Below are 72,089 nucleotides of genomic sequence, written 5' to 3' on the forward strand. Positions count from 1 at the left end.
GGAATTGAACAGTAGCAAGCCTCTCCGGTTGGGTCATGGTGACTTGCTCACGACAGTCCCCTCCTGTCCTCATGTGACCTGCCAGGTCCTGTTAAGCATTTAGACCAAGCTTTCTTGTTAGCAGAGTGGCTTCAGGCAAATGTGCTGACTGTTTTCCACGTGCACCATTCCTATCCCTTGATCCTGTCCCAGCCCTTTTCTGTCCTGCTCTGTGTCCTGAGAAGCTGACCCTGCAGACTGCATTTCCCAGGCTCCCTTGCTGGCTGGCTTCTGGGTGGGTTTGGCTGTACAAAGCATCGAGGCGACCACTGGGTAGCCCCATCATGCTCCCCTGCGTGGGCACCTACAGTCGGGCACTAGCTCTTCAAGACTATGGCAGCTCTTCAAGACTATGGCTCCTGCGGGACCCTCCCCCGAAGTCCCAACCCTCCCTGGACACTGGTGACTCCAATCCCTCTTTTTGCCCCTTGCCACTGTGGCTAGCCTCTGGGTTTCTCAACATCTCTTGTTTATCCCCTTAATGCTGTTACTCCCCTGTAAATAGTCCCTTCATTGAAGTCTCTCTATTTGAACTAGTCTGCTTGATTCCGTTTCCTGCTAAGACGGACACAGCAAGTTGCTTATTTTCTCTGTGCCTCAGCTTCCTCACCTGAAGGTGAGGAATGGGAATCATGTTAATATCTACTTAATAAGGATGATGTGACAATTAAATGAGAAAATGTACATGTGATGCCTAGCCCAGTGCCTGGCATATGTAAGTGCTCAGTGAATGCTCATTAGTATTATTATTATCATTGTTATCTTTATAATTTATGACCCTGCAGCTTCATGAGCTCTATAGGCCCTTACAGCATGGACAAAATATGAATGGGTGACTCGCTACACAAAAAATAAATCTGCTACTAAATTGCCAGAGATTCTTATAATCTTTTGACCCCAAAGTAGAGTTGAAGCTCGGACAGTGTAAGTTGTCATTATCTCTTGCCTCACATGATGGCAGCCACATGGAACTCTCATCTCGCCTACAGATGACATTTATGGAGCCCTTTTTCTGCACCAGATAATCCAAGTCTTCATATGTGAAATTACATAACCACCTGCACACGAGTACCTCCACAGATGAGACAATGAGGTTCTGACAAACAAAGTGACTTGTCCAAGGTCATACGGTCAGTAGGTTGTCAAAGTGGGACTGAACTCAGGTCTCCTGCCCTTCCCACTACACGCCCTACTCCTTCGTGGGCAAGGACTCTGCCACACCGACACCCAGCATTTTCCTCACCACAAAAATCTCATTTCTAAACAGAAGCTTCATTCAGTGTTACACATCCCCCAACGACGTTAGCAAGGATCTTGAGAAATGTAGTGATATTACTCAGGGTGGGGTCAAAGTCCACCCTCGACCACCCCCTTTCCTTGCCGGGCTCCAGCAAACAGCTCCCTCCCTTCACTTCCTGATGCTGACCAGGCTCATGGAGGCTGCGCCCAGGCTGATGTCTGACGTGTCTCCTTGCGAGACAGGAAAGACCCAGCCGGCTTGAGGAGCCTGGTGAGGAGGAAGCAAAAAGTGAGGCTCAGACAAAAAAATCAAATCCCTCTGTTCAAACGTGAGCACAACAAATATTTGTGGAGTAAAGGAAAGCAGGGATGAACAAGTCAGTCAATCTACCAAGCATCATAACTGGGGAATCTGCAGGGTCTGGACCCACATCCTGCTTCCCACCACTTCAGTCTCCCTGCTTGCCGACTGTGCTACTGGCCACCTGTCTTTTGGAGGTTGTCGTGAAGACTGAAGGACATCACACACACATAGTACCTAGCACCCAGTGGGCCCTCAGTGATGACTGACTCTGCCCCTCTGCCTGGTTTCACATCCCCTCCACATGTTCTCTGACTTTTCTCAGCCCTCTGGAAACTTATTCTGGGTGATTATAAGAAAGGTATCTAAGGATTATTATACTTGCAATTTTTAGAAAGCAAAAGGCCCAGAGACCTCAAGTTCTAAATCCTTGGCTATATATCTGTATGTCTTAGCACTCAGTGCATTGCTGTGAACGTGGTAGGTGCTTGGAGAATATTAGTTGATTTAATGATTTTAAGTATAGATACTTAATGCTGGGATCACTGTCACCTCCCTCATACTTAGTAGGCACTTTGACATTTATGACCTCTCCAGAGCCCCCAACCACGTAGGAGGTGGGCTGGAAAGTATATGCTATCCCCATTTTATGGATGGGAAAAACAAGTCTCTGTGAGGTTAGGCAACTTGCCAAAGGTCACAGAAGTCTCCTGATTCAGAATCCAGTGGTCTTTATATTCTCATGAGCTGCCTGCTTATCTGTGGTTGGGAAGGAAGGGGTATCTTTGAACTTGCCTCCCAGTGATGTATGTCTCAACCTCAGAAGCTAAGTTCCAGTGAGGGGAAGCACCTTGCCCAGGACACACCACAGTGGGAACCAAAGTTGAAACAAAATCCAGGTTCTCCAACTCTTTCTTTTGGGCTCTTCTCATTGTTCTACGTGGCTTAGATTCAAAAGGAAATAGACATGAGGCAGGGAGTACTCACGACTAACAAAATGAGACATATACTATAGGTCCTCGGATCCCCAGTAAATTAAATGTCCCCAGAGAGCAACCAGGAGAAGAGTCTCCAGACCAGTGCTCCACCAGCCTGAAGGACCCAAGGCTGAGATGTCTCCCGAGAGGCTGGCCTAGCTACCCAAGAGCTCAGAAATGGCATCCAAGACCCACAGCCCCTGGGTGAAGCCAAGCATGGGGATCCCAGGGCACCTGGCTGCACACAACACCCTCTCCAGCACTGCTCCTGACCTAGATGTCACAGGTGAGTGCATACCCAAGCAGGTACTGAGAAAGAGGGGTGGCCAGGGCTCCAGGGGACACTTGACTTGTCTCTCAGTGGAGCCAGGGACATGCTCCAGTGACTGCCCATTGCCACTTCCTCCAAGGGCACACTGCCTCTCTGGAGTCTGCCTTTGGCCCTGCCCAAAGGACCAGTGGGAGATAGTCAAGGGGTCCTTTTCTGACCTGAGCAGCCAGAGAGAGCTGGGTGAACAGAGTCATGGAAAACTTGTGTGTTTACTTACTCATCAAATAGTTGCCAACTACCTGCTCTCTGTCAGACTGCACTGCGAACTGGGGATTCCATAGTAAATTGGGCACAATGTTCACCCTTGACAATCTGTAAGATTTGCACCCAAGTAACCAAAATACAAAGCAGAGAGTGGTAGGGCCCTAGAAGAAGGGCTCCAGAGTCAGGCTGCCTGGCCCAACCTCAGTCCAGTCCCATGATGCCAGGTGACCTTGAGCAAGTGGCTTTCCCTCTCCAATCTCGGTGTCCCTCCCCCACAAGCTACTCTAAAAATGAAATAAGGCAGTTGGCTTGGAAGTACTTTCCACAGAAGCTGAACAGGGAGAGATTATTACAAGTGTTTCATAATTTCATCACTAATGTAGATGCCACGTAGTTAGCATCTTCTAAGTACCAAGTATCTGCTCAACATCACATGTCATTACTCCAACAACCATGGTGCAGCTGTATTATCTCTATTTTAGAGATGAGAAATGGAGGCTCAGAGAGGAACTTACCCCTGGTCACACAGACTGTATAAGTGACAGAGCTGGGATTGGGATCCAGGTCATTTGGGATCCCAGAGCCTATGTTCTCTGTGGACTGCCTCCTATGGCTTCCCTCTTCCTCTTTGGCCTTTCATTCAGCAGTGATTTATGGAACCTTTTCTATGTGCCATGCTCCAAAGGTACAGAGGGGAGCAAAACAGACCTGGAGCATTCCCTCACAGACTCACAGTCTAGTGGGGAGCAAAGCAAGGAAGAATAATTACAAGCATAACAGCTGTCACCAAAGGGGAGGTCAGAGCCCCATGGGGGTGTGAAGCTTGTCTGAGAATCAAGCAAAACCTTCTAGGGAAAGTAACCTCTGAGATAAAATCTGAGGGCTGACTGAATTGGCCAGACAAGGAATCAGAGGGCGGGGACAGCATGAAATCTGGAGCCACAGGTGATCAAGAAACAGAACAGAATGTACTGTTCAAAGAACAGAGAGAGACTGGAAGCAAAGCCACAGGAGGAAGCAGTGCAGGGATGGGCTGGAGAGGGAGGCAGGAGTCTTGTAACACATGCCAAGGAGTTTGTACTTGATCCTGAGGGCCCTTGAGAGTTGAGTTCCTAGGCCCTCATACCCCTCATTTTATGTCTTGTGGCTTCCTCATCTGCCCTCTGACTGGCTGATTCAGCAGCTAAGGAGTGAGGAGGGACAGGGGCCAGCGGAGCTGTGACTGACCACATAAGCTGAGGCCAGCGTAGAGCTGCCTAGAGGACAGGGAGGGGCTAGGGCAGGGCAGCACCAGGGACAGCTCTCAGTGGCTCTCAGGACTCTGCAGAAGAGAGCCTTCATTCTGATTCACTTTCTCATTCATTCATTCATTCTATAAGTATTTGTTGAGCACCCTACCAGGAGGGCACTGTTTGGGCACTGGTGGATACAGCAGAAAACTAAACAGATGAAATTTCCTATCCTCCTTGAGATCACTTTCTTTCTAGTAGAGGAAGACAGAAAATAAACACGACAAATAAGACAACTGTTAGAAGGTTGCCTGTATATGCAAAGAACAAAGCAAGGAAGGGGACCAGAGGCAAGCAAGAAGGGAAGTAGTTATAACTTTAAATAGGATGATCAGAGAAGGCTTTACCCCAAAAGTGGTATCTGGGCAAATATATGAATGAGGGGAAGGAAGAGTCAAGGGCACCCACAGGGAAGAGTGTTTCAGGCAGAAGGAAGAACAAGTGCAAAGTCCCTGGGGCAGGAGAATGCCATGCATGTAGGAGGCTCTGTGAGGAGGCTGGGGGTGGGTGAGGAGGAGTGAATGATTTCAGGAAGATGGCAGGAGGGAGACAGAGCAGAGATGGCCATTGTAAGGACTTGGCTTTTACTCTGGGTAAGGAGCCACTAGGGAATTCTGGGCATAGAAGTGACTGTTTTTTATTTTCGTTTCTGTTTTTGTTTTAGGAGAGAGAGAATTTTAAGCAGGGTCCACACCCAGCATGGAGCCCAACATGGTGCTCAATCTAGTCACCCCAAGATCATGACTCAAAATCAAAAGTCAGATGCTCAACCAACTGAGCCACCCAGGCCCCAGAAGTAACATTATTTGACTTGTATTTCACAGGATACCTTTGACTGCTTGAGTGGATATTAGATTATGGGGGTAGGAATGGAGGCAGAGAAAACTGTTAAGAGGCTAGAGCTACTTCAGATAAGATTAAAGTGGAAAGCTGTGTTCAGTATAGAAAGAGTTAACAATACCAGCAAAGGAGCACCTAAGGCTATCACTGGGGCCAAGGTGAGGCCAGAATAGAGAGGAACAGAGACAGTCCCACCCCTGGTTCCCAGATGAGAGGCTCAGCTCCTATGGGAGTCTGGGAAACTGGGAAACTCAAAGGGGAAGGGAGGCACAAAGGAGTCCATGCCCTTAGGAGGAAACCCTCACTCCATCCTGCCTTCCCAAATCTGCTTTCTCTAGCCCCTTCTTCCCTGGTTCCTGACTATTGCATGAATCCCTTGCATTGAGTCCCGCTTCCTTCAACCATCCTCCATGTTGCCCCCAGAGTGCTTTTCCAAAAATGTATCCTGGACACTGTCATTCCATTATGCAAACACCTTCAGTGGCTCCCTTTATCTAGGGTCAAAGTCACACCTCCAGTCCCCTATGATCTGGCACCACCCTAACCTTCCAGGCTCACTCTCACCATTTCCCATCCATATTCAATGTTCCAGCCATATTTAACTCCCTGCCTTTTCCCAAACAGGCCTGAAGCTTTCTCTGCCTTTGCTTATGATGTTTACTCCAGTTGATACATTTCCAACCATGGAGGGGTCTAGGAAGGCTTCCCAAGCTGGATGAGATCACTTGCTCCTAAGAATTTACACAGTCCATGGGCCAGCTACTTCATTTCTACCAAAAGCCCAGAGAAGGAGAATGGTGAAGGAAAGCTTAGTGAGTCTACAGCCAGCACTCTGGAGCAGGAGAGCCAGTGTGTGAGTCCTGAGGCTTCCACCTATGAAAGAGCAGGGCCAAGTATTGCAGGCTAGTCTGAAGCATATTTGGCCATGATCCTTCAAGGCAGAGTGTGGAGGGAGCCCCTATGGATTATGAATCTCGAATGCCCTTGAGCAAACCACTCTCCCAGCAAGGCAGAGAGGGAAGCCCCTATCAGTAAGCACCTGCTATGTTCCAGGCACTTTACCTACATTGTGTCCACTCCTCTCAGCAATGAATGCTGTGACATAGGAGTTATTATCTCTGCTTTTCAGACAAGGATAATGAAGTTCAGGGAGATGATGCTACTTGTCTGAAGTCACCTGTTTAATGGTAGTGGAGCTGAAATTTGAGCATAGGTCTCTCTGAGGACTTCAGTCTCTGCTCTGGCAGGGCTTTGTAGGACAGGTGGCATTTGCCCTGGACTTTAAAAGCTAGGTAGACTTGGTCAACTAATCTTTGACAAAGCAGGAAAGAATATCCAGAAAAATATAGAAAAAAAGACAGTCTCTTCAACAAATGGTGTAAAAATTGGACAGCCACATTCATAACAATGAAACTGGATCACTTACTTATACCATACACAAAAATAAATTCAAAATGGATGAAAAACCTAAATGTGAGATAGGAATCTATCAAAATCCTAGAGGAGAATACAGGCAGCAACCTCTTTGACCTCAGATGCAGCATCGTCTTGCTAGACACGTCTCCAAAGGCAAGGGAAACAAAAGCAAAAATGAACTATTGGGACTTCATCAGGATTAAACCTTTTGCACAGCAAAGGAAATAGTTAACAAAACTAAAAGGCAACCTACGAAATGGGAGAAGATATTTGCAAATGTCTTATCAGATAAAGGGTGAGTATCTAAAATCTATAAAGAACTCATCAAACTCAACACCCAAAAACAAAAAATCCAGTCAAGAAATGGGCAGAAGACATGAACAGACATTTCTCCAAAGAAGACATACAAATGGCTGACAGACACATGAAAATATGTCCAACATTACTCATCATCAGGAAAATACAAGTCAAAACCACAATGAGATACTACCTCACACCAGTCAGAATGGCTAAAATTAACAACTCAGGAAACAACAGATGTTGGCAAGGATGCAGAGAAAGGGGAACCCACTTACACTGTTGGTGGGAATGCAAACTGGTGCAGCCACTCTGGAAAAGAGTATGGAGTTTCCTCAAAAAGTTAAAAATAGGGCTACGTTATGACCCAACAATTGCACTACTAGGTATTTATCCAAAGGATACAAACATAGTGATTCAAGGGGCACCGGTACCCCCATGTTTATAGCAGCAATGTCCACAATAGCCAAAATATGGAAGAGCCCAGAGGTCCATTGACAGATGAATGGATAAAGATGTGGTGTATACACACACACACACACACACACACACACATATACAACAGAATATTACTCAGCCATCAAAAAGAATGAAATCTTGCCATTTGCAATGACGTAGATGGAACTAGAGTGTAATATACTAAGTGAAATAAGTTAGAAAAAGACAAATGCCAAATGATTTCACTCATATGTGGGATTTAAGAAACAGAACAGATGAACATAGGGGAAGGGAAGGAAAAATAAATAAGATGAAAATAGGGAGGCAAACCATAGGAGATGCTGAACTCTAGGAAACAAACTGAAGGCTGCAGGAGGGGAGGTAGGTGGGGTAATGGGGTAATTGGGTGAGGGGCATTAAGGAGGCATATAATGAGCACTGGGGGTTATATGCAACTGATGAATCACTAATTCTACCCCTGATACTAATAAATACACTATATGTTAACTAAATTGGGTTTAAATAAAGAATTTTTTAAAAAATTAAAAAAATAAAAGCTAGGTAGACTTTAGACATGTAGAGAGAAGATTGCAATGAGGAAGGGAATGCAGGGTATTTCAGGTGACAGGAACAGAATGGGAAGGGGGGATATTTTGGGTCTCTGGATTTAAAAATAGAGACAATTTTGCTGTTTTTCAAAAAATAGAGTATGTGCTAGGGAGTAGCTGGAGCTAAGTCTGAAAAGGACAGTTAGGACCAGTCCATGAAAAAGAGCCTTAAATGCCAGGCTAGGGCAGGGGATCAAGGAGCAATTCCCTCCCCTTGTATCCAGAGAGATTCCAAGTTTGTGGCCCCAAATGAGGAGGGTTAGAGTAGAACCAAACAACACAGAAGAAAATGGCTTCTTGTATCATATCTAAATAAGCAACTGTGGCAGCCTTTTGGAGGAAAAAATAAATAACACCTGCCAGGCTTTGCTTGATAGTGTCTACAAGGGAGTTTTGAAAACAGACAGGCTGGTGGATCAAAACGTAATGCTCACCACTTAAACAGCTTTATTCTTCAACAACTATACTAAGTCCCTAAGCCTCCCAGCACAAGGGAGTCATCACTATTCCTTGCAGAGGACAGACAACCCAGTCTGTGGGCACCTGGGGCCCCAGTTCAGACTCTGAGGGTACTAGGGGACCCCATCCTTGGGGGATGGCTCTGGAAGGACTCAAGAGGGCAGAGGGGCTGCTGGGTGGGGAGGTGTGTCCTCTTAGATCGTGGGCCCACCCTCAAATCCACCCTAATGCTGATACTAGAGCCTGAAAGGGAAATATTTGGAGACCTATTGGAGACTGAGGAATGGATCTCAAAAGATCTTAATTACCCACCACTCTCAACTCCTTTTTGGCCTGTCAATTGCTTGGCACTAGTCATCTGCCATATGATACAGCTACTACTGCAGGGTCTCACCATGTGAGAGCTGTTGAAAAGGCCACCCTTCTGTCCCCAGCCCATCCTCAACACCCCGCAACCCACCTACAAGGTGTTATATGCCTACTGGCCTCTTCTGAAGGCCAGAGAGACCAAGGGAATTACAGCCATGAAACTGAACTCCAAATAGAACTCTTCTAAGAGTCCAAAACAAAGAAACAGCAACCCTGCACAGGGGGTCTCCTCATGTTTCTTGTCTTGAAGACCACTTCCTTTTCCCTTCTCAGAAACAGAAACCCCTCTGTCAGTCCTTCACCAGAGAAGCCTCCACTTTATAAGCTCAACCCTTATCACAGAGATGGGACTAGCCCAAAGTCAAGGTGATCCATAGTACACAGTAACTCTCTAGCAGTATCCCTCCCAAGGTCTGAGTCTAAGATAACCACACAGGGCCCCAGCAGAATAACACAGGGGGTAGGAGGGGAGGGAAGGGCTTGGGCACTCAAAGGACAGTGCTCATCAATGTGTCTCCATCAGTATGGGGATAAGCCTACTCATTCTTCCCACACATGACTGCATGCATGTACATGCACACACACACACACACACAATATTCCAAAGCTAAACAATAATTCTCAAAGCCAGCATAGGATCTAGACTACTAGAAGAAAAACATTTTCCTAAATCCACATAATCTGCATGGATTCCTCTGCCCACATCTTATATTATTATGCAAACAGTATCATATCCCTTTTTTGCTCAAGCCAGCTGGAATTTTCTATCACTTGAAACTACAAGAGTCCCTACCAGTGCATCTCACCTCATTGTATTGGTTAAAAAACTTTCTGCTGCAAATAACAGAAATGTATTATCTCATAAAACAAAGTGTAGAGGTGGGATAACATCTAGAGTGCATTGACTCAGGAGTTTAATGGTGTCTTCAAGGTTCTTTCAAGCTGCCCATTCTGCCTAGAAAGGAGATAACCAGGGTGATTTCAGATATCACATCCATATGATATATCCACGTGACATCAACCTGAGGAAGTAGAAGGACCAGCTTTTACTACAGCTCTTTCTCAGGGATAAGACAAGGAAACTTTCTCCTGAAGTCTCCAGCAGGTATCTCCTGTGCTTCATTGGCCAAACTTGGATCTCATACCTTCCCTCAACCAATGGATTAGGACAGAGACAACAACAAGCAAAATGGAATTTTCCTTAGACCAATCACACTCATCTCTAAAGCTGGGGGTGGGTCAGAGTGCCCCAGAAGCATATGGCTGTGGCTATGTAATGAGGGAGCTATCCCAATCACATTAGGGTTCTGTTAGGAGGGAGCAAAAGGTGAGAGGGCACTGGGCAGGCTGCCAACCATGTGCATTGCACTACATCCAATGGCTATGATGGCTAAAGCTTTCCTTAAACTTGGGCCACACCAAATCCCTAGGCAGGATATTTTCTCCCTGCGAGGGGGTGGTGGTCAGTGAAGACATGTACACACCTTGTCCAGAACCAATGTTTAGCCAGGTTTTCCAGTCATTGCTCTTCTAGTTACTTTAAGGAAGTTTCTCCCAGTTGATGTGGCGGTTGGGCTGGAGTAAGGTGGAGCTGGAGGCAGGAATACCAACTGGGAAGTCAGTAAGGCTGTCAGCCCAGGACCTGTGAAATGAGGAGACAGCCTAGCCCAGTGATGCCAGAGCCTGAGTCAAGAGCAAATTTTCAGGGGAAGGCTGAGAGAAGGCTGAGAAGAAGGTGTGCTCACAGAAGGAAGACTCTCAAGGATCTACCAAAGGAGGACATAAGGGCCCTTCCATGAAGGTAAGGCAGGGAGACAAGTAAGGGGCTCCCTCAACAAGAGGGAGAAGACCCACAAAGCCATCCATTTCCCTTGTCCTGAATGGTACCAGGCATGCTGGAAGGCCAGCCCCTGTGTCAGGCCTGCCCCTGGTGCCCTCTCCCCATCAGATTGACAGGCATTCCTTGGGTGACTGGAACAGGGAACCTGGGATTTGGTTCCTGCTGCTGGCCCTCCTCCATTCTCGGGCTAACCTTCACTCTCCAAATACTCTGTGCTCTTTCTTGCCCTCAAGACTTTGCTGACGCTGTCCCCTCATCAGAAAGGCATTTTCCGGCCTAGGATGTCCCATTTCATCCTTCACATGCAGCCTCTGGAGCCCCGCACAACTGTAGAGCTGTATGCCTCGCCTTGGGTGGTAATTCCTATCCAAATGCCCATCTACCCATCTCCCAGAATGAGTTGAGAGCACTCCAAGGGCAGGGACCATGTCTTGTTCATTTTGGTGACCTCTGCAGTGCCCAGCCAGTGTGGGGCCACAGCACCTGCTTAGGAAGCAAGGGTAGGGATGGTGGGAAGGAGGCAGGTTCCTGTTGCTTTCTCTAGAGCTGAGCTGTTCAATATGGTAGCCCTAGCCATATGTGGCTATCTAAATGTAAAATTTTAAATTTTATCCTTTAATTATACTGGCTGCTTTTCAACGGTTCAATAGCCATTTGTAACTAGTGGCTACTGTTTAGACAGTGCAAATAAAGAGCATTTCCATCACTGCAGAAAGTTCTAGTACACAGCACTGTTCTAGAGATTCAAACTATTGCTGCAGCTCTAAGAGGAGCAAACTGCCTGCTACAAATTCCTTTCTTCTCCAATCCAGTGCCCAACACAAACCCAAATACATCCTCCTTTCTCCTCTCTCTCCTTCCTCTCCACTCCCTTCTCTATCCCTGACAAGGTCAGAAGATTACTTCCCAGTGGCTTCAGAGCTCACAAAGCCTTTTTATAGTCTGCATGTCTCTGACCCTTCACTAAATTCTGGGAGGTAAGCACGCTAGAGATTGTACTTCTCATTTTACAGGTGAGGGACCCACAGCTCAGAGAGGGAAAGACTCTTGCCCAAGGTCACCCAGCCAGCAAATGTTGGAGCCTAGATTGGACCTCGGGTCAGACTCCAGTCCCTTGTTTTTCCTCTAATGCCCTGTCACCTCTCACTGAGGGGCCATCTAATCCAACCTGCTATCTGGTGCACTAATCCCTTCAACAACATTCCTGTCAAGTGTTTATCCAGCTTCTATTTCAGTGCTCCCTAGGATTTGAACCTCACTGCCATTCCCAGAAGCAGCACAATCCTACCTGTATAGATAGCCCTGCCAGAAAACTCTTTTGCTGATGCTGAGCCAGAATCAACCTTCTTGTAACTTCCCTGTCCTGAGACCTTAGAAATCATGTGATACAGCCATTAACATGCCCTCCACCACACCAGCGCCAGTTAGCCTGCAGCCTCATACACCTCCAGTTCCAGGGAGCTCAACACTCAAGGAAGCCTTTTCCTTCATTGGGCATTTAAACACCAGCCTCCCTCCAGCAGTTCCTCCCTACTGGCTTTCCCTCTGGGGCCTCCACAGACTATACCTGCTCTCTCTACCCCAGGGCGAGCCTCAGGGACAATGACCCATCCTCTTTAGTGTGCTGTTGTCCTGGCTGCAGCCTCAACAGGTCATCAGAAACAGGACACTCTATCCTATTAGCAAATGACCTCCTGTGGCTTCCCTTTCGCATTAGCATATGAACCTCCTTATTCCATGGACTCCACAGGAGGCCAAGGTCATGTCAATAATAGTGACTACTGCCACCGATGATGTGTTCACCATATGCCAGGCATCTTGGTAAGTGCTCTGCTCACATGTTATCTTCGATACCCTGCACGGTGGTCATTAATATTATTCCCATTTCACAGATGAACAGACTGCTTATACACATGTCTGTCACCCAGGTGAGATGACAGTTGCAAGAATCAGGAGGATGGAGGTGACCAGGGACAATTCAGGTTTGGGTCTGGGTCAGTCCCAGGCCCCAGGGAGGGTGTAGGACTTCAGAGGAATATAGAATCTGGTTATGTGCATAGGCCTTAGGGGCAAAAGACTTGGGTTTAAACCACAGCCACTTACCAGCTGTGTGACCTTGAGCAAGTCACTTTATCTCTCTGAACTTCCATTTCTTCATGTATAAAATGGAGCTAGTAGTACAGGATACAGAGCCTAGGGGTTGCAATGAAGAAACAATGACTGCTTAGCACCATGCATTACCCTTCATGAGTTCTCAGCAATGGGAGCTAATACCAAGGTTATCCTCGATATTATTACGGAGAGACCATACCCAGTGCTGAAGCAGGTATAACTCATTGTCTTGTCTTCCCACGCTGAGCCTGGTCAAAGCCAGTAGCTCCCCGCACTGCAGCGTGGCTTCCAGCAAATATCTGACTTCCAAGATGAGGTCTTTATTTTTTTAATTAAGTAAGCTCTATGTCCAATGTGGGGCTTGAACTCATAACTCTAAGGTCAGGAGTTGCATGCTCTACCAACTGAGTCAGCCATGTACCCCAAGATGAGTTTAGATATGCTAATGAAGGTGGAGCACGAGGGGCTATGAGGGGCTCTGAGGGGCACGGGCTGCTTCTGTGGTGAGCCAGGCATTACTCACACCTCTCTCTAGAAAAGGGAGTGAGGAATGGGCAGGAATTAAAGGGTGGGGGGCAATGAGAGATGGCAAGGAAAGAGAAGAAACTAAAAATGAAGTCATGTCATTTCTAAAGCAAACATGGCTTTGGCAAGTCATTTTCCTCTCTAAGCCTCCACGGGCAACTCTGTCAAATGGGGTAACAACATCTTTGCCAAAATGGGGTACTCTACATGGGAGTCCCCAGGCAGGGTTAGCCCACAGGGGCACTTAGTGAGTATCTACTCCTAAAGAGTGGCTGACAGTTCTGCTGATGAGTTTTGGCCGTCAATATCATGGCACTTGATTGATCATGGCAGTCAATAAAAACAATAACGTAATAACATAATACCTACTGTTTCCTGAATGCCTGCTCTGGGCCAATCCTCACAGCAACCTTTGAGGGAGGTGTCATTATCCGCATTTGCAGAGGAAGAAACTGATAGTTAAGTAGTAAGCAAGGGTGACATTCCCAAGGTCACTCAGTAAGCCAAGATGCCAGGACTGGCACCCAGGTCTGGCTGAAACCAAGTTTTGTTCCCTGACACCAAGCTGTGGAGCCCCTCGGAACCAGGAGCAGGTGCAGGAGCCTTGGATGCATCTTCCATCCCAGCCCAGGGCCCACGGCCACAGACAAGGACCACGACGTTATGTGTGGTGGAGGAGCATGAGACGGAAGTTTGGGTCCCCTCCCTGCTGCAAAATGACCATGGTCCTAGACTATTTCTTCTCCTCCTGGGCCTCAGTGTCTCCACCTACACAGTAGGGTGCTGGAAGTCAGGACTCTCAACTAACTCCCTGAAATTGTGCAGAGAGTAGCAGGAACTCAGAGGAGCAAAAGTGTCCTAAATGGGAGCAGTGCACTGTGTTCCTCCATCCTTTAATAACCACTAATTAGTTAATCCCCATAGCAGCAGGGTGAGTTATTGGGTACTATTATTATCCCCAATTTACAAGCAGAAGGTTGAATGAGAGAGGGATTGGCCCCAGGCTCAGGGCAGGGATGGGATCAGCAAACGCCTAGGAGGTGCTACAAATTGCTTCAGGATTGGGGGAGGGGGCAGTAGAGGGACAAGGGAGGCCTCCAGGGGGAGAAACCACATAGGAATGCATTTCTGATCCTCATGGAGTTGAAGTCCCTTCAGGGCATCTGAGCCAGCTCTCTGCATGCAGAGGGGCAGACAAGGACCCAGAGAGGGGGAGAGACTGGCCTAAGGTCACACAGCCAGAATAGCAGACCACGAACAGACACTGCTATGGGTTCTCAGCTGAGGCAGCTCTGAAGGGGGGATGAGGAGGGAGGGGATGGCTCCTAAGAGCCGGGCTCCCTCTGGGGCCCTCCCTGAATTCCTCGAGAAAGCAGCCAGCAGTAAACCCCTGGGGATTATGTGTGTACTAATGGCCTGTGACAAAGGCAGCAGGATAAACTCCCTGCTCTGCAGACTAAACAAGGTGCAAGAAGCCAAGTCAAACAAAAGCCGAGGTTTTGTGTTGGCCTGGCTGGTGGGCTAGAAACAGCCCAGCCTCTTGGGAGGCCAGGCCCTGTGCCACCACCCAGAATCTCCTCTGGTGGCCTTTTTCCCTTTGCCATTGAGGACCGGACAGAAATATGTCCACAATACGTGACCATCCCTGTTTGTAGCACAGAATACACTTTCATCACATTACCCCCAGGATGAAGAAACTGTGGGTCAGAGAGGGAAAGGAAGATACACATCCCAAGTTACATAGCAAGTCAGGCAGGTGGCTGGGACCCAAGGCCTCCTGGCTCCTCCTGAGCCTTCCAGATTCTTCCATAAATTAGTGTTGAGTGACATATGAACACTGGGACAGAGGTAAATGCAGTACTCCAATTTCTATCCAAAACATGGTCCTACCTGACTTCTCACTGGAGTCCATGAGCACAGGCCCAGGTTCAAGTCCTGTTTCTGCCCTCTTCTAGCCCCACAGTTTTGGCAAATTACTTCACCACTCTGAGCCTCATTTTGCTTATCTCAAAAACAGGAGGAATAATGGTAGCCCCCTCACAGAGTTGTTGGGATGATTAAATGAGTGAGTAATAGATGCAGAGCATTTGCTCCATGCTTGGCATTCCGTGAGCACTCAACTACTGTTATTACTATTAGCAACTCTGGCACCCATCAGCTGGATGGCCAGGGGCAGGGCCCGCCACTTCCCAAGCCTCTCATTCTTCTCTCTCAAATAGCATGTCACAAAGATTTCTTCTAACTCCAAGGCTCTGTGGTCTCTACCACTAGCTTTTCCCAAGCCACATCAATCTATGGACTCCAGAGTCAGGGAAGTGGGCTGGGAGCCTCTGTCACTTCCCTGTCTCCCTTTTGAGGCCAGGCTGCTTGTTCCGCCCTAGGCTCCACACACCTGCTCTCAGGTGTTCTGGGTGTGAGTCCCCACAGCAGACAGTCTGTCCATTGTCAGAGCAGCTGCCCCCAAAGGTTTGTTATATAATTACAAATTATGAGATCTTGAGTCTTGAAGAGTTGGGAGATTAAGGCTGAAGAAGAGGGTTGGGAATATTTGGGGGCTGCAAGGGAGAACATCACATCCCTGGCAGAGCTGCCCTAAGATGTAAGGAGACAAATCTTCCCCGCCTTATTTCTGGTAAAAAAACAACCAGACACAGGCATCCTCCCACCTCTGAGGGACTTAGGAATCAGTCTCAATCAACTCCCTCAGCCTTGTGCCAAAAGGCGCCCTCTCCACAGTCCTAATTATGCAGGGATTGTTCTGGTTGTTTCTGAATGTAGCTTCCTTTCTACATTTTAGAGCTCACTTCTGCAAAATGAGAATGATTTGACTTCAGGCCTGGGGCCATTTCTCATCCTTCCCTTTTGGTTTCCAACAGGAGCGAGAAGAGATCTGCCTCACGGGGATTAAAGCAATACTGTTCTCTACCAGCTAGGGAGGTGGCAACAGGACATGTGAGGAGATTACATACCTGCCTCTGCTTACCTGTCTATGTGTCAAGTTTAAGCCCCTGGAGGGTTTGTGTAACACTGTTTAGGAATCTTGAAAAATAGAGACCCTATTTGTGGGATTATAGGGTGTGGAGACATTCTCGACTTTCACACTGAGGCTTCGGATGGCTGCCAACCCCACTCAGTCCTGCCAGTTGCTGAGCCTGATTTGCACAGAAATGATTTCTTCCAGTGTATTAAAAATGAGTCATATCCCATGCCCCTTATCTTTAGAGCACATTCTGCCTTTGGCCAGTCTGGACTCAAAATAATGTTTCCAGACACAAGTGTAGTTGGGGAAAATGATGGACTGCATTAAAGTCTCCGCTCTTCTGGGTGTTTGCTGCGTAGCCTTAAGCAGATCATTTCCCCTCTCTGGTAATCTGTTACCAAAACACAACAACCTACAGCCACAGCTGTTGTTCGGATTTAGGTAAAGGTGCTTTCTGAAATGTATACTGTGGTACAAATGTTTATTGTGGCACATACACACAATATACAATATACAAATGTATATTGTGGCTTATCACTATCAAATCTTGTGGAATTATTTGACTCTTTAAACTATATTTAATTATATATATATATATATACACATATATATAATATATAACTTTGATAAAAATAAAAACTTTTTAAAATGATGTGTTAAGTATTTTACAGTGTAGTTGAAACAACTGAGAATAATTAGAGAAAAGTACATAGAAAACTAATCAAAGCAATGGTTATTAATTCCAGGAAAAACAAAAAGTACAAGAAGAAAACCATAGTATTTTACTTGACTTAGCATTAAACAATATTTATGTAGTCATAGTAATGAAAACACTGAATACTGACTAAAGCAAACATTATGATAGTATAGTGAGAGGATGAAGGGAGGGAAAGTTGGAAGAGGTTAGGTGAGAGGGCTAAACCCTCTTGTACAAAAATAAGGAATCAATAGATAATGTCTAAGATTTATAAATTTAGAAATAACAGTATAAGCATACCAACTAGAAATGTATAAAAAGCAGAAGAAACAGCTAAAGGAATGGAAAGCAGTTGCTGGAAGAAGCAGCCCTGCAGAATGAGAAAGGATGAGGAAGAGAGTTATTTTTCATTATAAATAAGACTTTTAGTATTATTTGACTTCCCAAGTTATATGCATATATTCTTGGATTAAAATGAAAATCAACTTAAAAAAATAAGACTAGAAGCAAGTGACAGCTACAAGAAGGCTAATTTAGGTTCCAGATAAAAAAGAATTTTCTAATATCTAGATCTATCCAAAAGTGGAATTGGCTGCCCCTGTGGATAGTGAGTTCCCTGTCATCCAAAATATTGAGCAGAAAATAGATGTCCATCTATCAGAAATAAGGTAGAGGGTTCCAGCTTTGGTTGGGAAATTTTACTATATAAGCTTAGGGATCCCTTTCAACTCTAAGATCATTCCCAATTCTACGCATCTGTGGAAGCTGGGATGTTATTGTCATTTATGTCCTAAGTAATTCAGTTACCTGTGCATTTAATAAGCATTTACTTAGTGCTGTTTTGTTTCTGGTGCCGCACCAGGTCTTGGGTTGGGGATAGAAGTGCCAAGATAGGGGCGCCTGGGTGGCTCAGTTGGTTGAGCGGCTACCTTCAGCTCAGGTCATGATCCCAGGGTCCTGGGATCGAGCCCCGCATTGGGCTCCCTGCTTAGCGGAGAGCCTGCTTCTCCCTCTCCCTCTGCCTGCTGCTCTGCCTGCTTGTGCTCACTCTCTCTCTCTGTCAAATAAATAAAATCTTAAAAAAAAAAAAAAAAGGAAGTGCCAAGATAAATATGACATAGTATCTGCCTATAAGAATCACTGAAGGTCAGTGCTAGAAATCTCAGTGTTGTCTGATCGAACCCTTATTATACAGAGAAGGAAACCGAGGCCCAGAGAAAGGCAGACACTTGCACAGTGTCACACAGCATTAGTGGTAGAGTCAAGCTCACATCTAGACCTCTTGATTTCTGTGCTAGTCCTCTTTTCCTCACAATGCCTCCTCTGAAGAGCAATACCTCAAAAATGGTTCTGACAAAAATAAAGCTGATTCTTCATGGTATTTTATTGATCTCACATAGACATCATTGTGCAATGAATCTTACTTTAATTGTAACAAGGTTTGGTTTCCTGTGTATCTCCTTCAGAAGGGCATGTGGTAAGCTTTCTGGAGACACCCAAAGTTCACCGAACCCAGACCTCCAAGTCATTCACCAGAAAGATCTAAAATAACAGAAACAAAACTGGCATTGCTTTGTCTCACCATCTCGTGAGATGCCTGAGAATTCTTAAGTAAAGAGTTACCGCCTGTGTCATGGGTAAAATCCCAAATCATTTTGTGGGGTTTGTTATTATTCCAACAGCTCTGAGAGCCAACATCTGCATGTTCCAACATCTTTGTGGTATCACTTCCTGGATCCTTTCTGCTTGATTTGGTAGTCCTGTCTTTGCCACCTTGAAAAAAGTCCCACATCTCACTGAATTTCAGTTTTCCCTATCCAGTTTTTTGTTTGTTTGTTTGTTTAAATAAAATTAGACCAGTGGTTCTCAGCCAGGGGCAATTTTGCCCCATCCCCCAAGGGACATCTAGCAATGTCTGGAAACATTTTTTGGTTGTCACCATTGGGGTGGGGTGCTACTGGCATCTAGTGGGGTAAAGGCCAGGGCTGTAGCTAAACATCTTACAATGCACACAGCAGCCGCTCCCAACACAGAATGGTCTGTTCCAAAATGTCAATACCGCCACTGTGGAGAAATCCTGGGCTAGACTCTGGCTGCAAGGAACAGGAACTGAAGTCCAACTTGCTTAAGCAAAAGAAAAAAAAAATCGGGTGGTTATTGTTAAGATTTTATCATTGGTTTAAAAACAAAAAAGAGCTAAAAAAAACTTAGGGATGGATACACCTTGGTGACTAGAATAAGTAATTCAACTCCCATCTAGACTGCCTCTCCTTTCTCTCTGCCTTCCTTTTGTTCTCATTCTTTCCATGTGACCCAGGACTAGCCACCCAGCTCTGAGCTCTTATCTTCACAGCTTCACAATCAGAGAGGAAAAGGTCCTTTTCTTTCCACAAATTCCAGGGAAGGATTCTGATTGGCAAAATTTGGGTCACAGGTTCATCCTTTGAACCACTGACTAAGGCCAGAAAGAGTGAAGTATATAAAATGATTGACCTAGTACATGCCCACCCCTGGGGCCAGAGGGAAGTCACTTTCCCAAAGTGGAGGAAGGGGTTCTAGATAAACAAAAACAATAACCACTACAGCATGGAATAATAGAGAGGGTGATGGACTAAGAGTCAAACATCTTGACACTATTCTTGGCTCTGCCTCTAATTTGCTGTGTGATCTTGGACAAGTCCCTTTCCCTCTCTGGGCCCCAGTTTCCCACCTTTGCAATGAAAAGATGGACCAGAAGTCAAAGGGATCCCCCATCTCTAACATTTGGTAACTTTTTGTTGGTTGTTAAGTATTATTCATCACCCCAACAATGATGATATTTGAAAATACTTGCTAAACCCACCAAGCTTTTAGATTAGGATATAACAGTCTAGAAATATCTAAAAAATTTTCAAATTATTTTAGTTATCTGATCTTTCCCAACTTTTTAATGATAATGAAAATAGCATCAACTAAAATGCTTTAGCATCTATTTATACTTTCAAAATGGTCCATGCACTTCTCAATTCTTACATAATATGCAACCCTTATGGACCCACAAAAGCCACTTATACATTAGTTTTTATTTTAAAAAATAGCGGTTACTTTAAAAAAGGTTCAACGTATGAATAAAATCTGCTTTCAGTATATAAATTGTATGTTAAGCCTTATTATGAAACATATATCATCAAAAAAAAAATAGATGGTGTTGGGAAATCCCCCAACAATATGGAAAATAAGGCAAAGATTTCATTATCACCAATCACTCATTCATTCAAGAAATATTCCCTGAGTGCCTGCTATGTGTCAGACACTATTCACTGACTGCCCCTGGGTAACTTACATTCTAGTGGATGCAGATGCATTCCAGTGATTGAAGACAGAGTTCTTGAATCCTAGTCCATTATCAAGATGAAGTCCATACCTCTCAGCCCCATAACCTCTCCAGCTCCAAGAGAACTCCCACTTACACCCTGCACCTCAACAAACAGAACTCCCAGCTCCTTCACACCTCTGTTACTGGGACCCCTCTTGTGCTCTCCACATTTTTATCACCTCCTCTGAGAAATCTCCTCCACACTTCTCTTCCTACCTCACAGATTCCGTCCTGCCTTCCTCTGTGCCCTCAGAACCTCTTGCACATGTCTACCATATAGCACATCTCACTTTATGTCAGAATTATTTGTTTATGTCACATTGGACTATAGCTTTCTCTAGGGAAAAGAAAGGTTCTTATTTACCTGAGGATTGTCAGAGCTTGACAATCACCACACACCACACGCATGCACACACATGTGCACATGCCTCCAACTTGTTCTTCCTCCTCTATTCCTCTTCTCGGTAAGTGGTACCCCCATCCTCTCAGGTGCTCAGGCCAGAAACCTGGGCTTCATCCTCAATGAATCCCTCGCTGTCACTTCCTACATCCAACCAAGGCTTGTCATATTTACCTCTGTGCACACCTTCATCTCTGGATCAATCAATTACTTCCCTTGGACTAGATCAATCTTGCCCCAACCATCATAGCCTAGGTAACTCATTAATCTTGACTTCCTCTAAGAATCCTGCCTTAATTCCTGTCCCCCGACCCCAGGCTGGGCTGAGTGTTCTCTGGGTAGTTTAGGTCTCCTATGCTTCCTAATTTATATGGTGACTGCTCTTCTCTTCTAATGGAACTAGGAGGGCAGGTTCTTATTTATAAGTGCATCCCCATCTCCCAGCCTATTGCCTGAGATGTGATAAGTCCCCACTGATGACTTTTTAAATAAATACAGGAACAAACCTGTTTGAGGTCAGAAAGCCTGGATGCCACTCAGATCTGCCACAGTTAGCTAGTTGGGTCACTATGCACTTAACTTCTCTGAGCCTCAATGTTCTCATCTGTTAAATGGTCATAATAAGTCCTCCTAGTCTACCTCCAGGGATGAACATAAAACTCAAATGAGATAATAAATGTGAAAGCTATTTATAACCTCTAAGTTGTTTTACACATGTAAAATGTTATTTCTAAATGTTCTGGGTTTGGGTTTTTTTGTTTTTTTGCATTTTCTCTGGGTTATTTCAGATATACCTAGGTATTGCGCCTACTTGTAAATTTCCTGTAGGTGCAGAATCCAAGAAGAAAAATGTTACTGCTGCTTATCTCTGAGAAGATTTAGAACTGAAATGTTCTGAATTTTTTAAACAGTTAAAAGAACATCTTTAATACAAATTATACTGGAGGCACTGCTTTAAATAACTTAAGTTTCCCTTTAGCAACCAGTACCAAATCGATACAAATTAAACACACTAACCCTCTATAATATTGGTATAAGAGGAAAGAACTGACAACTTAGAACAGAGTAAAGGGAAAAAAAGAAATTCAAAGCAAACTTAAGTTTAGTTTTACACCTACTAAATTAGCAAAAACATTTTAAAATGATACCTCTCAAAGCTGATGAGGTTACAGAAAAGCCAATATGCACATACACTGTTGTTTGGATATAAATTGTTTGTTTCTTTGGAAAGCAAATTGATAAAATATATCAAGAGCAAAAAATAATTCTATTCTTGGAAATCTAGCTTAAGAATTTAACAGAATAGGGCGCCTGGGTGGCTCAGTTGGTTAAGCGACTGCCTTCGGCTCAGGTCATGATCCTGGAGTCCCGGGATCGAGTCTCGCATCAGGCTCCCTGCTCTGCAGGGAGTCTGCTTCTCCCTCTGACCCTCCCCCCTCTCATGTGCTCTCTCTCTCATTCTCTCTGTCTCAAATAAATAAATAAAATCTTTTAAAAAAAAAAGAATTTAACAGAATAAACAGGCTTTGTGTACAAAAACATATAGTATTACTCACAAATCATCAAAAAGTGCCAACATTTACAAGAGTGGAGAAGTGGTTGGGTAAAGCATGTTGCATCCACTGGATGAAACATTTTATAGCCATTAAAAGCAATCATTTCAGATGCATGGCCATGGCACCCTAGTCCTACCCAAGAAACCCCTGTGACCACGGTTGGATGGTTCTTCGTATCAGGAAAGGGCCAAGATTTTAGAACAGAACCTTGCTCAAGTCTTCAAGCAAGTCAAAGCCAAGTTCCCCAAGATGTTTCCAGTGAAGGTGTTCAGCTTAAGTCAGAGTCTACAAAATACCATGCGGCAGTGGGTTGGCAGGAGGTGGCAACGGGCACTCTAACATTATAGGAGTTTGATAACTCATCATAATTCTGCTCACGATGGGACTATCCACATTCCACTGGCCTTGAAGGAGACTGTGGACACAGGAGCAAGGCTGTGCTCCTGCAGCCAGCTCACAACCAAAATTAAAAGGATGGCCAGACCCCTTGGAAAGAAGGAGTCAAATGCATTCAAAGAGGCTAGGGGGAGCCTTTGACTTTGTACTCCTTGCAACTGTAGGAGGGTATTCATGTACTTGTATAGTACCTTCTCCTTGAATCTGGACTGGTCCTGGGACTCACTTGTAACTATAGAATATGGCAGAAGTGATGCTGCATGCCTTCTGAAGATAGGTCAGAAAAAGCTTTCCAGGGGCGCCTGGGTGGCTCAGTTGGTTAAGCGACTGCCTTCGGCTCAGGTCATGATCCTGGAGTCCCGGGATCGAGTCCCACATCGGGCTCGAGTCCCGCATCGGGCTCCCTGCTCAGCAGGGAGTCTGCTTCTCCCTCTGACCCTCCCCCCTCTCATGTGCTCTCTCTCTCTCTCATTCTCTCTCTCAAATAAATAAATGAAATCTTTAAAAAAAAAAGAAAGAAAGAAAGAAAAAGCTTTCCAGCTTCTACCTGGGTCTCTTGGAACACTCTCGGAGAGCCCTGGACCACCACGTAAGCCCTGTGACTGCTATCCTGGAGAAGCCAGATGTAGGCATTCTGGTTGACAGTCCCAGCAAAGCTCAACCTTCTAGCCTCTACAGCATCACACATATAAGCAAAGCTGTCTCATATCCCCCACCGACCAGCCCATCCACAAGCTGATTACCCCCAAGTGACCTCAGCTAATGCCATATGGAGCACAAAAATTGATCAGGAAAAAAAAAAAAAAAAAAAAAGAATTAATCAGTTAATCTTGGCCCAAATTCCAGACCCTCAAAATTATGGGACATAATGGTTGTTATTTTTAGCCACTAAGTTGGGGGGTAATTAATATGCAGCCATATATAACCAGCACATCACCTTTGGAGGATGCTTGAGAATAAACTCATAATTCCATAAACAAGTAAATGAAGGTAAACAATCAAGCATCTATCTTGCCTTTCTTTTATGAACCGTATTTTGGAGTAACCAAATAGTTGATGAAGTTGAGCTCTTTTTACAGAAGAATTATAGCTAATAAATGTGAGGGAATATCAAATTAGAATACTATTATTATAATAAATAGAATATTTGAAATTCCTGATGAAATAATAGCATGAGGCAATGATCATCAATGACTGCTAAAATCATTAGACAAAAGGCAAGTGAGGAACGTTATAATGAACAGATCAGGCTGAAAGAACTTCAATCCACTAATTGCTATCTTCTTAATAAGCCAAGACAAGAGAAAACCAGCCATTATGGGCCTCCTGGTGTGAGACAACAAGAAGTACACAGCACCAACTCTGAAATTTTCTTGCCCCCAAATCAAACCTGAACCTGGCAGAACTTCTGGATTTCATCCCAGAGTCCAGGGGAACATGTTAAATGATCTCTGGGGGATGTAATCAGCAAAATGCAAAACATGGAAAATTCTACAGGGCAAACAACCAAGTTTCTTCAAAATATAATTTTTTTTAATTGAGGAAGAAGGGGAATCTACTGATTAAACGAGACTTAGAAGATATACCAACCAAATTCAATGTGTAGACTATTTCTGGATACTGATATATATATTTGAAAATATATATATATATTTTTTAAAGATTTTATTTATTTATTTGAGAGAGAGAGAATGAGAGACAGAGAGCACGAGAGGGAAGAGGGCAGAGGGAGAAGCAGACCCCCTGCTGAGCAGGGAGTCCGATGCGGAACTCGATCCCAGGACTCCAGGATCATGACCTGAGCCGAAGGCAGTCGCTTAACCAACTGAGCCACCCAGGCGCCCTGAAAATATATATTTTGAACACTTGTATATTTGATGATACTAGGAAATCATTTTTATTTTTTAGGTGTGCTAGGATATTGTAGATAATTTTTAAAGCACCTTTATCCAGGGCGCCTGGGTGGCTCAGTCGGTTAGGCATCCAGCTTTGATTTCAGCTCAAGTCATAATCTCGGGGATTTTGGGATTGAGCCCTGCCTTGGGCTCCATGCTCAGCTCAGAGTCTACTTGAGATTCTTTCCCTCTTCCTCTCCCTCCCCCTCTGCACCTCCCTCTGCTCATGTGTGCAGGCACATGCTCTCTACCTCAAATAAATAAATAAATAAAATCTTTTTTAAAAAACAAAAAATAAAGCATCTTTATCTTTTTTAATTTAAATTCAAGTTAGCTAACATATAGTGTTATTATTAGTTTCAGGGGTAGAATTTAGTGATTTATCAGTTGCATATAACACCCAGTGCTCATTACATCAACTGCCCTCCTTCATGCCCATCACCCAGTTACCCTATCCACCCACCCACCTCCCCTCCAGCAACCCTCTGTGTGCTCCCTATCATCAAGAGTCTCCTACGGCTTGCCTCTCTGTTACTATCTTATTTTATTTTTCCTTCCCTTCTCCTATGTTCATCTGTTCTGTTTCTTAAATTCCATATATGAATGAAATCATATGGTATTTGTCTTTCTCTGACTGACTTATTTCACTTAGCATAATATACTCTAATTCCATCCATGTCATTGCAAATGGTAATATTTCATTCTTTTTGATGGCTGAATAATATTCCATTGTATGTATGTATGTGTATACACACACACACACACACACACATCTTCTTTATCCATTCATCATCAGTCAATGGACATCTGGTCTCTTTCCATATTTTGGCTATTGTGGACATTGCTGCTATAAACATTGGGGTGCAGGTGCTCCTTTGGATAAATACCTAGAAGTGTAATTGCTGGGTCATAGTGTAGTTCTATTTTTAACTTTTTGAGGAAACTCCATACTCTTTTCCAGAGTGGCTGCACCAGTTTGCATTCCCACCAACAGTGTAAGAGAGTTCCCCTTTCTCCACATCCTTGCCAACATCTGTTGTTTCCTGAGTTGTTAATTTTAGCCATTATGACCAGTGTGAGGTGGTATCTCATTGTGGTTTTGATTTGTTTTCCCTGATGATGAGTAATGTTGAGCATTTTTTCATGTGTCTGCCAGCCATTTGTATGTCTTCTTTGGAGAAATGTCTGCTCATGTCTTCTGCCCATTCCTTGACTGGATTTTTTGTTTTTTGGGTGTTGAGTTTGATGAGTTCTTTATAGATTTTGCATACTAGCCCTTTATCTGCTGTTATTTGCAAATATCTTCTCCCATTCTATAGGCTGCCTTTTAGTTTTGTTAACTATTTCCTTTGCTGTGCAAAAGCTTTTTATCTTGACGAAGTCCCAATAGTTCATTTTTGCTTTTGTTTCCCTTGCCTTTGGAGACATGCCTAGCAAGAATTTGCTGTGGCCAAGGACACAGAGGTTACTGCCTCTGTTCTCCTCTAGGATTTTGATGGACTCCCATCATTTAGGTCTTTCAACCATTTTTAATTCATTTTTGTGTATGGTATAAGTAAATGATCCAGTTTCATTCTCGTGCATGTGGCTGTCCAATTTTCCCAATACCACTTGTTGAAGAGACTGTCTTTTTTCCATTGGATATTTTTTCCTGCTTTGTCGAAGATTAGTTGACCATAGAATTGAGGGTCCATTTCTGGGTTCTCTATTCTGTTCCATTGATCAATGTGTCTGTTTTTGTGCCAGTACCATACTGTCTTGATGATTACAACTTTGTAATAGACCTTGAAGTCTGGCATTGTGATGCCACCAGCTTTGGTTTTCTTTTTCAACATTACTTTGGCTATTTGGGGTCTCTTCTGGTTCCATACAAATTTCATAATTGTTTGTCCCAGCTGTGTCAAAAATGCTGGTGTTATTTTTGTAGGGATTGCATTAAATGTGTAGATTGCTTTGGGTATTACAGACATTTTAACGGTATTTGTTCTTCCAATCCATGAACATGGAATGTTCTTCCATTTCTTTGTGTCTTCCTCAGTTTCTTTCATAAGTGTTCTATAGTTTTCAGAGTACAGATCTTTTACCTCTTTGGTTAGGTTTATTCCCAGGTATGTTATGGTTTTTGGTGCAATTGTAAATGGGATCAATTCCTTGATTTCTCTTTCTGCTGCTTTGTTCTTGGTGTATAGAAATGCAACAGACTCCTGTGCATTGATTTTGTATCCTGCAACTTTACTGAATTCCTTTATCAGATCTAGCAATTTTTTGGTAGAGTCTTTTGGATTTCCTACAGAGTATCATGTCATCTGCAAGGAGTGAAAGTTTGACTTCTTCTTTGCTGATTTGGATGTCTTTTTTTTTTTTTAATTTATTTGACAGAGAGAGCAAGAGAGCACAAACAGGGAACAGCAGAGGGAGAGGGAGAAGCAGGCTCCCTGCTGAGCAGGGAGCTAGATGCGGGGCTCGATCCCAGGACCCTGGGACCATGACCTGAGCTGAAGGCAGATGTTTAACCATCTGAGCCACCCAGGTGCCCCAGATTTGGATGTCTTTTATTTCTTTTTGTTGTCTGATTGCTGAGGCTTGGACTTCCAATACTATGTTGAACAACAATGGTGAGAGTGGACATCCCTGTCATGTTCCTGACCTTAGGGGAAAAAAGCATCTTTATCTTTGGAGATAAAAGATGCATGTATCCCAGATGCATCTGGGATTTCCTTTAAAACAATCCAGTGGTAAGGGGATAGGAGTGGATTTAGTTAAATGAAGCAAGACCAGCCATATATGTTGATATTATTAAACCTAGGTGGTGGAGATGTGGAGGTTTAACACACTAGTATCTCTACTTTTTGTACATAATTTAAATTTACATTAAAAAACTTTAAAACAAATAGCTCTAGACAAAACAATGGAGGGAGGTGTTTCTAGTGAAGCATCACTGAGTGATCTGAGTGCAAGAGAGACAGTCTTTACCTCTTCCCCTCTCACCAAATCCCCCTGCACTTATAGGACTAGAAACCTAAAGAGGCGTCTGAAGTCACATTTTAAGGATGCATAATGGAGGGGAGTTTGGAGAGGGAACAAAATTATTAAGGAGGATTATACTGTCACCACTTGACACAATGGGGATTGCTGCTTTTAACTGCTTTAAACAAGTCTTACTTCATACCAGAGCTTCTACTCAAGAAGGCGTCGCCATGGGAAATGGATCCTGCCCAGATCAAATCTTTCTTCCTGGCTGGGTCTTTGAGTACATGTTCCTTCCATACAGGGCAAGAGAATGAAGGTGGTTCTTACAATGCACTTGAAATTCTTTTTTTCTCTTCATGGTGCCCTTGTAGCCAGGTGTCTTGGAAGGCCCAGGAATGAAGGCGCCTCTGGATAAAGAGGCTGTCCTGCCTGAGAGGCTGGGGGACCAGGTCAAGTTTCTGCCTTTCCATGGGTCTCTATTTCCTTCAGATGCAATGACAAGCAGTATAGCATAGGGTGAGCCTCTGGACACAGCTGGTTCTGCAAGTCATCAGCTGGGCAATCTTTTATCTTGTTGCACCCCTGAAAGCAAGATGGGTCACCAGCAGCTCTATTGGAGTCATCCACAAAATTAGAGTCAGAGTTCTCACTCTTGCTGTGTCTGCTCAAACTGGTACCATCTGATCCAGAAATATGGCCTCAGTATGTGATGTCAGTTTCTGTCAGTACTTGAAGGATATAGGCTTCATGAGGTCAGGCTAAGTGATCATCCTTGAGTGGATTATCCAAGACAACTGCCTGATGAAGGAAACAATGCTAGCTCTTAGTACATATATTTTAATTAAAAAGAAGAAGAAGAAGTAGGGGGCGCGCCTGGGTGGCTCAGTCAGTCGAGCATCTAGCCCAGGTCATGATCTCCAGGTACTGGGATCGAGCCCCACATCCGTCTGTCCAGTTCCTTGCTCAGCGGGGAGTCTGCTTCTCTCTCTCTCCCCCTCTGCCCCTTCCCCAGCTCATGCGCACTCTCATAAATAAATAAATAAATAAATAAATAAATAAATAAAGAAAGAAAGAAAGAAAGAAAGAAAGAAAGAAAGAAAGTAGGGACAATAACTTCCAGCTCACATTCTTGCTGAAAGTAGAAAATTAGATAATGTATGTAAAGTGCTCAGCACAGGTTCTAGTATAGACATAGCTTTCGCTAAATGCTTATGACTATAATTTATTTCTCCATAAAATGTGGATTGGTCTAAAAATCATTAAGGGTCCTCCTTATTCTAATGTTGGAGGAGTCATTCATTTATACAACAGCATTTCTCACCAAGCCCTACCAGGTTCTGGTGCTAAGGTGGAGACAAACTTGGCAGGGGAGCTCGGGGCTAAAGCATATAAGGCAAAAACTCCACATACTCAAAATAACTCTTAAAACTCCTCCACCATCAGCTGACCTCCCAATCATTTGCTCAGAGGTGCTGAAAGAGGTGCTCCTAGGGGGAGCTACATGGTCTGGGCCATGGAGTGATGGTAGCTGTGGGATCTTTCAGGATGTGGCATCTTGTGTCCTTGTAGGACCTGGAAGGTAACAGCCTTAAACTCTCCTCCATTCAGACCTTTGCCTTTGAACCCTCAACCCCAGTGCTGAATGAGAAAATGGAGAGCAGCCTCAGTGGTGACCTTCCATTAAGTTCAGGGTCACCATGAGATGGTCATCTCCCAGTGATTGGGAGCATGCTGCTTTGGTAGGCTCCTCACATCTCCCTGTGGCACTCAGGCCCCCACAACCTGTTCTCAACATTCCACACAAATGCACTGAGCACCTTCCATGAGAAATGTGTTGTGCTGGGCACCTTGGTGGCTCAGTCGGTTAAGCAGCTGCCTTCAGCTCAGGTCATCATCCCAGGGTCCTGGGATCGAGTTCCACATCAGGCTCCCTGCTCAGCCAGGAGTCTGCTTCTCCCTCTGCCCCTCCCCCCCACTCACGCATTCTCTCGTTCTCTCTCTTTCACGAAAATAAATAAAATCTTCAAAAAAAGAAAAATGTGTTGTGCTGAGCTCTGGCAGGAATGAAGTAAGCCGAAGGTGGCTTCTCCCAGGACTGTATAGACATGGACCCCAGCCACAGTAAGGTACGGCCAACAAGGCCACAAGAAGGGCCAGAGATGGGCTGTGAGGAGCTAGGAGATAGGAACCTTCCTGGCAGGTGATCTTGGACCTGACCCTTGGAGGACAATGGAGATCTGAGGGGCAAAACATTGGAGAAAGGGTACCAAAGGATGAGAAGACAGCATGAGGCAACATCTGGAGGTGGAAAAGATGGGCTGTATCCAAGTAATATCAGGAGGATCATACGATTGGTTGAAAGGGGAGGTGAGACTGGAGATGTTGACAGGGCCAGGTGGCAAAAGGCCTTAAGGTCAGGCTGAGAAGACTGGACTTTATTGTGTAGGCAGCAGAGAGTCAATGGACTGGGGCTGGCCGTGGGAAGAGGACACCAGCTGGGTGTGAAGCTCTCCTCCCCAGACCTGCCCACATCCTCACGGGATGTTGCATAGCACGCTCCAAGATTTGGAAAGCCCCAACTATAAATCTTTCAGCCCCGAGGCAAGTCCTTTCCATAGTGGCTTCAGCAGAACTTTAAGGGCAAGAGAGACAACCTTTTAGGCTTCTCTATACAATTGCCCTTCATTTGTGAGAAGCACGTCAAGATGGAGTGGGAGTGGTGAAGGCAATGAAGTGAAGGGCTCCTGGCAAAGTAACAGACTAAATATCCTGGAAGCTCCCCACAACAAAACACCCAGATAAGCTGAGTAATATTTGTTTTAGTCATTTTAAAGATACAGGAAATGTCACAGGAAAGTAAGGGCATTTCCAAGATCAAAACAAAGGAAAAGCTGAAAACCAGGGCAGGTAGAGAGCAGCAGCCATGTCACAGAGGAGCTGTCAGGGTGACAGTGGAACTGGGAGCTTGCCTTCCAAGCAGGAGGTAAGCTTGGTAAGGATTGTGCTAGAAGGACCCTGGGAGTCTCACTCTGTGTGTGCTTCTGAGTCCCTGGCTGCCCTCTGCTTACAGTGCTTGGAAAAGCCAGGAATATTTTGTCTAGGGAGACACCTGGTATAGTGGAAAGAAACCCTAACCTGGTCTCTAACATCCCTTCTCCAAGCCTTGATTTTATTTTGTTACAACTGACCACCACAGGTGACCTCACACAGTGGCTGGGAAAATTTATTCACTCATGCAGCAAATCCATATTGAGCAGGGAGTGTGAAAAGTACTGGGATATGGAATTGAACAGGATAAAATCCCTGCTTTCAAGGAATTCATGTTCTAGTGAGTGAACAGAGAAAACAGAAAACAATATGTGAAAGAGGTAGTAAAGATATATACAAGGTAGAGAGGAGGGAGCTCTCACCAGCCTCAGCCAGCAGGCTTTGAGAGGGGGTGTTGAGCGGAGTCGCTCACCAGAAGGTGGGGAGGGCATTCCACGCAGGAGCAGAGCCCAGAGTCTGAGGCAGGGAATTACATATGGTGCAGTGTGGCTGGGCAATACAGTGCAGCTGGAGTGTGGTAGGAGAAAAAGGCCGATAGGGACACAGCTCGCAAGGCTGGAAGATGATGTTCCTGACCTTAGGGGACTAGAAGATGGGGCCGTGCGTAGGTGCCAATGAAACATATGTGAATTTCAGAGAAACTCCTTCCTCCTTGCAGTAATTCACAATCCTCTTCCCACAGCCATGACACCTATGGCTGTCATCAGAGTAAGTCAGGCTACTCCTTTCAGTTTGCCTGGGTTCCCCAGAAAGCAGAGCATGAGTCATGGTGCTTTTGAGCTACTCTTTTATTAGGGAGCAGCAGTGAGGGATAAGGGGAGTGAAGCAGAAAGGAGAGAAGGCCAATACAAGATGGTCACTGTTAAATGAGCCTCATTTTCAACCTCATGGAAATGCCCCCAGGCAATCTGCATGTCAGGTAGAGTGACCCATTGTCCTGGTTTTTGTAGGACTGAACTGCATAGGATTTCCCAGGACATGAGACTTTCAGTACTAAATCCAGGAAAGTCTCAGGCAAGCCAGGATGAATTTATCTACCCTAGTCTCAAGGCTGTCTTCAGGGGAGAAGGGGAAGAATTTATCCACCAGCTCCCTTTCCCAGGGAGGTTGAAGGTTCTCCCACGGAGTGCAAATTTCCCCCATATATCTGAGCTGCACGTATATGGGCATCACATGGGCTCTACAGGAGAGTCACCAGGGAAGTTTCAGGGTGGAGGAGAGAGTCATGCAACATGGGCCTGGGTAAGACACTATCAGAGTGAGCCCACAGGAAGTCGGCATCCACACAAAGGTGATTACCATAGCAGCAGCATGAATAAGAGGTGGTGAGGCTGAGAAGATCCAAAGTGGTGCATCCTTCACCCCTAATTTAAAAATATTAGTCCAAGCAATCTTCTACTTTCACTTTGTGAGCTCTCAGGAGAGTGCAACAGTCAGCTTGGTGTCTTGGTCCCCTCCCCATGTCCATCATGAATACAGCAGATAAGTACTCTTAAAATATAAAAACCCTAAATATCAACTAGGGAATAGAGAGAAAGGTATCCCAAGATTGTAAGGGATTACAGGTCATCAGTAGGTGGACATCTTTAATAGACATGCAAACACTAAATGACAGAAAGCTGCAATTGGATCTAATGCAGAAAGCAATGGGAATGGAATATCAACTAGAGTTGCTCTGACTTCCGATCCTTCAACTCTTAGTCATGGAGTTCAGTACTGCTCTTCTTTTTTTAAAGATTTTATTTATTTATTTATTTATTTATTTATTTATTTATTTATTTATTTGACAGAGAGAGAGCTCAAAGCAGGGGGAGCAGCAGGCAGAGGGAGAAGCAGGCTCCCTGCTGAGCAGGGAGCCTGATGCGGGACTCGATCCCAGGACCCTGAGATCATGACCTGAGCTGAAGGCAGACGCTTAACCGACTAAGCCACCCAGGTGCCCCCAGAATTGCTCTCCTAATTCAATTTGAAGCCACTGGATGTTCTTGCCATGGTACCCCATGTCTCCTCAGCATATAAGCAGCAGCTAAAACCACAGGAGTGGATGAGACTGCCCAAAGAAAGTCTATAGAATGACAAGGGCTGTGTGACAAGGATGGATCCTGAAGAACACTAATATTCTTTAAAAAGTCAGGTGAGAAGAAGCCCACAAAGGAGACAAGAGTAGAATCAGGAAAATTCAATGTTGTGTGTACCAAAGTAGTAGTACCAAAATGAAAGACTCCTCAGGTGTCAAATGCAGGAGGGCAAAGAAGTTAAATCAGATAAGAACTGAAAAGCTTCTAATGGGTTTGGCTATTAGGGGTTCCTGGTGTCCTTTGAGAAACCAAGGTGGGGGCAGGAGGCAGAGTGCAGTGAGCTCAGGAGTGAATAGGCAGTGAGGAAGTAGGAATAGTCAGTACTGACCACTCTTTAAAGAAATTTGGATAAGATTAGCAAACCAGCTGAAAGGCAAGAAGAAGATAATTGTTGGAATAAGGTCCTAGAGCAAGCTGGAGGGGATGAATGAGGTCCAGATTGGCCTTGAAAAGGATGAAGAACATACTGAGAATGAGATAAAGGGAATGATGTTGGATTTGAGGGTAGGAAAGTGGGGGGAAGACCGGGAAGGCCACACTTGATGTCTCAATTGTTCCATGAAGTAGAGCATATAGAGAGGAGTATGGGAAACTAAAAATGGGGTATGAATAGTTGTTCAGAGAAATGGAAGGATAAGTAAAAGGACTGACAAGTGGTCCTAAGAGCCTGGCTGAGATTGAAGACCTTGCACGTGTTGCTATACAGTAGTGATTTGTTCATTCATTCATTTGTTAATTCACCCATTTTGGGCCACATCAATGATTGTTGGTTCCCATTAGAAACATTAATCAGTGACTTAGTTTTGGTCATACAGATATATGTCACAGTTTCATGAAGATCAGCGTTCCAAGTTGCCATCAAGGATCATGACTCCATCATGGCCACACCCACCAATTGATCTCATCCTCCACCACAGCTTCCACTGCCAGGTAGATGCTGATGACCTCCAAATTTCTAACCCCAGTCCAAATCTTCCCCTGGGATTTAAGACTAGCCTATACCCAACAGACACCTCAATCTCAACATATCCAAATCCATACTCACCAACTTCATCCCTAAACCTGCTCCAGCAGGGGAGTGCATCTCTCCAGACTGTGTACACAAGGGTATCAGGTTTCCTTTTCAATATCTAATTCCTTCCTTGGTTCTAAAAATGCCATCTCCAAAGGCTCCCCCTTCAGGTCGGGAATCATGATATTCAGGGGCTATGCATGGCCCTACCCACTTGAAGCCCCAAAAGAAATGTTTAAATATTACTTCTAGGCTCCCCTAGAACAGACTGCACACTCACACTATGACTAACTACAGGCAACTCCAATTAACCAACACCACCCAGCATTGAAAGTTTCTTCATGACACAGCCCAAACACCAGCTCAGGGGTCCTGCCAAAGAATTGATGTCAGTATTTGAGATCAGGGAACAGAACGAATAGATCTAAATTCATACCATCACCTTATCTTGGCCAACTGTATCCAACCTCCCAAAGCAGTTTAGACCACAGCCCAGTTGGAATAACAAATGGATTTCATCCTCTCTGCCAGCTCTGATGGATTAATGATGGTGCCTGAAGTTGCAAAGTATTTTGGAACCTTGACCAGACTCATCAGGAAAAAGTGTGCTGATCAATTGGTCATGTCTGCCACAGGGACAGGCATGAAGGTGGGGAGATAACACCAGTATGGGAGAGCTTCACATGTGAAAAGGCCTCATTAGACTACAAGCCTCCCAGTAGACCTCAATTAAAGACTTGCAAGTCTTAATACTGGTTATGGAGCATGTGATTGTTTTATGGGAGCATGTTTATTCACTCATTCATTTGTTCATTTGTAATTATTCATTGAATGTCTACTAGGTACCAGATACTGGCCTGGGCACTAGGAGTACAGCTGTAAATAAGACAAACAAGATCCCTGCTCTCACAGGGCTTTCATTCTAGCAGGATGTGTAACAAATAAGAAAATATTAGTTAGAGATAAGTGCTACACAGATAATTAAAGCAAGATGATGTGATTCAGATTATCTGGGTGACTCCTTTTGATTGACTGTGTGTCAGGGAAAGCTGTGAAATGATCTGGAGAAAGAGAGTTCCAGGCAGAGGGAAGAGCTAGTATAAAAACCTTAAGGCAGGAAATAATTTGTGTTCAAGGGATGGAAAGAAGGCCAGAGTAACTGATGAGGAAGAGACTGGTTCAAAAAGATGATGGAGAGATAAACAGAAGCTGGATCATAAAGCTCTGTAGGCCAAGACAAGGAGGTTAGACCCTATTCTTGGTGTTTTGAAGAATTATTTAAGGGTCTTAAGCAGAAGAGTTGGCATGATCTGATTTATACTTTTAAATAATCACTCTGGCTGCTGAGTGGAAAATAGAGAGTAGAGGAACAGGACAGAGACAGGGAGACTAGTTAAGAGGCCACTGCAGTAATTCAGGAGAGTTGATGTTGGCTGGGACCAAATGTCAGAGTGCTCCAAGTCTTGACTGTAGACCCCCCTCTCTACATCTTCTGCCAGTGTTTTCCTCTGTTCCAAAACTTTGGATACACTCTATGCAGGTGTCTCCCAAAACTCTTATCTTCCGCTCTGCCTACCTCTTGGACCTTGACTCATAAATATCCAAGTTCATATTGAGTATCTCCACTTGGATGTCAAATGTGTCTCAGACTTAACTTGTACCAAATCAAACTTTTGATTCTTCCCACCTTTAAACCTCTTCTTCCCTCTGCCTTCCCTATTCCAGTAAATACCCATTCACACAGATTATCACAGCTAAAACCTTGGATATATCTTTGATTTCTTGATTTTTCTCACCCCTCATACCCACCTCCTGTTGAATTTCCCTAGAACTAATCAAGCATTTAAAACTTTCCATCATCACCAAAAAGGAGGAGATCACAGAGGAGAAGATGAAACAAAGACATGAGGCTGAGAGGCCAACATGTTGGATGGCTCATCCATGTGGATGTTGAAGTCACCAGGAATGACGTCAGGAAAAAGAACAGACAGGAAGACAGTATGTCAGTGCTAAAGATACTAATGAATGAGCGTATAGAGTGCATTAATGTGTACTACAGAGGAGTGGAGTTTTGAGGGAAGAGGGGGGAAGAAACAGATTTGGAATCGACAGTAGAAAGTAAGGAGGCCCCACCTAACCCAGCCCACTTGCCCTACCTACCCCACCTCCAGGCCCTCAGGTAGCCAATGTTTAAGAGGAGAGACTCCCTCCACTTGAAAGGGTTACAGAAGAAACAGTGTCACAAGCAGACATCCAGTTTTCACTTGGTACAAAAGGGGAAGTGAATTTAGAGAAGAGGTTGAGGATATTGGGGACAGTGTAATTGACAGCCATGAGTTCACAAACCCACAGGAAAAGAGTCTGGGAGTGCCAGGAGGGGTGGGAAATGGAGTCAGACTAGAGACTGTTTAGAGTAGCACAAGGATTAAGGTCCCACTGACCTGTGGAATTTGGGTTTCTGGAGATAACTGAGGCAAACAGAAGTGTGAGGAATCAGGATTTCCTAGAGAAAGACGGTCTTGAGACAGAAGGCTCGTGGCTGTGGGCAACAATCCTCCTCTGTGCTGGTGAGTGGTGCAGAAATCACAGAGTGAGTGCCTGCAGGGACTGTTCTCCTAGGTGGTCTTCACTGTGAAGGCTTCTGGGGAGGGGCTAACTACCCTGATACTGGATCCTCAGAGCCAACTTTTCTCTCAGGTGATGCAGTGCTATGGTAATCTGGAGTACAAGGTACACGAGCCTGCCACGTTACCCGTGGGTGGTGTAGTGGTGTGGGCACAGCCTCCCGAACCACTCTCCATGAGTGCCACTAATGTAAACACCACAGTGGTTTCTCAGAGTCTGTAGATCATCCTCAAGTTTTCAGGAAGAATTTTAATTCTTCTATCTTGATAATAATCTTAATAAAAAAATAAAATCATATTCTGCATCACCTAGAGGTAGGCTTACTAGAGAAAACCCAGGACTCACAGTTAAACTTGAATTTCAGATAAACAACAAATACTTTTTTAGTATAAATATATCCCAGATATTGCATAGGACATACTTAAATACTAAAAAATTATACTTTACCCCTAACTAGAGCCACATGATATTAGTGCCTGTATTAGTCAGCATTCTCCAGAGATCCACAGGATGAGTTAGCAAGCTGGTGATCCAGGAGAGCAAATGGTGTACTTCCAGTCCAAGTCCAAAGGCCTGAGAACAAAGAGATTTGATGATAGTTCTGGTCTGAAGGCCAACAGACTTGAGATCCACAAAAAAGCCAATGTCCCAGTTCAAAAGCAATCAGGCAGAAAGAACTCTCTCTTACTCAGGAAAGTGTTGGCTTTTTTATTCTATGCAAGCCCTCAACTGAGTGGATGAGGCCGGTCCACATTAGAGAGGGAAATCTGCTTTACTAAGTCTAAAGATTTAAATGTTAATCTTATCCAAAAAACACCTTCACAGAAACATCAGAGAAACATCTGACCAAATATCTGGCACCCTAGGCCTAACCAAGTTGACACATACAACTAACCATCACAGGGCCCTTGTTTGTACTTTTATGATGGAATTGGGACCAAGCAGTAGTTAATTATAACAGTTAACGAGAAAAGAGAGGCAGACCTAATATCAAGGTGTTAACTGAAGATGAAATGATAGCACAGGCCTGTAAGAAGCAAGCTCTCAGAAGTTCAAATGGAAAAAGACTGTGGAAGAACTGAATCACAAGTAGTAAAGACATGACAGATTCAAAAGAACTTCCCCTTAACAGGTCAGCCCCATAGTAATGTTGCAAAATAGCCCATGAGCCTCAGCAAGAAAAGAAATCCATCACACTGAATGCATTAGTTTGGATTTTGATGGGTTTTGTAGCATTGTATTTAATTTGTAAATTTGTTGTGATTTTACTATTTATAAGGAGGTTACACCTACTTTCGATATATGTATATATATTGAAATTACATTAAATTAAAATGCATTTAAGTCAATACTGGGGGCATCTATAAGATTTTTGTCCTTTTATTTTTTTTAAAGATTTATTTATTTGAGAGAGAGAGAGTGAGTGAGAAAGAGAGAGAGCACACAATAGGGCCAGAAGGAGAGGGAGAAGCAGACCCCCCTACTGAGCAGGGAGGCTGACACAGGCCTCAGTCCCAGCACTCGATCCCAGGACTCTGGGATCATGACCAGAGCCAAAGGCAGATGCTTAACTGACTGAGCCACCCAGGCACCCCGATTTTTGTCCTTTTAATGGGTCCATTAGATTATTATCCTTAGTTTGAGAAATACATTTATAATGTGAAAGAGTTTTGACCCTTTTTAGATTTGTACTTTGGAGCATTTCATTTGTAGAATTCATTGAACTAGATGCTATTAAAACTTTTTTTTTTTAAGATTTATTTATTTATTTATTTTAGAAAAAGAGTGTATGCGAGTGAGGGGGAAGGGCAGAGGAAAAGAATCTCAGGTAGACTCCCCCACTGAGCAGGGAGCCCCATGGGGGGCTTGATCCCATTACCCTGAGATCATGACCTGAGCCAAAATCAAGAGTCAGATGCTTAACCAACTGCGCCACCCAGATGCCCCTAAAATTTTTTTAATAACAAATTGAAAAAAGTGTATACTATGTGCTATACTGACTTGGGAAATGTTACCCATGCATATTTCCTCTCAGATATACACAAAGCATTTTAGTAAATAAAAGGCTCTGAGAAATCCAACAAAAAAAGATATCAGGGTGCCTGGGTGGCTCAGTTGGTTAAGCGACTGCCTTCAGCTCAGGTCATGATCCTGGAGTCCCGGGATCGAATCCCGCATCGGGCTCCCTGCTCGGCAGGGAGTCTGCTTCTCCCTCTGACCCTCCTCCCTTTCATGTGCTCTCTCTCTCTCTCTCTCTGTCTCATTCTCTCTCTCAAATAAATAAATAAAATCTTAAAAAAAAATAAGATATCAAATATTTCCTACAGTGTTTCCCAACCTTATGTGAGCAAAGAATATCTCCACTGCAGCAACTATTAATATCCTGAGGAATAGCTTTCTTTGAAAAATCAGTTTGAAAAACACTCATCCATAACACTATCCAAAATACGGATACTCTACTCAGCATGTTTGTGACAAGGATCCCCCTAGCAGTACAGTGAAGCCTATGGGTATCTTAGAATAATGTATTTAAATGCATAAAATAAAATATAAAGAATTATAAAGGAAACCAATCATACTGAAATACAGCTTTCAAAATAACTTTTTTAAAAAATGGGAGTACCTAAAGGAAAGAGGGAAGAGGGAACAGAAAAAAATATTAAAAGAATAATGGCCAAGGACCACATATTGTTTGATTCTATTCATATGAAAAATCTAAAATAGGCAAATCTATAGAGACCAAGAGTAGACAGAGGGGGCACATTGGAAAACAACAGCTAAAAAGAGGAGGGTTTCTCTTTGGGATAATGAAGTGCTCTAAAATTGGTTGTGATGATGGGTGTCCATCATCCATATATATAACAATATACATTTAATTGTACACTTTACATGGGTTAATTATATAGTATGTGAAGTATAACTCAATAAATCTGTTTTTAAAATTATGATAAAAAATTTTCCAATTATGTTGAAAACTATAAATGCACACAGATCCAAGAAGCCAAATAAATCCCAAACAGAAGAAATATAAAAACTACACCAAGACACATCATAAACAAATTGTTCAAAACAAATGATAAGGAGAAAATCTTGAAAGCAGTCTGAGACACATTATACACAGTGGGAAAAAGAGATGACAACAGATTTATTGTTGAATGCAATGAAAGGTAGAAGACAATAGAGTAAAATTTTTTTTTTTAAGATTTTATTTATTTACTTGACAGAGAGACAGAGAGAGAGTATAAGTAGGCAAAGAGGCAGGCAGAGGGAGAGGGAGAAGCAGGCTCTCTGCTGAGCAGGGAGCCTGATGCAGGGCTCGATCCCAGGACCCTGGGATCATGACCTCAGCAGAAGGCAGCCACTTAACCGACTGAGCCACCCAGGCACCCCTAGGGTAAAATCTTTTATACACAAAAGAAAAAACTGTCAAGCTAGAATTCTACCCACAGAGAAATTATCTTTCAAAAACAAAGGCAGCACAGTGAGATTCCACCTCACACCCATTAGGATGGCTACTATCCAAACAATGGGAAATAATAAGTGTTGACAAGGATCTGAAGAAATTGAAATCCTCCTGCCTTGCTAGTGGGAATGTAAAATGATGCAGCCACTGTGGAAAACAGTTTGATGGTCCCTCAAAAAAATTAAACATAAAGTTACCAATATGATCCAGTAATTCCACTCCTCGTTACATATCCAAAGTAACTGAAAACAGGTGTTCAAACAAAAACCCATACAAGATACCTACAGTCAAAAATGATGTACTGTATCAATGTGATACACTACATTAATAAAAGAAAGGACAAGAACCATATGATCCTCTCAACAGATGCAGAAAAAGCATTTGACAAAGTATAGCATCCTTTCTTGATTAAAATTCTGCACAGTGTAGGGATAGAGGGTACATACCTCAATATCATAAAAGCCATCTATGAAAAACCCACAGCGAATATCATTCTCAATGGGGAGAAACTGAGAGCTTTTCCCCTAAGGTTAGGAACACGGCAGGGATGTCCACTATCACCACTGCTATTCAACAAAGTACTAGAAGTCCTAGCCACAGCAATCAGACAACAAAAAGAAATAAAAGGCATCCAAATCGGCAAAGAAAAAGTCAAACTCTCACTTTGCAGATGATATGATACTTTGTGTGGAAAACCCAAAAGACTCCACCCCAAAACTGCGAGAACTCATATAGGAATTCAGTAAAGTGGCAGGATATAAAATCAATGCACAGAAATCAGTGGCATTCCTATATACCAACAACAAGACAGAAAAAAGAGAAATTAAGGAGTCGATCCCATTTACAACTGCACCCAAAACTGTAAGATACCTAGGAATAAATCTAATCAAAGAGGCAAAGGATCTGTACTTAGAAAGCTACAGAACACTCATGAAAGAAATTGAGGAAGACACAAAGAGATGGAAACACATTCCATATTCATGGATTTGGAGAACAAATATTGTTAAAATGTCTATACTACCTAGAGCAATCTACACATTCAATGCAATCCCTATAAAAATACCATCAACTTTTTTCACAGAACAGGAACAAATAATCCTAAGATTTGTATGGAACCAGAAAAGACCCTGAATAGCCAAAGGAATGTTGAAAAAGAAAAGGAAAGCCGGCGGCATCACAATTCCGGACTTCCAGCTCTATTACAAAGCTGTCATCATCAAGACAGTATGGTACTGGCACAAAAACAGACACATAGATCAATGGAACAGAATAGAGCCCAGAAATGGACCCTCAACTCTATGGTCAACTAACCTTCAACAAAGCAGGAAAGAATATCCAATGGAAAAAAGACCGTCTCTTCAACAAATGGTGTTGGGAAAATTGGACAGCCACATGCAGAAGAATGAAACTGGACCATTTCCTTAGATCATACACAAAAATAGACTCAAAATGGATGAAACACCTAAATGTGAGACAGGAATCCATCAAAATCCTTGAGGAGAACCCAGGCAGCAACCTCTTCGACCTCAGCCACAGCAACTTCTTCCTAGGAACATCACCAAAGGCAAGGGAAGCAAGGGCAAAAATGAACTATTGGGACTTCATCAGGATAAAAACTTCTGCACAGCAAAGGAAACAGTAAAAAAAAAAAAAAAAAAAACAAGAGACAACCGACAGAATGGGAGAAGATATTTGCAAATGACATATCAGATAAAGGGCTAGTATCCAAAATCTCTAAAGAACTCATCAAACTCAACACCCAAGGAACAAATAATCCAATCAAGAAATGGGCAGAAGACATAAACAGACATTCCTCCAAAGAAGACATCCAATGGCCAACAGACACATGAAAAAGTGCTCAACATCACTCAGCATCATGGAAATACAAATCACAACCACAATAAGATACCACCTCACACCAGTCAGAATAGCTAAAATTATTAAGTCAGGAAACGACAGATGTTGGCGAGGACATGGAGAAAGGGGAACCCTCCCACACTGTTGGTGGGAATGCAAGCTGGTGCAGCCACTCTGGAAAATGGTATGGAAGTTCCTCAAAAAGTTGAAAATAGAGTTAATCTACAACCCAGCAATTGCACTACTGGGTATTTACCCCAAAGATAAAAATGTAGTGATCTGAAGGGGCACCGGCACCCCAATGTTTATAGCAGCAATGTCCACAATAGCCAAACTATGAAAAGAGCCCAGATGTTCATCAACAGATGAATGGATAAAGAAGATGTGGTATACACACACACACACACACACACACACACACACACACAATGGAATATTATGCAGCCATCAAAAAAATGAAATCTTGCCATTTGCAACAATGTGGATGGAACTAGAGGGTATTATGCTAAGCGAAATAAGTCAGTCAGAGAAAGACAATTATCATATGATCTCACTGATATGTGGAACTTATGAAACAAGGCAGAGGATCATAAGGGAAGAGAGGAAAAAAATGCTACAAGATGAAACCAGAGAGGGAGACAAACCACAAGAGACTCTTAATCTCAGGAAACAAACTGAGGGTTGCTGGAGGGGAGAGGGGTGGGCGGATGAGGTGACTGGGTGATGGACACTGGGGAGGGTGTGTGTTGTGTAAGACTGATGAATCACAGACCTGTACCCCTGAAACAAATAATACTAATACTTTATATGTAAATAATAAAAAAATAATAATAATAATACAAATAAATAAATAAAATACCTCTGGAAAAAAATGATGTATTATACACTTAAAATTCGGTTAAGAGGATACATTTCGTGCAAAATGTTCTTACAATATTTTTTCAAAAAAAATATACACAAATGTTCATAGTAACACTATTCACAATACCCAAAAAGGCAGAAACAACCCAATGTCCATCACCTGATGAATGGATAAACAAAAGGGTATATCCATACAATGTAATATTATTTGGACACAAAAAGGAATGAAGTACTGATGCAACAACATGATGAACCTCAAAAACATTATGCTAAGTAAAAGAAGCAAGTCATAAAAACTACATGTTGTATGATTCCATTTATTCCATATTCCATTATGAAATATCCAGAATAGGCAAGTCCATAGAGACAGAATACAGATTAGTGACGGCCAGAGGCTGGGAAAGCGCAGAATGGCGAGTGACTTCGTAAAGAATACGGGCTTCCTTCCGGGGTGATGAAAATATTCTGCAACTATGGTGGTGATGGCTCACAATATTGTACTAAATGCCATTGAACTGCACACTTAAAAATAGTTAAAATGGCAAATTTTATGCTTGTGCATTTTATCACAATTTTTAAACCCACAATGACATACACTGCACACTTAATAAAATGATCAAAATTAAAAAGACTAAAGGACTAACAGTATCAATTATTGGCAAAGATGTGGAAGACCTAGAACTCTCCACCATAGTGGGAATGTATGTTACTATTACTTTGGAAAACAGTTTGGTGGTTTCTTCTTTTTTTCTTTTTCTTAAAGATTTATTTATTTATTTGAGAGAGAGAGAGAGTGCATGCATGCACAGTGTGGGGACGGGCAGAGGGAAAAAAAGAGAGAATCTTTTTTTTTTAAGATTTGATTTATTTATTTGACACAGAGAGAAAGAGTACAAGCAGGGCGAGCAGCGGGGAGAGGGAGAAGCAGGCTCCCGCTGAGTAGAGAGCCTGATGTGGGGCTTAATCCCAGGACCCTGGGATCATGAACTGAGTGAAGGCAGGTGCCTAACCGAGTGAGCCATCCAGGTGCCCCAAGAAGAGAGAATCTTAAGCAGACTCCACGCTGAGTGCACAGCATGACACAGGGCTTGATCTCACAACCCTGAGATCACGACCTGAGCCAAAAACAACAGTTGGATGCTTAACCAACTGCACCATCCAGGTGCCACAGTTTGATGGTTTCTTAAAAAGTTCAACATACACCAACTACTACATGATTCAGCCATTCCTTTCCTAGGTTTCCCAACAGAATGAAAGCATATGTCCACACAAAGACTCATGCACAGATGTTTATAGTAATTTTATTGTAATAGTCAAAAACTGGAAACAACCAAAGTCCATCAAGAGAGGAATGGATAAATTGTGGTATGTCCATATAATGGAATACTAATCAGCAATACACATGCAACAATCTGGAAAATCTCAAAAGAATTATACTGAGTGATGAAAAGCCACATAGAAATGAGGATACACTGTATGATTCCATTTATATAAAATTTTAGGAAATGCAAATTAATCTACTGTGACAAAAGCAGGTCAGTGGTTGCCTGGTGACTAGGTGATAGGGTTGGGTTGCTGGGAAGGGACAGGGAAAGCAAACACAAGGAAAGTTTTGTAGGTAAGGGATATATTCACTACCATAATTGTAATAATTGTTTGACAGGTATATACATATGCCAAAACTTATCAAATTACACACTTTAAATATGTGGGATTTATTGCATTTCAATTATCTATATATATATAGATATATATATAGATATATATTTTTTTTTTAAGTAGGCTCCATGCCCAATATGGGGCTTGAACTCACAACCCTGAGATTAAGAGTTGTCGGTTCTACCCAGTGAGCCAGTCAGGAGCCCCTAAACTATATCTCAATGAAACTCTTAAAAAACATTTTTTAAAGTATATGTCATAAGAGATGTTTAGGGACAAAAATATAAATTAAGCTTATATTTCCTACTAGATTATGCAGTTTTAATATTTTTATCTTTAAATTATTTAAATCTTGTTCCAAAAGATGAAAGTTACGTTTAAAAAATTGACTAGGCACTCAATGTATTATATTGATTGCTCTATGGATGAATGTATGGGTCAGAATAGGCTAGATTAAGCCACAGTAACAAACAGCCTAAATCCGAGTGGCTTAATACCATTGGGGTTTATTTCTTACTCACTCTACATAACCATAACAGTTGATAGGAGATCACATTCATGGTAATCTCTCTGAGACCCAAGCCAAAAACTCCAACATTCTGAAGTGTGGTCTCAATGCAGCTGGAGAAGAGAGAACTAAAGAGTGGAGGACCAGCAACTGAATGCTCCAGCCCACAGAGTACTGCTTTACTTCAAGGGGCCAGGGGAGTGTGTGCCTCCATGTATCCAGACGTAGAGGAGAAATGGATACTGGTGAACATTAATAATCTACCACAATTTCCTATGACACTAAAAATTATTTCCACACCAACATATGACAAAGGAATTGAAACAACGTACTCCCATGAGCCAGAGATTCTACCCAGAAAAGGTAGAACTGCCAACTCCGTCCACACTTACAAGTTCTCTCAATATGTTGAATGGAAAGACAAAATTCCAGGTAACCCAGGGACAGCTAAGTAGCAACTCTTTTTTACTTTTAAAGTCTCCTAACTGCCTAGAAAATCGGCTCTTTTACACTTGCTTTGCATGCCATCAAATACCTCCACCACTCATTCAGTAGCTGCCCCCTATTATGCCCACGTGTTGAAAACCCATCAGGTGGGTTCTGCACTCAAAAGGTCTAAACAAGGTAGTATGGGAATACAGAAGAGAACAATGAGGTTTTTTTTAAGGTGTTTTAAACTCTAACGTAGCCACTTTTTTCTGCCTTTGTGATACAAATCTGGGTCCCCACCTTGCCAACTCTGCAGCTTACCAGCTCCATGGCCATAGGCAAATCCCTTCTGAGGCTCAGTTTCCTCACCTGTAAAACGGGAATAATAAGGCTTACCTCCCAAGATTGTTGTGAGAACAAGAATGAGATCATGTCTATGGAAATGCTTTGTAAACTGTAAAGTTTTGTGTCAGCCCAAGTTATCATTACCATCACCATCATCATGGCTGTCTTGCACTGTCTAGAAGGGGAGCCCCAGGGTTGGGGAAGGCCCAGAGGAGAGAGGGGTTCCCAGCCTGACCCTAGACTCTGCTGGAATCAGGGCCTCTCTCTAATTAACTCTTCCTGGCAAAAGTTCCTTGCTGGACATGTTTGCCTACCGGTGAAGAGCCAGGTGAGGTTTCCAGGGGCCGCCCACTGGCCCTGACACACGGGGGAGGAATGGTGACTCACCAGCCCTGTAACAGCCTCGCTGACAGGCCTCTTGGCCCAACCCCTGGCACGGACTGTAGAAGGCTGGCAAGGGTGCAGCAGGGCCATCAGGTTTTCAAGAAGAGAAAAAAAGAGAGGAAGATGGAAAGAGGAAGGGGAAGAAAAAGGAGAGATAAAGGAAAAGAAAGGCACAAAAAGGCAAAAGGAAGAAACGAAGAAAAAGAAAGCAGAATGTGGTTACTTGAGGGGGGTGAGGAAAGAAGTTATTTGATGGATACAGTTTCAATTTTGCGAGATGAAAAAGTTCTGGAGATGAGCTGCACAACGTGAATGGGCTTAACACCACTGTACACTTAGGATGGTAAATTTTGCCACAATTAAAAACAGACCTTAGAAAATTATTTTTTAAAGTGAAGAAATGATAAAGGGGAGGTAGGAGGGAGAGAGAGGAGGAAGGTGGGGAGGGAGGAAGCGATGGAGGGAGAGAAGGATGTAGGGAGGGAGGAAAAGGAAGGAAGGAGAGAGGAGGGGAGGAAGGAAGGGGGGAGGAAGGAAGGAAGGAGGAAGGGATGAAAGGGAAAGGAGATGAAGAAGGGAGGAAAGGGAGGAAACGGAGAAGAAAGAGGGACGAGGAAGGGGGAACAGAACGCCTCGCAGCCGACTACCTGGCAGCGCGCTGGTGGCACGCCAGCTCTCTCCAGTCAACCCGCAGCTCAGGGGCGGGGGACTCCGGCGCCGGGCTGCGCGTGACGTCATCGCGCCGCGCCGCCTCCCCGCCCGCTGCTTCCCGCGTCCCGGCGTTGTGTAACCGCGTGGCGCTGGTACTCGGCCCCACCGGCGGGTCCCGCTCTCCTTGGGTGGCTGCGAGTCCCTTGGTCTTTGGCTTTCTGCCCGGCCAGCCCCGGTGGCGGCAGGAAGACGATAATTGCTCAGAGACGCAGCACTTAATCTGGGCCGGTTGTGCAAGGCGCGCGGGAGGGAGGGCCCCGGGCAGCGGCTCTCACGCCTCAGCGGCCAGGCATGCGCGCGGGGGCGAGGGGCGAACAGGAGGTCCCGGGGGGCGCCTCCGGGTGTTCCCGCTGGAGCAGCCGCCTCCCTCCTCGGGATAGCGCAGCCGCGTGATCGCGTGATCATCGTTGGAGAAGGGGAGGACCTGGGTTCCCAACCTGGCCCTGCCACCTGCCAAGGGGTGTGATATCGGACAAGTCACTTCACTTCTGGGCCCCAGGTTCCTGTGTGCACTAGGAGTAAAATTACTACCTTTCTTGGTGGTTGTTAGGATTAGGAATAATGCAGGTGAGGCCTAGAGCAGTGCCGGCACACATTAGGTACACATTGAGTGGTGGCCATTAATTATTTCTCCTATCACCCACCAAAGGAGCTCACGCTAAAAGTCGATGTGCTGGGCTCTCCCGCCTGGCCCACACACTGTCAGTCAAGACCTGGGTTCAAGCTTTGACTGCCAGTGACTTGCTGGACCTTGGGAGATTTGCCTCCATTCTCTGATCTTCAGTTTCCTCCTTCAAAATTGTATGACGAAGGTCCCCACCCCAGTAATCTGTTGGGAGATTTAAATGAGGTAATCCTTGAGAAAATGTGAGGTACAGATCTGTATCGGATTCTGCCAACCACTGTCCTTGAAAAATTCCTTTCCCTTGGTTTCCATGACAACAGGCACTCAAAGTTTTCTTCCTACCCCTGGATGTTTCTTCCCAGTCTCTTTGCAGGCTCTCCCTCCCTTACACGTCCCTTAGAAGTTGGTTGTGCCTTGAGGTTCTCTCTTAGGCCATCTGTCTGTTCCTTGATGAGGGGTGAATTGACTGCATCTTCTCTAAGACTTAAGGTTCCAGCAGCCACTGCAGCCCAGATTTCTCTTCTAGAGATCCAAATGTTTACAGGATACCTCCACTCGAATGGATTCACAGGAGCCTCACATTTGGCATGTTCCATGCTGAACATACCATCTTCCTATCACAAAACCATAGGGCAATACCCAGGTTCTCCATCCTCCCCAGGTGGAAAAGAAACCTGAGAGTCATTTTTAAGGCTTCCCTTTTCCCATCCTCCTACTATCCAAACACTCACTAAGTCTGTCCTATCCTTTTACCTTTCTAATGACCCTTTAGTCTGTCTTTTTCCATTCCTGCTGTCATTATCCCAGTCTTGGCCATGGCCATATTGGTCACTTGGGGGATTGCAGCAGCCTCCTAACTTGTCACTCTGTCTTCAGTCTTGTCCCCTCCAATCCACTCTCTATACTGAAGCCAGAGCAACCGTCCTAAAATACAAATCTGTGTCACCCTACATTGAGTTTTTGCTTATCTCCAATTAAACTGTTAACTAAGTCCTGTTACTTGCCTGCCCTCCAAACTCTAGCCACAGGGAACTTATTTCTGTCCTGAGAGTGCAATGTCTCTGGGCCTTCTCACGTGCTATCTCTCTTCGTTTGGCTCACTCCTACTTATCCTGCCGATCTCTACCTAGGCATTTCCTCTGCATAGCCTTCCCTGACCTCCCCAACCCTTGATTAACAGAAGCACCCCTCCTATTTGCTCTTAACGTGGTAATACGTAAACTCATCTCAAGGTGAATTTGTTTTGATACAAACTTTTTAGAAAGCAAAAAGAAGTGTGTATCAAAATCTTTTAATATGTTCAAATCTGTCAACCCAGCAATTCCTCTTCTGAGAAATTTAAGAAAGCCTGAAAGATTGTACTTCAAATATTTAAGGACACTGACTTTCATCAGAGTGAAAAATGGAAACAACTGAAAGGTCCAGCAAGGGATTGGTTAAATATCACACCCATACAATGGAATAATTTGCAGCCATTACAAATGGAGAATATGTAATATATGGGAAAATCGTTCATGGTATAATGTTGGGGGGCGCACCTGGGTGGCTCAGTCGTTAAGCGTCTGCCTTCGGCTCAGGTCATGATCCCAGGGTCCTGGGATCAAGCCCCACATCGGGCTCCCTGCTCTGCGGGAAGCCTGCTTCTCCCTCTCCCACTCCCTGCTGCTTGTGTTCCCTCTCTTGCTATGTCTCTCTCTGTCAAATAAACAAATAAAATCTTTTAAAAAAAAATGTTAGGTGGGGAAAGCAGGTTGCAAGATGCTAGGTATGTATGTACTGCATGGAACTAATTTTTTCATTTAAATTCACATAGAAAAAAGCATCTGGAGAAATATATGCCAAAATGTTAATAATGATCATCTCTAGGTGATGGTATTATAAGAGATTTTAATTTTGTTCACTTTGCTTATCTATGTTTTCTCCCATAGTCCTTTATTTGTTAATTATGTGATTTTTGAAAAAATAAAATAAATGTTTATTGACTAATTGGGTATTCTTGTCCAGAGGCCTGAGCCAACCTGGATGGGATAGGTGGACCTCTTGAAGCTCCTTGCCAACTTGAGAGGGGAGGGGCCTGAACACCAGAATAAAAAGCTTCTCACCTGTGCCTGATTCAAATACATAGCAATTGCCAGCAGGAAGGAAAAAACAGTTGCTCTTTTGGTAGACAAGGATACTCGAGGAATTTTCATTCATTGAAGAATTTGGCTTGGAAGTTTCCAGGCTGGTAGTAGAGATTTTCAAATTCCACCCTCTCACCTTGGAATTGGGGAACTAAAAACCCAAAGACGTTGGTGACTTGCCAAACCTGCCAGATCACACAGGAAGGTAATGGCAGAGCTGGAATTCGAACATATTTCCTCACTCCCTGGTTCCTGTTCGTTCCACTCTATGTTTCCACCCCCACCCCCAGCAACTAACACCAAGACTACCCTACCACACACAAACACACACACACATACACACACACACAGAGGCAAGCTGCTACATTTTCATCCAAAGCCCATATATCCAGGAAGCAGACCACCCTTGGATTCACTTACTTTTTACCATGAAGGTCTCTCACATTAATCCTTGAGAAGTTGACCCACTTAAATGGCCCACCAAGTTCTGTTGTAAAGAATATCCAACTCAGTAACGATTACATCCCAAACTCCACAGTTTTCTGTAGATCTTCCTCTGCATGAAGCACTTTTCCATAAGGTATTCTCTTTTATTTTTATATTTTTATTTTACTCTCCTAGTAGCTCTACAATGCAGGTATAACTGTCCTTTTGCCCTGTGAGGAAACTGAGAATCAAGGAGGTTAAATACTTTGTCAAGGTCACATCCATAATTGCCACAGTCGGGATTCAAACTCCCACTTGCAGTAGACCCTGCGTGTACCAGTCTGGACCTGTTTCCCTGGTCCACACTGCCATGCCAGAGCAGATGTCCCTTTTTGTAGTCTGCTGAGACTATTACATTTTTGAAACTCACAGGAAATCAGAGCTAAAGAGACCTTGGAGATCCTCATTTCACATTTCCACATTTTATCCCATTCTTCAAGCAAACCATGTTGCACAGAGTACTTTACACCATGAACTATGGGCAGAGGACCTAAATTTAAACCCTGGTTCTGCCCACTTACTAGTTGTGTGACTTTGGGAAAGTTACTTAACCTCTCTGTGCCTCAGATTCCTCATCTGCAGAGTGCGGATAATAATACTATTTAGTTCATAGAACTGTTACAAGGATTAAATGAGTTGCAATGTGAAAGTACACGAAACAGTGCTTGGCACAAGGTAAGCTCTCCATAAATAGTTTTTGTCATCATCATTACTATACTATTATACTACTTCTAAGAGCTTATGATGTACCAGGTGTTAAGAGAGTGAGTGGGAAAACAAAGATGACATAGACACTGTCCTCTCCTCAGGGAACTCGTGGCATGGAAGGAGAATGCCAAAACCATGTATTATTACATTTTAATAATGTGGTAAATGCAATGACATAGATTTGTGTGGACACTCCAGGAATGTGTGTGACTTGCTCAAGGCAGCAGCAAAGTTAGGACTTAAGCCAGGGTATCCTGAGCCTCCTTCCATCCCACCTCATTGATAGGGGGAATTTGCGCATGGCACAGAACAGGTATGACCCAAAGCCTTTCCACAAGGCACCAAACAGAGACTCCTAAGGCCGTGTAACTTATGTGTAGATATAGGCAATAAACATTTGCTGAATGAGTCAGTGAGTCAAAGACATTGGTGAGAACACAGCCAACTTTCCCTAAGCTCTCACCTCCTCAATGTACAGACATGAGGCAGTGGCATAGGATGAAATAGCAGTGAGCCCTGCTCACTGAAATAGCAGGTTACCCCCTCTTCCTCCTCAAAAAGGTGGTATATTGGGACACCACCATTCACTGGCTCCTCTTTCACCATAGCTGTTTCTGATGCCCTCAAGGTAAATGTTTTGCTCATTCAATTCAATCACTTCCACAATTACATGTCATTTATATGTGCTGGAATCTGTAGAGAGAAAGGTGAATCAGCCCCAGTTCCTGCCCTCAGGGAGCTTGAATTCCAGAAGAGGAAATAAACCATGACAAATTGCTATCTTGCAAGGTAGAAAGTGCTTGGCGCCCCAAGAAAAGGACAGACCAAAGACAACCAGAATCCAAATAGTAAGAGCTTACATGGATAATGTGGCAGGCTGAATTATGGCCCCCAAAGAGGTCCACATGCTGATCCCTGGGACCTGTGAATATTATTTTATATGGCAAAGGGTCTTTGCAGGTGTGATGAAATTAATAATCTTGAAATGGGGAGATTATCCTGTATTATCTGGGTGGGCCCTAAATGTAATCACAAATACCGTTGCAAGAGGGAGGCAGTGGGAGACTTGACTGCAGAGAAGTGAGAATGAAAGCAAGAGATTAGAATGATTCCAGGAAGGGGCCATGAGCTAGGGAATGCAGGCTGCCTCCAGAAGCTAGAAGAGAAAAGGAGATGGATTCTCCCCTAGATCACCTTGAAGGAAACAGCCCTGCCAACACCTTGAAATTAGTCCAGTGAAACTATTTCTGACTTCTGGCCTCTGGAACTTAAGGCAATAAATTCCTGTTGTTTTAAGCCACCAAGTCAATGGTGATTCATTTTGGCAGCCATGGGAAACTAATACAGATAGTTTGCTGATGAGATGTCAGGCACTCTAACTGGGTTTGACACATGAATTCTACAGTCAGACTGCCTTGGTTCAAGTCCATTTACCATCCGTGCAGCTTTGGTCAACGTACCTCTCTGGGCTTCAGTTCCCTCATTTATAGAAGAGAAATAATATTTAGCACCCCTCCCATGGTGTGAGGAATAATGTGAAGGAGATATTACTAATGCTCACTATTATTTGGTTCTTCTTTCCTTCCATAGGAGTCTGCACTTTCTGCTCCCTTGCAGAAAGGTGGCACCATGTGACCACATGTAGTGAGAGAGAGACTGAGAGACAGAGAGAGAGAGAGCATGAGTGGGGTGAGGGGCAGAGGGAGAAGCAGACTCCCTGCTGAGCAGGGACCCCAATGCAGGGCTTGTCATGACCTGAGCCGAAGGTAGATGCTTAACCGACTGAGCCACCCAGGCACCCCTAAATAAATAAATCTTTTAAAAAAATAAGTTAAAAAATAATAAAAAGGGTCATAGGAAAAAAATAATAAAAGTGGTCATAGGAATAGTGTGAAACACATGGGTATGTGTGACATGGATTCCCCAGAGCATATGTGCAGACCACCCAAAAAGGCACTAGAATGACCCATCTATATGCTGCCTACAGGAGACTCACTTTAGACATTAAGACACCTGCAGATTGAAAGTGAGGGGATGAAAATCTTTACCATGCAGATGCAACAAAAAGAAAGCTGGGGTAACAAGAGACAAAGAAGGATAATACATGATGATTAAGGGAACAATCCAACAAGAGGATATAATAATTGTAAATACCTATGCACCAACATGGGAGCACCTAAATACATAAGGCAACTACTAGCAGACATAAAGGAAGAAATTGACAGTAATACAATAATAGTAGGGGACTTTAAGACCCCACTTACATCAATGGACAGATCAACCAGACAGAAAACCAACAAGGAAACACTGGACCAGATGGACCTAACAGATATATTCAGGACATACCATCCAAAAACAGCAGTATACACATTTCTTTTCAAGTGCACATGGAACACTCTCCAGAACAGATCACATATTAGGCCACAAAACAAGCCTCAACAAATATAAAAAGATCAAAGTCATACCATGCATCTTTTCTGACCACAATGGTATGAAACTAGAAATCAACCACAAGAAAAAATCTGGAAAGGACATAAATACATGGAGGCTAAATAACATGCTACTAAACAATGAATGGGTCAATCAAGAAATCAAAGAGAACATTTTTTTAAAGGCACTGGGATGAACTTAGTTATTATAATGACTAATTAATTAATTTGGCAAATGATACTGGGTTTCCATCTGAAGTTTCTTTTTCTTTTTATTTTATTTATTTATTTATTTTTTAAAGATTTTATTTATTTATCTGAGAGAGAATGGGAGACAGAAAGCATGAGAGGGGGAGGGTCAGAGGGAGAAGCAGACTCCCCGCCGAGCAGGGAGCCCCATGCGGGACTCGATCCCGGGACTCCAGGATCATGACCTGAGCCGAAGGCAGTCGCTCAACCAACTGAGCCACCCAGGCGCCCCTGAAGTTTCTTTTTAGAATAAATTTATGTTTAAAAAAAGTAAGTTGAGGGCGCCTGGGTGGCTCAGTCGTTAAGCGTCTGCCTTCGGCTCAGGTCATGATCCCAGGGTCCTGGGATCGAGCCCCGCATCGGGCTCCCTGCTCAGCGGGAAGCCTGCTTCTCCCTCTCCCACGCCCCCTGCTTGTGTTCCTGCTCTCGCTATCTCTCTCTCTGTCAAATAAATAAATAAAATCTAAAAAAATAAAAAATAAAAATAAATAAAAAAATTTAAAAAGTAAGTTGAGGGGCACCTGGGTGGCCGAGTTAGTTAAGCATCCGACTCTTGATCTCAGTTCAGGTCTCCATCTCAGGGTTGTGAGTTCAAGCCCTGCATTGAGCTCCACCCTGGTGGTGGAGCCAACTTAAAAAAAAAAAAAAAAGTAAGTTGATTTAAAGACAAAATATTGATTAAATAATTTCATGGTAGCTTGTGAATATGGCAAAAATTGTAAGGGAGGAATCAAAGACTAAAATCTAGGCAACTTTCCTGGAACAGTGAAAAGAACATGGGCTTTGAGTCATACAGGCCAGGGCTTGAATCCAGTTCCTCCACATGCTGGCAGTGTGAACTCAATCAAATTGCTCAAGCTTCAGAGATGGTTTCCTTATTGTTTTTTAATGGGGATCATTATCCCTTCTTCATAAGGATCAGGTTGGTGCGAGGATTATGACTAACTTTCACCATTATTGACCTTGTATTTTTCCTTCTTATTGTTACCTGTGGGTCTTGATCCAATTTGTAAATTGGTTGCCAATCTGAACCACATTCCCAGAAGGCCTGGCCAGGCTCTGGAGAGATAGAGCCTATCAGGGCCCACTTCCTGCCCTCCAGGAGCTCCTAGCCTCGTGGGACAACTGACCTAGACTCAAAGATCCACAGTCCACAACCAAAGTCCTGTAGGGAGACAGACAGATACAGTGGCAGGAGACATTGAGATGATTGAGGCTCACCAAGGAGAGCCATGGTGCCAGAGGTGAGTCTCAAGCCCTGTGTTAATGTTCAACAGGCAGATGTGGGTAGGGAATGTATACTAGCTGACCTCGCCTCTCTAAGCCTCAGTTTCCTCTTTTGTAAAATACAAATAATACCACCTACCTTTTGCCATTTTACTGTGAGGATTAAGTAGGATAAAACATGGGAAGCACCTACCACAGTGCTAGGTTCATATGAGGCACTGGGTAATGGAGGCAATTACTTTACTATTATGCTGGATAATAAGGCCCCAGTGGGTGGCCCCCTTCCATAATGGAATTATCTTCTCCTTCCCTGTGACTCACCTCCAGGAGCTGGCCCAGGGGAGGGGATGTCCCAGGCTCCTGGGCAGGTTGGAACTATCAAGCTCCTTAGAGTAAGGCCTTTATTCACAAGAGATCAGTGCTCATGGCACCTCATCCCATGGCCCCCATTCTGCAAACATAAATGCTAGGTCCCCAAGAGAGGGAACACTTTTTTCCCCAGTGTCACAGCTGGTCCTTAAGTCCAGATTTCTACCATCTAAGAAGAAAAAGACTATGCCTCTGAGTCAACCCCAGGTCCTCAAGAGCCTGCTATACAGGAGCCCAGAGAGAACTGCTGAGAAGAGGCAGGAGTGTGGGGTGATGGAGACATGGGTTCAAATCCACCCAATTGCTGTCTGAACCAGGATCACAGCCCTTTTCCCCTCTGGGCCTCAGTGTTCTAAGACTGGGCGGGGTGGGCTTAGACTCCCATCCATGGCTGACTTTCAGAAAAGCACCAGGAAAGCATAAACCAATCAGAGCAGACATTGACAGTGTCCTGTGGTCCCTTCCTGGGCTAGGCATGAACACTGCTTGTGGGGGACATATACAACATGCAGAGTGTACAGTACGTGTTCTTGAAGAGAAAATGGGTCAACTGCACATCTCTCTCCCCTTCTATCCACCTCCCCTCAAGTGCCTAGCCCTCTGCCTGATACATGCTGGCTCCACCTCAAGGTCAAATGTGTGTCCTGCAAGTCCCTCTTCCTGAAGAAGGTCCGTCTTCCCAAAAAAGAGGCAAGGACCTCATGATTTTTTTCTTAAGCCTATTGAAGTATAATTTATATACTATAAAATTCATTTAAAGTGTACAATTCAATGATTTATAACATAAATTTACAGAGTTGTGCAACCATCACCATAGTCCAGTTTTGGAACATTTCCAGCATCCCACTAAGATCCCTCATGCCCATCACTTCTCATTTCTATCCAGTCCGAGGCAAACACTAATCTGCCTTCCATTTCTACAAATGTGCCTTTTCTGGTTATTTCATATAAATGGAACCATATAATATGTGGTGTTTTGTGTCTGGCTTCTTTCATGTAGCATCATGTTTTTGGAGGTTCATCCATGTTGTAGCAGGTGTCAGGACTTCCTTCCTTGTCTTATTCATTTCAGTGCCTGGCACAGTAAGTGCTCAGTAAGAGGCTGAAGGATCTCACATGAAGACCAGAGGCCATTCCAAAAGGAGGGCAGCTACCAGCCAAAGAAATTCCAGTCAGCCTCCAAGGTGCTGTGGATGACGTGCCAATGCCCATGCCCACTGCCAATGATGCGAATATAGCAATTTGTTTTTAAACCTGTAATTGTACACCAGTTGAATTGTCATGCCCTCAGCTTCAGGGGTGTGCTGCAGCATCCCATCCATTTATTTTGAATTTGCCCTTATTCCCCCCTCACCTTGGCTCTGGAAGCCATGGTGACTCATTGCTCTGCAACTAACTCTTCTTCTTCAAGCCGGAATTGCCTGAACTAGTTGAAGAAGAACAACACTCCAAATCCAACCTTGTCTCCAACTGTTACTGTAGAAATGACTATCTCTCCTTTCAAGTCTGTAAATTTTTGCTTCATATATTTTGGGACTCTTTTTTCAGGTGTGTATATGTTTATAATTGCTACATAATTTAATACTTTCTGATGGATTGAATTTTTTATCAAGATATATTGTCCTTCTCTGTCTCTCGAAATCTTTTTGACTTAAAATCTATTTGTTTCCAAAAGCACAGGCAACAAAAACAAAAAATAAACAAGTGGAACTATATCAAACTACTAAGTTTCTGCACAGCAAAGGAAACAGTTAACAAAATGAAAAGGCAACCTATGGAATGGAAGAAAATATTTGCAAACCATAGGTCTGATAAGGACTTAATATCTAAAATATATAAAAAACTCATACAACTCAACAGCAAAAAACAAGATTTTTTAAGGGGCAAATGACCTGAATAGACATTTTTCCAAAGAAGACATACAAACGGCCAACAGAGACATGAAAAATGCCCAACATCACTAATCATCAGGGAAATGCAAATCAAAACCACAATGACATACTACCTCACATCTCTTAGGATGGCTCTTTTCAAAAAGTCAAAAGATAACAAGAGTTGGTGAGGATGGAACCCTTGTGCACTGTTGGTGGGAATGTAAATTGGTACAGCCATTATGGAAAACAGTATGGTGTTCCCTCAAAAAATTAAAGACAGAACTACCATATGATCCAGCGATTCCACTTCTGGGTATTTAGCCAAGGGAAATAAAATCACTGTCTTGAAGAGATAGCTGCACTCCCATGTTAATTGCAGCACTATTTACAATAGCCAGGATATGGAAACAACCTAAATATCCACTGACAGATGAATGGATAAAGAAAATGTGGCATGTAAACACAATGGAATAAGATTCAGCCTTTAAAAAAAAAAAAAAGGAAATCCTGCCATTTGCAACAACAAAGATAAACCTGAAGGATATTATGCTAAGTGAAATAATCCAGACACAGAAAGACAAATATCACATGATTTCACTTATATGTAGGATCAAAAAAACAAAAACAAAAACAAAAAAGTGGAACTCATGGTAATGAAGAACAGGATTACCTGGGGCTGGGGGGTGGGGGGAAAAGAGAGATCTTGATCAAAGGGTACACCAGTTATAAGATAAATAAGTTCTGTAGACCTAATGTACAGTATGGTGACTGTAGTTAATAATAACATATTATATACCATACTTGAAATTTGTAAGAGAGTAGATCCCAAGTATTTTCACACACACACAATGGGTAACTATGACAGGTGATGAATATATTAATTAATTTGATTATGGTAAAAAAAATCACATTGTATAACTTAAAAATATACAATTTTGTCAAAAATTTAAACTTTCTTTTTTTTTTTTTTAAGATTTTATTTATTCATTTGAGAGGGAGAGAGACAGAGAAAGCACAAGCGGGGGAGAGGCAGAAGGAGAGGGAGAAGCAGACTCCTGGCTGAGCTGGGAGTCTGACGTGGGGCTCGATCCCAGGACCTGGAGATCATGACCTGAGCAGAAGGCAGATGCTTAACCATCTGAGCCACCCAGGTGCCCCCCAAATTTAAACTTTCTTAAAAATGTATTTTGTCCGATAATAATACAGCCACCCCCGCTCTCTTTTGCTCACTATTTGTATACAGTATCTTGCTTAATAGCATCAGGTGCCTGCTTCCGCAGGACAACCCCTAAACCTGGTGTACCCAAAATGCTGCTCCAGGTCTCCCTGAGTCTTGGTTCTGTGACTATTCAGAAATTTTCTGTTTCTCTTTCCTATGAATCCTTACAATAATCCATTAGCAAAGCAATCCCTTAAACTCATTTCTTGCCACCTGAAATTACCGGAGCTTAGTAATGAGGATAAGAACAACAAGAAATCTGTAAGATAGGAGTGAGTCCACTCATAGAGACATATGTGGTACATCTAAGATGCTGTGAAGGACCTTCAAGTCAATTATTCATTCATTCCTTCATTTTACAGCCCCTGAGTACTCATTCCATGCCAAGTCCTAAGCTGGACATAGCATTGAGTCATTAGTAGCCCCTGCTATCTAAGATTTAGAGGATGATGCAGACAAGCAGGGCCATTTTAAGACATTCATAGGCTATACCTCAGTCTCCTCATCTCTGAAATGGGGATAATAGCACAACACCACAGGGCTACCATACAGATTAAATTAATTAAAAATGTGTAAAATGCTTAGAATAGTGAATAGTACATGTAAGCACTTAATAAATATTACCTATCATCAATCATCAACATCATCATCACCAGCCTTAATTACTCTGTCTTTGGAACTGGATCTCATCAGTTAAAATTAAAAATTTTTACTCTAAAAACAGATTTTAGTATAAACATTTTTACTATAAAGTAGGACATTTTAGTAATTTTTCTTTAGAACTTATGATTCATTTCAGATATGCTCATTCTTTTTACATTTGGGAGCCCATATATCTTTGGAAAGCCCTTGGAAAGGTCTTAAGTCCCATACCTCAGGACTCCAGGGGATAAAGTGGCCCCACCCAGAGTGACCACGTAGGGCTGCACAGGTTGTTTTAACTGCACAACTCTAAGGGAAACCAATCTCATTGACTATGAAGTGACTGTCCCCCACCCCAATGCCCAGAGATGTGTACTGCAGCAGCCCTGGTCCCGCAGGTGAGGAAACCAAGGACTGCCACACAATGCAATAAAGACCACTTCCAATCGGGAGAAAAGAGAAGGCTTTATGGAGGGTTGACATCTGAGCCAAGCCTCGAAGAGTAGAAAGATTTCAGTCCATGAGATGCTGTGAGAAGGGCATTCCAAGCAGAAGAAGTAATAAGAGCAAAGGCAAGGGGATAGATACATTTGGGGAAGAGTGAGTCATTCTTTTTGGTCAGAGTAAAGGATGGGGGTGGAGTGGAGAATGAAATGAGTTTGGAGAGAGATAAAGGATCCAGATCAAGGAGGGCTTTGAATACAGGCTTACAGTTGAAACTGCTAGGTAGGCAATGAGAAGTCACTGCAGGTTTCTGGGGAAGGAAGTATCATAATCAGGGCTGTACCTTAGCAAAGGCCCTCTGACAGCTGGTGTGGGAGGTGCGCTGGAGGGGGCAGAGGATGGAAGCAGGAGACCAGTAAGAAGATGGTTACAACGGTCCAGTGGCTGATAGGAAGGATAGAGAAGAGGGCCAGGATTAGAGTGATGTTGGGGAGGTAGAGTGGACACTGCCCAGTTCAGATGGCCACCAGGGCAGGTATAGTGGACCTAACTCAAACCCCCAGCCCCGCGTGGCTCCTCACCCTAAGGCAGGGTCAGGTCCACAGGCTGCAGCCCCCCTCTCACCAGAGCTTCTGATGGCCAGGATTGATTGGTTGATTTGCAGAAGTGTTTCAGGACAACAGCTAGAGATCTTGGCTTCGTTGGATCAAACCCACGATGTCAGCTTACTGGCTGGAGACTTGGAGCCAAGACCCAGAATTAACAGCACCACAGGGGTGGAGGCAAAAGTTGGGAAGAAAATATGAGACAAAGATTCTGGGACCACGGGCACTGAGGACACATATACGACAGCATTTTGTATCCCACATCTATTAGGCCACTTCTGGAGCCCTGTGTCTGTCTAGCCCCATGCTCTGCGAGGGCTGCAGGTTGGAGTGTGCCACTTCACCCCTGTGAGAATGGCTACAGTATGGCTGTACTCAGACAGCTAATAACAGCATCAACTTCCCGTGGCTGCCATAACAAAGGACCACAAAGCAAATGGCTTAAAACAACAGAATTTTATTATCTCATGGTTCAAGTAGCTAGAGGTCCAAAACCAAGGTTTGGTAGCGTCACCCTCCCTCCAGAGGATTTAGAAGAGTTTGAATCCATTCCTTATCGCTTCTGGTGGCTGTCAGCATTCCTTGGCTTGTGGCTGCTCACTCCAGTCTTTGCCCAATCTTCACATGGCCTTCTCTTCTTCTCTTTGTGTCTCTCCTCTGTGTGTTTTTTAAAAGGATGTTTATCATCGCATTAGGGTTCTCCTGGGTAATCCAGGATGATGTCATCTTGAGATGCTTAAATTAATTACATCTGCAAAGACCATTTTTCCAAATAAAGTCACATTCACAGATTCTAAGGATTAAGAGATTAAGACACGGACATATCTTTGGGGTAGGGAGCCCCTTTCAACCCACTACACACATTACACAGTTCGCAAGAATGTGGAAAACCTGGAACTCTTATACACTGCTATGGGAATGTAAAATGGGGAAGCCACCTTGGCAGTCTGGCATTTTCTCAAATGGTAATATGGTTACCACATGATCCAGCAATTCCACTCCTAGGTATATAACCAAGAGAAGTAAAAACATATGCACACACAAAAACCTGAACATGGATGCTCATGGAAGCATTATTCGTATTAGCCAAAAAGTGAAAATAACCCAAATGTCCATCACCTAATGAATGGGTCAATAAAATGTGGTATTTTACACATACAATAGGATATTATTCATCAATAAAAGGAGTTAAATACCAATTCATGCTACAACATGGGTAAACCTTGGAAACATTACATTATGCTAAGTGAAAGTAGCCATTCACAAAAGGTTGCTTATTGTATGATTCCATTTATAATTCCATTTATAATGAAATATCCAGAATAGGCAAATCTATGAGACAGAAGTAGACAAATGGTTGTCTAAGGAGGAGGCAGGGGGGATTCTGACACATGTTACAACAAGGATGAAACTGACGGTATTATGTTAAGTGAAATAAGCCAGTCACAAAAAGACAAATACTGTTTGATTCCACTTCAGAATACCTTGAGAGAAGTCAAATTCGCAGAAATAAAAAGTATAATGGTCTTTGCCAGGGGCTGGGAGGAGGGAGAAATGATGAGTTATTGTTCAATGGATATGGAGTTTCAGTGTTACAAGAGAAAAGAGCCCTGGAGATTGGTTGCACAACAATGTGAATATACCTAACACTACTGAACTGTACACTTAATAATGGTTAAGGTGAGAGGCACCTGGCTGGCTCACTCGATAGATCGTGAGACTCTTTTTTTCTTTTTGAGATTTTATTTATTTATTTGAGAGAGAGAGTGAGCACGAGCAGGAGGGAGAGGCAGAAGCAGACTCCCTGCTGAGCGGGGAGCCCCATGCGGGGCTCGATCTCAGGACCCCGGGATCATGACCTGAGTCAAAGGCAGACTCTTATCAACTGAGCCACCCAGGTGCCCCAGATCGTGAGACTCTTGATCTTAGGTTATGAGTATGACTCCCACATTGGGTGTAGAAATTACTTTTAAAAAATGGTAAAGGTGATAAATTTTATGTAATGTGGGTTGTTGTTTCTTTACCAAAATAAATTAATTTTTTAAAAATGTTTTCCTGGCACCCAGGGAGTGCTGCCAACATTTACTGTCCAGTTTTGTCATAATTTGGTGAGTGAAAGTGACATGGAAATCAGCAGACATTCGTGCTTGGTCGATGTCTTAGGTACCCTGAAAGAAAAATGTTTATATAGAAATTCCTCTACCAGGACTTGAACTCCTCACAATTACAAAGCAGCAGTGAAACAACTTGTCCTCACTCCTTGCACGCTCCATCTCCATCCCAGAGGGCCCCCGGATGAGGCCTCTATCTATAAATTCCCCCAAGACTCCATCTCCCTCATCCTTCCAAGTCCAAAGCCCTGCCTCAGCACCCTTCTCCAGCTCGCAGCAGGCTGCTGACTTAAGTTCTCACAAGCTCCCGTGCTGCTGAGAAAAGCTGTCAATCTCCCTGTGGCCTCTCCACTAGGATTAGAGCCCTGCTCTCACACCCCCGACAGGGCGGGAGCTCCCGAGGGCAGGACGCAGTCCTACAGCAGGAGTGCTTAGCATGTTGGATGCATGTCTAAGGGGATGAGCTGAACGTTCACGGAGCTTCCAGGTCCACAAATACTTACTCCACACTAACCTCTCCCCTTCACTTCAGGCATTTGCAGCCAATTCCTCTCTGAAAGCTTTGGGGATTTCCTGCCTTATCTAGTGGGCAGGTATGTCCAAGGCTTCTCTCTACTAAAGACCATGAGATCCCTGAAGGAGGGAGCCAGTGTGAGCCATCTTTGCATCCAGAGTATTGATTTTAGAGCAATGCAAAGGGCCTACAGCCAACACTGAGCTGAATGCAAACAGGCAAGGCATAGAGGCTCATTAAGCGACCCACCTTGAAATACCCATAGGCCCTACCTGACCAGCTGCAACCAGGCACAGTTCCTAAGAGTACCAAAAAAGGGAAAATTCCATGCATCCCCATACTCCTTCACTCTGCCCTATAACTGTGGCCCCACAACCACCTCCTCACAGTCTTTCCTTTGCTGTCCCACCTGCTGCTCCCTTGCGGTGTATTCAGTAAACTTCCATCTCCTTTGTTCTGCCTTGGTGAATTCTTTCAACACCCTCACCACCGGCCCCCACCCAATTGGGACACCCCACATTTGGTGGCCCCCCATCTGATCAGAGTGCCCCACATTTATCGCAAGATTTTACAGAGTTGAGATAAAAATACGTTAGACTCAATTTGTTTTGCTATTAAAAAAATACTTTATGTTCCCAAATATTAATCAGAGCATTATTTATACTAGAGAAAACCCAGAAATAACCTAAATATCTAGCAATAAGGAAGTGACTAAGTTAATTTTAATGAAGGTTGATGAAACATTCTGTAGCCATTCAAAATAATAAATATGAACAATGAGTAACAAGATGGAAAATTTACAGATATAATTATCAGCATGCATTGAATGCTAAGCACATTATAAGCATTATCCCATCTAATTCTTATAACTCTCTGAGTTGAGTATTATAATCCCACTTTTACAGATAAGACAATGGAGGCTTGTAGAGGGTAAGTACCACCCTCAAGGTCTCACAGTTGTTAAGAAATACAAGCACGACTCAAACCCAGGTGGTCTATACCAACCCCAAAGTCCAAGCTCTTAACCACTTTGTTATATTACATTCCAGTAAAATCAACTATGTACGCATAGTAGTATTCATGCAGATATGAAAGCTGAAAGTTCAGGCAATAGGTGGTGCATATAATATAATAATATTATTAATATTCAACATTATTTGAATAGGAATTTTAAAGTATTTTTAAGGATAAGTAATGGGATGCCAATAAAGAATTTCCTAAGGGCAGTAAAGGGAAGGGAAAATTCTTCTATACCCTTAAATTCTTCCAGCTGGACTAAGAAATAAATTTACACGAACAGAGTAACAAAAGAAAAGAACCAAAGTTTTATTATGTGTGCATGGAAGCTCAATAATGAAACTGAAACCTAAGGAAATGTCCAAGACAGGTGGTTTTTATACTTTTTAGACAAAGAGAAAATAAATCTGTGAGGAATTGACAGGACAAAGAAAACTTAACTTTGGGAGCTTCAATTAGTAAGGAATTCTAAACAGAATTTGGGCTGGGGTAGTAAATTAGTTGAAATTATATAGCCTTTGGGTTCTAAATTTCCCATCTCTGGTGACAAGGATGTCTCTTTACCTCCTGGTACAGCAAGGGTACCTTTCACAGGGGAGATTTATTTCCTCTTTTCACGGGCAAAGAGAAAGATCTGAATGTCCTTCTTGCATAGATAGTCTCTTAAGTAACTTTTATTTAAAATAACCAATGTGCCAAAGTGGCCCATCTTGGGGTAGCCTGTGCTTGGCCCCTACAGCAGCAAGGTGCGAGAATATCTGGAGACAGGGTATGCATCTGGAAAAGCATCACTGAGATTGACAGGAAAGCTCCGTTTACTGGGCAGGCATGATTTATCCCATCCAGCGAGGCCAATGCAGGACACCCAAAGCTTGGGAAATATGCTTGGTGAGTGAATGAATGAATGAATGAATGACCTTGAGAGCTGCTCAGGAGGCTGATACTAACTGTTGGGAGAAGTGATGGACTGGTTCTTGGGACAGAGTGTATGAGTCCCAGGAGTATGTATATGTGTTTCTGTGTGTGTGTGTGTGTGTGCTCATGTACATGTGTGTAGGTGGGGCTGGGAAGGCAGGAGGAAGAGACAGCAGCCTTTGATAGGCTGGTAAGGGAAAGATCTAAAGAAAGGTTAGAGAAGAAGGGGCTGGCCAAGGACTTCTCCCTCACTGGACTCATCCAAGCAGCGTGGACTTGGTCATTCCCTCAGCTCCGACCTCCCTCAGCTAACTCGGTGTAGGTACGAGCTGGTAGTCACCAGTAAGTCTGTGGAGAGTCCAGCCATCCACCCCGGCTCCTGCCTTCCAGCCCCTCCCAGGCTGTACTGTACCTTATGCCTACCCACTCCGTCTTCAGTGTTCTATCTTCTCTCCCTTTGCCTGAAGTTTGGGCTTCCTGTAGACAAATCATGTTTACTAGCTGCTTTGCCTCCATTGTTTCATTTCATGCCCCCAGCATGACCTTTACCATGATTATCCCCTGAGGCAATAATAATAATTATATATATATATATCTATATATATATATATATATAGATATATATATATGTATGTATGTATTTGGTCTTTACCTCAGGTTCCTGGCACAGAGCTCCTAAAACCTTTGAAATTTCCTGAGTGATTGGGGGTGATAGGAGTATCTTTTGTTATTCATAATAAGCTCCTTTTAACCTTACCTGAGTGTATGCTAATGAGGTCACTCTTGGGGGTGGGGGTGCAAATAGCTTGAGGACAGGGTTGGTCACCAGAAAGACCTAGGCATTGATTAGAAGGGTGAAACTTCAGCCCTACCTTTCCACCTCTGACCCTCTGGTGGCTGGGAGTCAGGCTGGGGATTGAGTTCAATCACCAATAGCCAACGATTTAATCAATTATATGTAATGAAACCCCCATTTAAAAAAAATAAAAGGCAGTCGGTTGAGCGTCTGCCTTCAGCTCGGGTCATGATCCCGGGGTCCTGGAATTGAGCCCTGCATCGGGCTCCCTGCTCGGTGGGGAGTCTGCTTCTCCCTCTCCCTCTGCTACTCCCTGTCTCTTTCTCTCTGTCAAATAAATAAATAAATCTTAAAAAAAAAAAAAACTAAACTAAAAAATGGGTTCAGAGAGCTCCTGACTTGGTGAATATATCAAGGTGCTGGGATGGTGCACTCCACAATCCATGGGGACAGAAGTCTCTACTCAGGACTCTTGGATCTCACCCTATGTACCTCCTCATCTGGCTGCTCATTTACATCCTTTACAGTAAGCTGTAGTAGTACGTACAGTATTCTCTGGAATGAGAGAGTTGTTCTAGCTCATTATTGCCATCTGGGAATCCCTGACTTTGTAGCCAAGTCTGGCAGAAGTGCCGATAAGCGGAGGGCCCACTACTTGGAATGGCCTCTGAAGACAGGGCAGTACTGTGGGGCTGAGCCCTCAACAGGTGGAGTCTGACGCTAGCTCTGGGTGGTCAGGGTTAGAACTGAAGGAATCACAGGACACCTAGTTGGTGTCAGTGACTTGGAGCAGCGATGTTGGAGACACAATGCATCTGGTGTCAGTGGAGGACAAAAAGCCCTCATTCCCATTCTGCAGATGAGGATTCTGAGACTTGGAGAGGAAATGTGTATCATCCAGAGTCATATCCCTGGTAAGGGCTAAGTGAGGGGTCTGCTGGACTGAGTTGAAGTCCTAAATTTGCCGTTAACGCCCTCAATTTCCACACAGGTAAGGTGGGGTTAGGGATCCCTGCCCTCTTCCCTCATTGAGTAGCTTCAAGGAGCCATTGAGATAACTGATGTGGAACCACTCTATAAATTGGGGAGACAAGAATTGTAGGACAAGGGGCACCTCGGTGGCTCAGTCAGTTAAGCGTCACCTTTGGCTCAGGTCATAATCTCAGGGTCCTGCAATCGAGCCCCTTTGGGCTCCCTGCTCTGTGGGCAGTCTCCTTCTCGCTCTCCCTCTACCCCTGCCTCACCTCTCCCCCCACTCAAATAAATAAATAAAATCTTAAAAAAGAATTGCAGCATGAAAGGATCCCGATGTAGGTTCAAATCCCAGCTTCTCTGTTCATTTCCTGGGTGACCATGTAGAAGTTAACTTCTCTGGACTTGTTTCCTTACCTACAAAATGAGGGAGATACTACTGACCAGGGAGGATTTTATTAGATATCAGATGTCAGGCTCTCGGTACACTCCCTGATACAGGAAGCTCTAGTACCTCTGGTAATAGCTGAATGTTAAGTCCAGGAACTTACTAACCATAGCAATTTTTTTAAAAAGTTTTAACCAAAAGACAGAAAGACATAGAGTCAAAACCAGATTGATATCAGGAAATGTCATTTATATGGAAATAAGAGAATTCTGAATAAACAAAACTGGCCAAGCCAGGTGTGAAAAATAAGACCCTGAGGCTCTGGTATTTTTAGAAGCCATTTTGCCTCTAACTCTTGCCAGTTATTGCCTGTAATTTCCCTAGCTCTGCGAGGATGGGTTTGTTTTTTTTTTTAAAGATTTTTTTAAATTTATTTATTTGACAGAGAGAGAGATAGCGAGGGCAGGAACACAAGCAGGGGGAGTGGGAGAGGGAGAAGCAAGCCTCCTGCCGGGTAGGGAGCCCAATGCAGGGCTTGATCCCAGGACCCTGGGATCATGACCTGAGCCGAAGGCAGACGCTTAACGACTGAGCCACCCAGGTGCCCGCGAGGATGGGTTTTAAAATAATTTGACTGCTGATGTTCAAACAAATCCCCATTCAGGATGATCAGCAAATGCCTTCCATTCGTTTTCATTCATTCAATCATCTGTTCATTTTGCAGACATTTACTCAGCACCAGCTTTGGGCCAGGCACTGCAGTGAGTGCTGGGATATACTGGCCATCCAGACCCATTCCTGGCATCAAGAAGCTTCTAGTGTAGTCCAGAGAACAGAGGAATCAATCACCAGTTAAGAGAAGGGGACAGCTTTCCTAAGGAGGTGCTTCATGAGGAGCCACCCAGTGAAAGGTGGGTGGAGAGAGGTGAGGATAGGTCAGGACCAGGTAAGACACAAGCCAGAGAGATGTATGAGGAAAAGAGCAAGGAAGGAGACAGGGTGGAGGAGGAGCCCAGAGTGATGGGAAGAGCCCTGATCTTGAAGGAAGGTGCTGGAACTTTGTAGCAGATTAAACATCTTGAGCTAGAAAACATGGGCAAGGACAGGGCCAAGTGGGGAAGATTCATCATGGCCACCCAGAGGGGTTTTATTTTAAGTCCCACCATCTCAAAGGGACCAACTTCTGAACCCAGCTCCACATTAACCTCTTGTTTGATCTTGGCAAGTCACTGCCTCACTCTAAGCCTCATTTTCCTCAACTCTGAGGCTAAGAGAGGAAAGGAGATGAATCCAAAATTACAAACCCTGAACCCTGGGTCTGGGCTCAACATGCTTTCCAGTTCACCAAACAGGTCTGTTCATATCTGATTCTGGGGGAAACAGTGCTTATCAAATTGAGGATCATTAGAAGGACCTCAGATAAACTGCATGAATAAAATAGAGTTAGCATGAGGAGGGCTGTGGCTAAGGCTAGTGTCTGTGACAGGATGGCATGGAGTGAGACTAATGGTTTAAAAAGGCAAAATAAGGGTGGATACCTTTGAATAAGATTAGTATGTGAGGCTGACCTAACAAAAATCAAACACAGCCAGCATTTACTCCTCTCACTCCAAAAAGGCTACATTGCTCATATTTTTTAAGATTATAAGGATATGGGCAAGCAGAAAAAAATGCAACAGTCAACACCCTGGTCTCAGAGAGTTCAGCTATGAACTGGATGCTATCCAATTTCTGCCTAACACTTACCTGAGACTTGGCAATATCTATTTTACCGATTTAAAATATTTATGACCTAAAAAATAAAATAAAACAGGGCGCCTGGGTGGCTCAGTTGGTTAAGCGACTGCCTTCGGCTCAGGTCATGATCCTGGAGTCCCTGGATCGAGTCCCGCATCGGGCTCCCTGCTCAGCGGGGAATCTGCTTCTCCCTCTGACCCTCCCCACTCTCATGTGCTCTCTCTCATTCTCTCTCTCTCAAATAAATAAATAAAATCTTTAAAAAAAATAAAATAAAATAAAATAAAACAAAACAAAATATTTATGCCCTGTGACCTAGTAATTCCACTTTGGGGAGTCTATTCTAGAAAAAATAGTGAAAGATGCAAACAAAGACCCATGTACAAATATACTCATCAACATATTGTTTATAATAACAAAAACTGGAAATACTTTAAATGTCTGTTTTAGGGTGTGTTTCCCCAGAAGTAGATGCTGAGGCAAGGCTGTGAATGCAAGTAGTTTATATCAGAAGTGATCACAGGAAGCACCAATATGGGAGTAAGAAAGTGGATCAGGGAAAGAAAGCAAGCCTATAAAGTATAAGTTATTGAGCAGGTTTCCACCACGGGGAACTGGAGAATTCTGCTCAACAGTGTAGACCATACCTCAGAGTTTTCCCACCTGGCAAGTAAGGAACCTTGGGCATTTACCTACCAACTCCCCAACTGTCATTGTTTGATGTGGCTTCTGAGAATGTTAACTTCCTGGAACTTCCATTTTGCTGCACATGCAGACCAAGAGTGAAGTCACAGGTATTCATAGTAAGCAGCCTCCAATGTGCAGAGGTGAGTGCCAAGGTAAATGTCAGGCAGGGCACTGATAATGTCCAATAATAGGAGAATGATGAATTATCATAGGCAAATGAAAATTGCTTTTTAATATCGTAGAAAATTGAAACCACTTTCTCAGATTGCAATAGAAAAAAGAAAAGACTAAATTAGTAAAAGGCAAAATGACAGAGGAAAACAAGCATAAACCAATATGTACTTAACTGTTGTTTCTTAAAAAATTAGAATAAATGAAACAAGCTATAATAAAAGCTATAAAAGAGAACTTTCCAGAGATTAAATATGACCTATTTGGAAAATGAAAGGCTTTATCATTTCCTATGAAAAGTCAATGGGGCACCTGGGTGGCTCAGACGGTTAGTCTGCCTTGGGCTCAGGTCATGATCCCAGGGTCCTGGGATTGAGTCCTGCATTGGGCTCCCTGCTCCTTGGGAGCCTGCTTCTCCCTCTGCCTCTCTCTCTGTTTCTCATGAATACATAAATAAAATCTTTAATAAATAAATAATAAAATTTAAAAAAAGAAAAGCCAATGAATATATTTAGAGGTCATTTAAATGCATTCAGGAAAACAGAACCATAAGAAATAAAAAAGAGAAAATCTCCACAGACAGAAAAAAATTAAGACAAAAGAACAAAATCAACTCAATCAGCTTCAAACTTCTATCTGCAAAAGTCGTGTGAAAGACAATAAAGTAACATATACAGAGTTTTGAAAGTAAAAAATGTCCATCAATAACTTTATGTAAGATCCAGTTGACTTTAACATAGGAAAGGAACAGAGAAACTTAGGAGAGTATTTCTACTTGTTAAAAGAAAGAGGGAGAGGATATAAAGCCCATGGAATTTCCAAAGATTAAGTTCAAAGATTAAGTTCATAAAAATTAATGTCTCATAGTCAGAAATGTAACACATACAGAAAGGAGATGGTAGATCAGAACTGTAAAAATTACAAGCTTAAGCTATTAGAATTATCAGAATAATTATATATCAAGAAATGAAAGAGTCAGGGGCGCCTGGGTGGCTCAGTCGTTAAGCGTCTGCCTTCGGCTCAGGTCATGATCCCAGGGTCCTGGGATCAAGCCCTGCATTGGGCTCCCTGCCCGGAAGGAGGCTTGCTTTTCCCTCTCCCACTCCCCCTGCTTGTGTTCCCTCTCTCGCTGTGTCTCTCTCTGTCAAATAAATAAATAAAATCTTAAAAAAAAAAAAAAAGAAATGAAAGAGTCTAGAAAATATGAACATAAGGTTATAAAGATAACTAAGTATTTACAGTATACTTCACCCAACAAGAGCACAATACATATTCTTCTCAGGCTCATATGGAACAATTACCAAGATAGATCACATTCTGAGCCATGAAACATCTTAACAAATTGAAAAGAATAGAAATGATACAATGTATGCTCTTAGACCACAATAGAATTAAACTAAAAATCAGTAACAAGAAGTCCCAGCTAGTGCAATAAGAAAAAGAATATATAGATAGAAAGAATGAAAGGAAGGAAGGAAGGAAGGGAGAAAAGAGTGAGAGAGAGAAGGAGGGAGGGAGGGAGGAAAGAGAGAGAAAAAGAAAGAAAGAGAGAGAAAGAAAGAAAGAAAGGAAACTATTTTAATTCACAGATGACACAAATGCCTATGTAGAAAATCCCAAAGAACTGACCAAAAAAATCCTGGAAATAATAAGCAATTATAGCAAGCTTGCAGAATACAAGGTTAATATACAAAAGTCAATTGCTTTCCTGCATAGCAACAATGGACAACTGGAATTTGAAATTAAAGTACAATATCATTTACATTAGCACCAAAAAAAAAAAAAAGAGAAAGAAATACTTACATATAGTGCTCGCTTTGGCAGCACACATACTAAAATTGGAAAGAAATACTAACATATAAATCTAAAGAAATATGTACAGGCCTATATAAGGAAAATCATAAAACTCTAATAAAATAAATCAAAGAAAAACTAAATAAACAGAGATAGTCTATGTTCACAGTTAGGAAGACTCAGCATTTTTTTTCTTTTTTTTTTTTTTTAAAGATTTTATTTATTTATTTGAGACAGAGAGAATGAGAGACAGAGAGCATGAGAGGGAGGAGAGTCAGAGGGAGAAGCAGACTCCCTGCTGAGCAGGGAGCCCGATGCGGGACTCGATCCCGGGACTCCAGGATCATGACCTGAGCCGAAGGCAGTCGCTTAACCAACTGAGCCACCCAGGCGCCGCTCAGCATTTTTTTTTTTTTTAAGATTTTATTTATTTGACAGAGAGAGACACAGCGAAAGAGGGGACACAAGCCGGGGGAGTGGGAGAGGGAGAAGCAGACTTCCCGCTGAGCAAGGAGCCCGATGTGGGACTCGATCCCAGGATTCTGGGATCATGACCTGAGCCAAAGGCAGATGCTTAACGACTGAGCCACCCAGGCGCCCGGAAGACTCAGCATTTTTAAGATATCTATTTTTCCTAACTTTTTTTTTTTAAAGATTGTTATTTATTTATTTGACAGAGAGGGAAAGCCAGAGAGCACAAGTGGGGGGTGGGTAGCAGAGCAGTAGAGGGAGAAGGAGAAGCCGGCTCCCCACGGAGCAGGGAGCCTGATGCGGGGCTCAATCCCAGGACCCTGAGATCATGACCTGAGCTGAAGGCAGACGCTTAGCCAACTGAGCCACCCAGGGGCCCCTATTTCTCCTAACTTGATCTATAGATTCAACACAATCACAATCAAAATCCCAGAAGTGTATTTTGTGGGTATCAACCAACTGATTCTAAAGTTTATGTGGAGAGGCAAAGGCCCAGAATTGCCAGCATAATACTAATGGATAACAAAATCAGAGGACTGACACTATTCAACTTTAAAACTCACTATAAAACTACAATAATCAAGGGGCACCTGGGTAGCTCAGTCAGTTGAGCATCTGCCTTCAGCTCAGGTCATGATCCCAGGGTCCTGGAATCGAGCCCCACATGAGGTTCCCTCCTCAGAGGGAAGTCTGCTTCTCCCTCCCCCTCTGCCCCTACCTCCTACCCCACTCGTGCACTCTCTCTCTCAAATGAATAAATAAAATCTTTAAAAAAAGAAACTACGGTAATCAAGACAATGGCATTGGCAAAAACAAAACAAAACAAAAACCAAATACATCAATGGAGTAGAATAAACAGGCCGGAAATAGATCGACACAAATAGTCAAACGTTATCTTTGACAAAGGAGCAAAGGCAATTCAATGGAGAAGGAATAGTCTTTTCAACAAATGATGCTGGGACAACTGGACATCCACATGTTAAAAAAAAAAAAAAAGAATCTA

General features: G+C 43.4%; 1 long non-coding RNA gene across 1 annotated transcript; it reads right to left on the bottom strand.

Annotated features, from left to right (window-relative positions):
* Positions 1-12,783: 12,783 nt before the first annotated feature.
* Positions 12,784-45,855, bottom strand: LOC110581823. The gene is made up of 3 exons (XR_002480403.1): positions 45,806-45,855; positions 45,395-45,442; positions 12,784-12,840 (listed from the first exon to the last, which is right to left on the bottom strand). It is a non-coding gene; the product is annotated as an uncharacterized LOC110581823 (long non-coding RNA).
* Positions 45,856-72,089: the final 26,234 nt, after the last annotated feature.

The sequence above is a fragment of the Neomonachus schauinslandi genome, chromosome 13 (genome assembly GCF_002201575.2).
Source record: "Neomonachus schauinslandi chromosome 13, ASM220157v2, whole genome shotgun sequence".
NCBI lineage: Eukaryota > Metazoa > Chordata > Mammalia > Carnivora > Phocidae > Neomonachus > Neomonachus schauinslandi.